At 35.4% G+C, this 58,451-nt stretch overlaps 6 protein-coding genes across 12 annotated transcripts; 4 read left to right on the forward strand and 2 right to left on the reverse strand.

The window, feature by feature from the left end:
* The first annotated feature begins 1,180 nt into the window (after positions 1-1,180).
* On the forward strand, positions 1,181-2,024 carry LOC117913115 (dehydrin DHN1-like). Its single transcript, XM_034828042.1, has 2 exons — positions 1,181-1,477; positions 1,562-2,024. Exons 1-2 carry the CDS (start codon positions 1,274-1,276, stop codon positions 1,748-1,750), a joined length of 393 nt encoding a protein of 130 aa, XP_034683933.1. The 5' UTR covers positions 1,181-1,273; the 3' UTR covers positions 1,751-2,024.
* Positions 2,025-3,994: 1,970 nt separating this feature from the next.
* On the reverse strand, positions 3,995-6,560 carry LOC117912912 (pentatricopeptide repeat-containing protein At5g44230). Its single transcript, XM_034827711.1, has one exon. The coding sequence runs from the start codon at positions 6,407-6,409 to the stop codon at positions 4,466-4,468; it is 1,944 nt and encodes a 647-aa protein (XP_034683602.1). The 5' UTR covers positions 6,410-6,560; the 3' UTR covers positions 3,995-4,465.
* Positions 6,561-6,615: 55 nt separating this feature from the next.
* On the forward strand, positions 6,616-7,447 carry LOC117912914. Its single transcript, XM_034827713.1, has 2 exons — positions 6,616-6,877; positions 7,133-7,447. Exons 1-2 carry the CDS (start codon positions 6,710-6,712, stop codon positions 7,328-7,330), a joined length of 366 nt encoding a protein of 121 aa, XP_034683604.1. The 5' UTR covers positions 6,616-6,709; the 3' UTR covers positions 7,331-7,447.
* An 824-nt stretch (positions 7,448-8,271) lies between these two features.
* LOC117912913 lies at positions 8,272-16,041 on the reverse strand. Its single transcript, XM_034827712.1, has 7 exons — positions 15,512-16,041; positions 11,902-12,044; positions 10,806-11,077; positions 10,156-10,310; positions 9,521-9,783; positions 9,233-9,295; positions 8,272-9,073 (listed from the first exon to the last, which is right to left on the reverse strand). The coding sequence occupies exons 1-7, from the start codon at positions 15,756-15,758 to the stop codon at positions 8,816-8,818; spliced, it is 1,401 nt and encodes a 466-aa protein (XP_034683603.1). The 5' UTR covers positions 15,759-16,041; the 3' UTR covers positions 8,272-8,815.
* A 6,136-nt stretch (positions 16,042-22,177) lies between these two features.
* Positions 22,178-34,755, forward strand: LOC117913690. 5 transcript variants are annotated; one of them, XR_004651135.1, is made up of 10 exons: positions 25,867-26,780; positions 26,874-26,926; positions 27,014-28,488; positions 28,654-28,730; positions 30,599-30,647; positions 33,355-33,564; positions 33,796-33,870; positions 34,081-34,174; positions 34,297-34,346; positions 34,489-34,755. XR_004651135.1 is itself a non-coding variant. In XM_034828742.1 (8 exons), exons 1-6 carry the CDS (start codon positions 22,236-22,238, stop codon positions 25,866-25,868), a joined length of 627 nt encoding a protein of 208 aa, XP_034684633.1. In that variant the 5' UTR covers positions 22,178-22,235; the 3' UTR covers positions 25,869-26,780; positions 26,874-26,926; positions 27,014-27,432. The 5 variants fall into 5 exon arrangements, 1 of the variants encoding a protein (XP_034684633.1); XR_004651134.1 differs by lacking the exon at positions 34,297-34,346 and having other exon boundaries at positions 25,867-26,450; positions 26,569-26,780; XR_004651132.1 differs by lacking the exon at positions 34,297-34,346.
* A 7,144-nt stretch (positions 34,756-41,899) lies between these two features.
* LOC117912953 lies at positions 41,900-57,833 on the forward strand. Of its 3 annotated transcripts, none has more exons than XM_034827771.1 (18): positions 41,901-42,113; positions 42,312-42,405; positions 42,789-42,880; positions 43,164-43,202; positions 43,326-43,379; positions 44,076-44,150; positions 47,740-47,805; positions 48,069-48,111; positions 48,852-48,897; positions 53,294-53,387; positions 53,480-53,532; positions 54,587-54,671; positions 54,795-54,897; positions 54,979-55,071; positions 56,022-56,088; positions 56,811-56,877; positions 56,997-57,050; positions 57,530-57,833. In XM_034827771.1, exons 2-18 carry the CDS (start codon positions 42,339-42,341, stop codon positions 57,662-57,664), a joined length of 1,233 nt encoding a protein of 410 aa, XP_034683662.1. In that variant the 5' UTR covers positions 41,901-42,113; positions 42,312-42,338; the 3' UTR covers positions 57,665-57,833. The 3 variants fall into 3 exon arrangements, with proteins under 3 accessions (XP_034683663.1, XP_034683662.1, XP_034683661.1); XM_034827770.1 differs by having other exon boundaries at positions 41,902-42,113; positions 42,315-42,405; XM_034827772.1 differs by lacking the exon at positions 56,022-56,088 and having other exon boundaries at positions 41,900-42,113; positions 42,315-42,405; positions 57,530-57,618.
* Positions 57,834-58,451: the final 618 nt, after the last annotated feature.

Raw genomic sequence — 58,451 nt, forward strand, 5'->3', positions numbered from 1 at the left:
TTAGAAGCTCTGTCAAAGTTATCTGAGTTTTAAGCGAGACCGTTGAAACTCCTCCAGATTTAACTGGGAGATTTCTTCAAAGGAACTTATTTGATTTTATATTTGATTTGAAATAACAATAAAATATCTAAAAATATTAATAAAATATAGGTTGAAACACAAAAAAAAATATATATATATATATATATATATATTAATAAAATATCAGTAAAATATCCCGAAATATCTACCATCTTCTTCCATCTTCCAGATATTTGTATGGATATCATATATCATGTATATCCGATTGAGAACAGCATTGATCGTTCCATGCACCGCGCAAGATTCATGAGAGTTGGTGTAGGATTTGGGTGTGGTGACACGCTCCTCTGGATGATCAGAATTGGAAAGAGCCTTCCCACACGTCTACCGCGTGAGGCTCACGACAAAATGGACCTCTGATCAACGTGCCCAACCACTCCACTACCAGGCCAGATTTTTACAGCCCAATATAAAATTTGTTCCTTTTTCTTTATTGTTTGACAGCAATGTCATTTTTGATGTATCCAACAATATTTTACACGGTTTTTTTGCTTTAATAAAATAGAATTAATAAATAAATGAATTTTTTTATTTAATATAAAATTAATACTATTTTATTATTATTTATATATATATATATATTATAAAGGTACTTTAGAAAGAAAAAAAAAATCGGAGGAAGGAGCTAGAAGGAAGCCTGAGAGGCTTTACGAGGGTGAAGTTACTTACGACTTTCATGGTAAAGCAATGGATGGCACAGATGCCATACTTTGTTCAAGGTTTATGTCGGTCTTGTTGTGCGGAAGGATGAAAATCCCTGGTGCTTATCCCCACTGCTGTCCTTGCATGATAGGCTACGTCAACTCTTTAGACGTTCTCCCTTGCCACGTGCCCTCCAACATCCTTACCATCCGGAGTCACTTCCCTTCCTGCTTTTAGTCAATCTTATCTCTAACCCCCCACATGAAACCATACTTGTCTGTTTTCTACACTGCCACGTGTCCTCCCATCCTTTACGTGGTACGAGCTTCCTCTTCACATGGCACGTGTACGATGATCCTGTCATGCACCTTGAGCTCCTCTGCTCCCAGAGTCGCACCCCCACCGACTCCATTGCCTATATAAATCCCAAACCCATTCCCTAACCTATCATTCATCATCAGACGAAACCAAGCTTACAGATTGATTCCGATTTCTTATTGCCGCTTTCATACTCAGTTCCGTTTCAAATTTCATCGATCGTTTCAACACAATGGCATATCAGCAAGATCCATGCGCCAACCCAACGCGTCAGACTGGCAAGACCGGAGGCCAGACCGACCAGTATGGAAACCCAGTCCATCAAACCGAGGCCTTGGGCGCGTATGGTGCGGGGACTGGCACCGGTATGCATGGTGGGGAGCATCAGCAGCAGCCCCACCAACAACCCGGCGTGCTTAATCGCTCCGGCAGCTCTGTAAGTTGCCATGCCAAATGCCAAATCGTTATTAATTAGCTTTGATATCTTGGTTTTGTTATTTTGACTGGCTTTGATACGCAGTCATCCGAGGACGATGGGCAAGGTGGGAGAAGGAAGAAAGGGATGAAGGAGAAGATAAAAGAGAGGATACCGGGCATGGGACGCAAGGACGAGCAGAAGCAAACGAGCGCCACAAGCACGCCGGGGCAGGGGCAGCAACAGAAAGGAATGATGGAGAAGATCAAGGAGAAGCTGCCTGGGGCCCACTAGGTGTGTCTGGAAATGAAGGGGACATGTTCTAATCGTTTGTAACTGAAACGCGAGTCTAGGTCCATAGGTCATAGGTGAATGGGTGATGCATAAGCGTTTGGCTATGAACCAGACGAGTCTAAATTGAGTTAATAAATTGCTGGACTGCTACTATATGCAGCCCCGCATCAGCTTTCTGCTTTCTCAATGTAGTCGCTGTATGTCTGTCCTCTTCGTATATTAGTAACTGAGTGCTTATTAATGCTACACTTAAGTTGTCATTTCTCATAAACTAGATTTTGTTTTGGTGTTACCACCCCCAATCTGACTTCATGCTTAAGCGCAAGTTTATTGTGCTTTAATTTGATCAAATCTTGATATATTCAGGTACCCTGTACATGCTCCAATTCAGGTGTTGCAGAAACCACATGTTCACAACGAATAATAAATGTAAATAAATGGCTATAGCAAGTTTTAGTATGTATTAGAAGAGTAAAAAAAAAATGGTGAAAACAGTACACACGCAATATATACTGCAACGTTTAAAAAAATTAGGCATCATGGAGATAAAAGCTAGGCATCACAAAGACAAACAAGCCTATCCTTTTAACAAATAATCAATTTATAAAATTATATACATCATTGATCATTCTCTTATTTCTTTCATTTCATAAGGTCCATATTAGGCATAAAGGGCAGTCTTCCACACCTTTCCCTTCCCTTCTTTTACCCAAAAAGCATCATTCCATCTAAACTAGTTTTCCCTCATAAAATGCAAAACCTATTGCACAGAAAAGGAATAAGATTAAATTCCATAGATTTCATAACATACTAGTCTTGTTATAAACTAGAAAAAGATGGTTATTAATTTATTCTTTTTTACACTAGAAAAGATGGTTATTAATTTATTCTTTTTTAGAAACATCTATTTGGTTTTCAATTGGTCGGTAGTTAAAACTCTATTCTAAGTTTGTCAAGTTAAAAAACCCTTCTCTCAGGAGTCCAAGACCTCCAAATAATGCACCAAGGGAAAGGATCACTAGAAGCCCTTGTGTAGGAACGGTAGAAAGAACTAATAAAAAAACAATTAGTCCCACTTTCTCTCCGGTTCAAAGTATCCTTCACATCTCTTCTAACAGTCAAAGAATGAAGTTTCCAATACAAAGACTCCACCCCTCTCATCTCTCAATCATTAAGGTGTCTTGAAAAGTAAGGACTTCAACAACCCAACTCCCCACTCTCCTCCTAAGCATTTGACACCCACCCATCTTTGTCTATAGCCAAAAGAAATAAAGTAGGAAAAATATCTTTCAATGTATGATCCTCACACCACAAGTCCTTCCAAAACATAACCTTTTTTTTTTCATTATCTACTATGAAACGGGATCTATATCGAACGCCCTCTCATTCTCTTCTAATGGCTGTCCACATCCCTACACCAAAACCTCCTTTCCCTCCAAACCAAACTTGTTGATAATGACTTGTTTCCAAATGGGCTCCGTTTCTTTTGCAAATCTCCAACTCCACTTCCCAAGCAAAGCCTTGTTAAGGGCCACAAGGTTGCAAATTCCTAAACCACCCTCCTTCTTATCAGCACAACAAACTTTTCAATGCACCAAATGAGACCTTTTTTCCAAGGCTCCACCGCCCCAAAGAAGGGCCCCTTTGTATCTTCTCAAGTCTTGAACTCACCTTTCGGGAAGGACAAAGATGGACATAAAATAAATCATAAGACTGGAAAGGGTACTTTTGATCAAGGCAAACCTCCTGCCCTTAGAGAGATATTGTCACTTCCACATAAATAATTTTTTTCTAAATATCTCTTCCACCACATCCTTATGGATTTGAAAGAGGCTCCCAAAGGAAGACCCATAAAAGAAGTGGAAAGCTTCCCTACACCACACCCCAACCCCACAGCTAGCTCCTCCATATTCTCTACCCCTCCAACGTGAATAACCTCGTTTTTATCTAAATTCACTTTTAAACCAAAAAGCGCCTCAAACCATATAAACACCCAACTTAAATATCTCAACTGGTCACTATTGACCTCATAAAAAATTAAGGTGTCAACAAACAATAGGTGGGATACGTTCCACCTCTCTCCATATCAACAATTAGGCAATATAATTAGGTAATATCAACAATTCTGAGAGTTAGATCCTGTGAATTAAAAACAAGGTTTTTGGTTCCAAGGGTACTAATGAAATCCAATAAGTAGAATCATTCTAAAAATTACAATGATGTGTTAAATTCTTGGGGTACTAATGAAACCCAATAAATAAATTTCCTAGTTGCAATTGAATCATTCTCAAAATTATAGTTATCACAAAATCCTGATTGTAATAATACAGAGGAGATGCTAGCTATATTAGGCGTTTATAAAATTGGGGATTGATTCAAATAAATCCAATACGGGTGGAAAAGAAAACTGGGACTGCTACAGTATGATTTCCTGATGATTGCTTAAAGATGACATCTGGAGTTCATCATTGTGTAAATGATATTGTAGCTCGCCGGATTAAATCCATCCTTGTCAATTCTATTCTCTTCTTCCTTCAAAGCCCAGTTTGGAGCAAGTACTTGTGCAGAAGAGTGTACAAAGGTGGCAACTTGGGTGGATAATTAGGATTCAAATTCAATAGGCTCTGTACTGGTGTAAGATTAACCAAACTTCAAATGAGAAAAGAAAAGAAAAAATCCAATTGGTCAATGTTGCAGTTCCAATCCATGCTTCCATCACCAGAAGTTACCACAGGAGCATCCCCCATCGCGAAAATGGTGGAATCTCATGTTATCCCTGACAACAATTTCTCTCCCTGTGATCTGAGAAGCACCACACATTACTGAATGGCAATCTTCGCATATCCTGAGGTTCTTAACAATTCTAATGGTGCACCCAGCATTTGTAGTGAGCAGGCCAAACGCCAGAGCAAGCTTCTCACTATGACTCATTAGCAACCGCTTCTTCTCTTCATCAATAATGTCATAGGCCACAGAACTCAGGTTTGGCTGGTAGCCAAGATACTTTAATCTGTCGAGAAGATCCTCCAGTGCCTGCTTAATCTCCCTGGACTTCGGATGGGACATATCACCTGCAAAGAACTCGTGAATTATCCCTTTCTTTCCTTCAACCCAGCTGCATCCAGGATTCTTTTTCAGACCCTTCGCCCTCATTAACTTCCTTACCTTCGAAACATCATCCCACCTGCCTGCTGAAGCATATATATTGGAAAGCAAGATGTAGTTCCCAATACCATTGGGTTCAAGCTCAAACAAATGGCTTGCAGCAATCTGGGCCATATCAGGATTCCCGTGGATGCGACATGCCCCAAGCAGTGCTCCCCACACACCCCCATGGGGATTCATGGGCATCATTTTTACAAGGTTGAGAGCTTCTTCCAAGCGTCCAGCTCGACCAAGAAGATCCACCATGCAGGCATAGTGATCCTCTGATGGTGCAACACCATGACATTCTTCCATCATTGTGAATAATTGCTGACCTTGTTCTACCATACCTGCATGGCTGCAAGCAGTAAGAACACCTATAAACGTGACCCTGTTTGGTTTTGTCTCTGTCTTCAACATCTCATCAAATAATTCCATCGCAGCACCAGCCAAACCATGCATTGCAAACCCCACAATCATTGAACTATAAGAATACACATTCCTTTCCTCCATTCTTTCAAAAACCTTGTAAGCATCTTCTACGCTCCCACACTTCGCATACATATCAATTAATGCAGATCCCACAACAACATTAGTGGTAGGCCCGAATCCAGATTGCTCTGCAACGTCCCGGACCCAATTAGCATACTTAGCTGCACCTAGTTGAGCACATGCTGAAATGACACCAACCAAGGTAACCTCATCCGTTTTAACGCCTGCAGCCTGCATTCTTTCAAAAACTTCCAATGCCTCTCTTGGCCTAGCATTTTGGGCATACCCTGTGACCATTGCTGTCCATGCCACCATATCCTTCATGGGTAACCCATCAAACAACTCACTTGCAGCCTCCATGTTTCCAACCTTCGCATATGCAACAATCAAAGAAGTCCAAGAAATCACATCTCTGTCCAGCATTTCATCGAATACCCGATGTCCACAACCCAAACACCCGCATTTCACATACATATCAATCAAAGTATTCCCAACATATAAATCAGAACCAAACCCGCCAATCAAAATCGTCTGGGTATGTACCTGCCTCCCCAAATTGACATCAAGAGCAGCGCTACAAGCCTTGAGCAGTGCTGTAAAAGTAAAGGAAACAGGGCCAATGCCTTGCCTTCTCATACTATTATACAGAAGAACCGATTCCATAAAGGGCCCTTGAAGAGCGTAACCGCGAATAAGCGCGGTCCAAAGAAATGGGTTGGGGTATTCAACTTGTTGGAAGACAAGGCGCGGATAGGGGTCCATTGGGACATCGAGCTTGGTGAGCGTACGGAGGAGCTTGGCGAGAACAAAGCAGCACTGTTCCAGACCCTTCCGGAAGATGTGGGCGTGCACTTGTTTGACTTGGTTGATGTGGGTGCAGCCATGAAGGACTGACACAAGCCGCGATTCTAAAATCTTTTGTTCTTGGCGTATAGAAAACGGAATGAAAGATTGAGTTTGCAGCTGATGATAGGAGGTTTTCGGGAGAATGAAGAGACCTGTCTTTGTACAGAATTTGACCATTACACGCGATTTCACAGTTCATTGGGGTGCTTCCTGTAAGACATGAGAGACCACTCGAAGGAAGAAGGCGGGACATTAGATTAAAGGGGATTTTTAATCACATTTTTAGAAGTATGTGATTTTTTCTTTTAAGAAGACAGGGTCCTTTTAATCAAATAAATCCCTTTTTCATCTTTTTCACCTCGGATCCAACGACGTCGTTTTGCCTTGGGCAAACGTACTAGTCCTACGTTTTGTTCTTAGGTAGTTTTGGGGTTGGAGAATAGGTGAAAGGCAAAATCAATCGGCAGCGACAGCATCATGTTTGCAACAGCGATCAGGTATTTGGCAAGGAAACCGAAGCCAAAGCAGAAACCTATAGAGCTTAAAACTCCACCTGAGCAAACTAAAACCCTCACTAGGGTTATATTTGGTATAGTAAAGGAGCACGGTCCTCTCACCATCGCCGACACCTGGGAACATGTCCAGGTAATTCTTCTCTCTCAATCCTCCATTCTTTATTCTTTCCAAACCTAAAACACAGATGCCCTTATTTTCCAGTATTTTACTTGTAGCTTTTAAGGCGAAGAAGGATTCCAATTTGTCACATCTTGGTTCCTCAGTGCAGAATCAAAGACCATAACCTTTTATAAGTGTAGTTGTTCAGTAGATCCTCATATTTTGATTGCACATGTACAAACATTATGAGTATTTGGATGATTAATTCATCTGCAACATCTGCAGCAAGTTGGGTTGAGAGGACTGACCAGCAAAAGGCACATGAAGATAGTGCTGAGATGGATGAGGGAGAGGCAGAAGCTCAGGTTAATATGCAACCATGTAGGGCCCCATAAGCAATTTCTGTACACCACCTGGTTCGCCAAATCCAACGTCAATCAGCCGAAACCTGCAAATGGTTCTTCACTGCCTAAGTTGCCTTGAACTCTTATCGACTACCTGCTTAGAACCTTGCTCCTATGTCTTGATCAATACCTTTTCTATTGTAATCGTTCCTTTAAAGCTATAGAAAAAATATATATATGAAATGACTTTTCTTTATCTGTTGGTATTTCTGTTTTATTTGGGTGGAATTGAAGCACTCGTGGAGATGTAAATGAGTGTTTGATACTCACTACGTTGATTTCCCAAAGAAAATAGTACCATCTTTGACGAATTGGAGGACATTCACCATTGCCCACCTTGCGCGTTTTTTCCAGATATATTAGGGGCAAACACGCCATAGACAAGGCAGAGAGGCAGAGAGGCAGAGATGCAGAGACCACTCTCATCTTCTAACAGCCAAACAACCAATTCCTGGAGGGAAGAAAAAGAAAAAAAAAGTGGTTGAATTATGACAATCTCTCATATGAGAGCATTATTTCATTTGGTTGAATAAAGGCCTGTGATATTGATTTAAGCCTAATTTTCTCGGAATCGCGTCCTATATCAGATACCTAAGCTGAAGCTTGAAACTATACCATAGAGACCCGGGTGAAGGGTGCAATTCCCAAAAAATAACATGAGAATCTTTCATGATGTGAAACTGAGTAGCCCTTTGAGAGCAATGCAGGCGAATCCTTCTGCAAGGAGAGAGTTTCAACGGATGATGTTACTCGCCCAAATAACCAAATTCATTACTAAGATTGTTGTCAAGGGATTGAGAGGAGAGAAGCCTCTAGGGAAAACCTTACAGTTCCATGCCAACTCCATTATATGCTTCTCTTCGATTCTTCCTGCATAAATCTGAAGCTGCAGCACTCGAGCATTTTTCACCACTTGAAAAGTTTTCTGCTCTTGTTGGTTCACTTTGTTTGCATTGCTCTTTGATAAAATCAAATTCTAAACAGTGTCTCTATGCATTACTTGTTTTGTTCGGACAATTAGAAAACCCTCTTAGTTAACAAACATTAGAAAGCACATGATACAGAGTAACATATTTCAAGAGAATTTAAACTGCTGTCTATTCAAGACAAAAATAAAAATCTAACAGGCAAACCTAATAGTAAGTATAGCTTTTCTCAAAGGGTAAGGTTTGAATATGTAGTCAGCAGCATGAGATTAAAACAAAAACAAAAACAAAACAAAAAAGGCAAAAACAAAATGAAAAGAAAAAAAACCCCACTGGTGCAGACAATGTGAAGAATATGTGCAGATGATCTTTTGCTATGAGCATCTCCTTGTAGGTGATTGTGATCTTATAAGCTAGCCACCAGCATTACATTCTCCTACATAGATAATTTCTGGTTCTCTTGGATATGACTCTTGCCAGACAGAAGAATGAGAAGAAAAAAACTTTGGGAGATGCTATTAAAAGGAAAATTTTTATTATGGAAATTCTAACCTCCCAAGCAAGTTTACAGCATTAAGAAGCACACTATGTATAAGCTGAACTGGAAGATTTTCTATATGGAGGCAAAGGCTTTAACTCTACAGTTTTGGGTGACTCTTTGCTTTCTGCAACACCTCCTTTAAAACTGTGGCAATCCTATGTGCCATGTGGTGTTCCAAAAACGTTTCTTTTACCTTCTCATATCCTGCCTTTCCCAGGGTAAGCCTTCTATGAACATTAGTGGCTAGTGTGACAATGTTTTTTGCAAGAGGAGTGACCCCTTCTTTCCCTGTTGGATGTAACAAACCTGTTGACCCATTCACTACAATCTCGGTGGTGCCTCCTGCTGCTGTTCCCTGAATACATGTTTTGACAAACACTAAAATTTATGAAGTTGAATGCCACTCACAATGGAGGAGAACCTTAATATGGTACTCAACACATACTATAAAGTATCAATCAGAAGGCCTCAAACAAAAACAACCAAAAATTAAAAGGAAAAGTCCATTCATTACCAATACAGGTAGCTGAAATGCCATGGCTTCAATGGTTATCCTTCCAAAGCACTCTCCTCGTGCCTGCAAAGAAGAAAAAGAATATTATGAAACAACCTCTCCATCATTGAGGCATCCTTATCTATATGGGTTGTTGGTAACAATGTTGGCTTACAAACTTATGCTGGTAAACTGAAAACAATTAAAACAAGTGCAGAGACAATAAATCAAAGGGGATGTGCAAAGGAAAAGAAAGAAAAAGTGAAGTACAATAAAATCAACAGAATGCTAAAGCAGAGGGGAACCTGCCTGGGAATTCTGAACAAGAACATCAATGGCAGCTAGGTAAGGGGCCACTGTCAGCGTTTTATTTACAAAGTGAACATGATCTTGAATCTTTTTTACTCTTACAAAATCACGCAGTTGTGACTCAAACTTGGGCTGAGCAGTCATGTCACTTCCCACAATTACTGCATGCATTGATGGTACCCTCAAATTCTTTTGTATAATCAATTGCAAGCTCTCATAGAAGGATTGCAGAAATAAATCCTGGCCTTTTCCACGTGAAACACCTGAAATTATGTATACTTTTAGTGTTCCCAAGATATAATTGTACAAGATACTAGCACAAACATGATACTTTTAAGGCATGATAGCATTAGCAATAGATGCTTTATGTATCTATTAAGTGCAATGATGAGTGAGAATTGTAAAATGTGAGGACAGTTTCAAAATACAGTCTGCAGCATATTGCTTCAACTGGTAGAAATTGCAAACATGTGGTTTTGGGCAAGCATGTTAACCAAACAAGCTGCAATAGCTGAACTCAACTACAACTGTACCAGACCAAAACGTTCATTCTAGATATGGAAAGGATTATAATGATTGAGCATTAGCAAAGTGAATGAAAACCAAAACATAAATCGGCAATGTGAAATGCATACTGTTTATCATTGCAAAGAGTAGATCTTCATCCCGAACTCCAAGAGACTCCCGAACATGTTCACGCAAAACCCTTTTTGCCACACTATCTTCAGCAATTTCCATGAGGTCCTTGCTATTGCCAAGGTGAACCACATAGGTATCAGGCATTTTAATCCTGCAAAGTGGAAATGAGTAAAAGTTTTAAAAATCCTCAGTTATCAAACATCGGTATGTTAGATTTGGACATACAAACAATGATTACTAATCAAACATATACTCTTACACTAGGCTGTAATCTTCCCCTGCTGCACATTTCTAGCTAGGAGAACATAGAAGAAAATCATAGTTCTAAGGAAACACTGCACAACTTTGAGAATGTCAATCTAACTAAAAGTTTTAAGGACATATATATCAAAGATAAGGTCTTCAAAGTCTTAATTTCACCCAATTTATATAAACCATAAGCATTGAAGGACCTGTACATTCACTATAAAATACTACTTTTCTTATCTTAGATCAATATGTCACAAAGCATATCAAAATGGAAATTGCAACTAAGAGCAGCAATATAAGAGCCACATCAAGAAACACACATGGTCATGCACAGACCAACACACACAACAATCACACACATGCACACACTCACACAGAGACACACACTTGCAGATACCTCAAATAATCTCTAGTTCCGGTTTTCCAGTACTCTGCTGCTACATGTGAATTAATCATAGCGGCAGCAACCAGAGGGAGGTGCCTGACATACTCTAATTGGAAATAATGGCCTTGCATTTCATGAATCCACCACAACACTTTTGGAAGAACGTGAGGGACATTTTCCTTCAGGACATCATCCAGCCATTTTCCAGCGATGACAGTGTTTAAAACAAGCAAATCAGCTTTTAAAGCTCTGTTTATAGCTTCTCGACCCTTTGCAGGCAAAACCTAACAACGTATGGACAACCATAGTTAGAAGCCAGAATCATAAGTTACAAAGAAAACCTACCAACCCACCAAAATAAAGGAAAAGGCAAATTAAGCAACATAGAAAAACCAGATATGTACAAACTCAAGTTCAAAGTTTACCATGACTCCCAAGAAGATAAAAGTGTATCTGCAGGCCATACCATCCCAAACCAAGATTAAAATGGCAAGCATCAAAAGTGTGAGCTTGGCACAATGCCAAACAGTCATCTGGAATAACTTCAAACAGAGGGCAAAAAATCCTGAAGAAACTCCATTGTAAACGTTTTTTTCTTACACCATTTTGAGAAGTACAACGTCAAAAGTCATTTAGAATTCTGTAACAGAGTTTGCAATTTTCATTTTAGATGTATTTTTATACCTTTTCACTTTTTTGAAATTCCAAGCTACCTTTTATTGTAATCAAATGATTTAAAGACCATGTTAGGCTTTTTGAAGTTAAATTCATCTATAATGTTTCATTTGGTGTTGTCAAAATAGAAATTCTAGTAATAATATACAGAAGAGATTTAATGTTCAACATATCAATGATTTCCCTCTCCCGCCGGCAATATGGACCATAACAAACAACCCTGCCTATAAAAGAGAACTCAGTGTGAACCTTTTAATGGTTAATCAAAATACCAAAATAATAATAATAATAATAAAAACAACAATTTTCAAGAGTTAAGAAAAGATAACTAAAATAATAATTCCCAAGAGTTAAGAAAAGATAATAAAACTCTTAGAAGCACACTAACCCAGTTCATAAAGTAGGCAATTTGACAAAATGAAATTTACATCACCTGTACTCCTCGGTGTTGCATTTTACTCTCCAAACTGTATATCACTTCATCTGTTTCTGATGGTTTATGGTTTGTAATCCAACAAACTTCAGCGCCAACACTTCTTAACAGAAATGCTAGCTCCATCAATAATAGCGGGCCACCTGTGAAGGAAACAAAAAATAAGAACTCCAAATGAAGGAGAATGAGAAAGCAAAAGTAGAAGAAGAAGAAGAAGAAAGATATATTCAGCATATGCTTCAGAGACAAAGAAAAAGTTGTTATAGACATCAGACTTTGAAAACAAGAGAGAAAGAATGAGAGAGACAGAGAGATCTATAGCTGTTGGTGTCATTTATTTCCTATTAAGAAACTTGTCTTCTGCCCTCAGCAGAATTATGTATTAACACAGCATGTTCAAACCGACATTTTTCTGCACTTTTCTTTCCCTGTATGCTAATTTCTATTATCATATAAATAAATAAATAAAAAACTACTCAGACTTAAATACTGTCTTGGTAAGTAACTGATTCTTTGTGGTTAAAGTCGGGAGTTCCACCCTCGAAAGAATTTAAAGTTCCCAAAAGGAGAACTATATGGAAAAGAAGCATTTTTTGATGCATCAACACTTGTCTGTCTATTCATTAATTTTTTCATGCAAGGAAAATGACATGGTGAAAGGGTCTTCTCTGAAACGGTTGGAATCATTATTAAATGACAAAAAAAGTATTACTTCCTTCCATGTATATCGATATATTCGATCTAGTGAAGTTACCATTTGATCCATTTATGGAGTAACATTTCATCCCAAATACTAGGAATACTTGACAGAGTAATCCTAGGCTATATCCAAACCAAACTATATTATCATGCATATATTTCCAAAAATGTCAAAATTCAAATGACGTTTGTTATACTGCTCCTTCTTTACTACTATGATACCCAAACTCTCCAACTTTACTTAGCGTATCTATATCGACACAACATGACGTGGGTGTGGATGTGAGATCCTTGTTTGTTTCTCTTACTTGGCTTTGAATATGGCTGTTTGACTTTGACTATTTTTTTTCAACCTCCTTAATAGATTATTTACATTGAAAAAGAGAGGATTTAGTGGTAATGAAGAAAAGGTAAAGATTAAAAATTAAAAAATAGAGGTTATTATCAATATACCCTTACTCTTTTCAATTAATTTCTAATTGGTTTTTCCTTTTTGTCCTTTTATTATGTCATATCCATGTATCCATATCTAAAATTTAAATTCCTTTTAGCTGGTTCCTTGCATCCTAAATTTTGGAGTTAAAATATCCGACTCCTAAGGATGTACCCACACTTGACACATGTGGCCAAGTCCAAGAAGCATAGCTTCTTTAGAAGTTCAAGACTGCTGAGCAGTGCAAATTTTTTTGTTGCCTCCACAAAGCACCTCCCTTTTATCAAGTTGGGTTTCAATGGCTTCCATCATTTTGTGAAGGTAAACAAGCATGGACACAAAATATATCCCACCACTCTGTTAAACTTAATATATTCCAGATAGGCACCCCTGTATTCAATTTATAATTGTCACCAATACCTTAACAAAGAAAAGGACATTGAAAAAGAAAGGATTTAGCGGTAACGAAGAAAAGGTAAAGATTAAAAAATTAAAAAATAGAAGTTATTATCAAAATACCCTTACTCTTTTCAATTAGTTTCTAATTGGTTTTTCCTTTTTGTCCTTTTATTATGTCATATCCATGTATCCATATCTAAAATTTAAATTCCTTTTAGCTGGTTCCTTGCATCGTAAATTTTGGAGTTAAAAATATCCAACTCCTAAGGATGTACCCACACCTGACACATGTGGCCAAGCCCAAGCAGCATAGCTTCTTTAGAAGTTCAAGACTGCTGAGCAGTGCAAATTTTTTTGTTGCCTCCACAAGGCACCTCCCTTTTATCAAGTTGGGTTTCAATGGCTTCCATCATTTTGTGAAGGTAAACAAGCATGGACACAAAATATATCCCACCACTTCCGTTAAAACTTCATCTATTCCAGATAGGCACCCCTGTATTCAATTTATAATTGTCACCAATACCCTAACTCTGCAGGCTATGAGATATTAAAGGCAAGGTTATTTTTTGGCATTTTACATTTTTTTTACTTACATGATATTTGGAGGACATCTAGTACCCATAGTAAATGGAAACACGACAAAATGGGAGAACATGCTAATAAAGCAGCCTATAATCCTGAAATCACTATATTCCACATAAAACCGTTAAAACACATTCCATGAACATCTTTCTGTGTTCATAACTAATACTTCTATTGGATTATATATGAAAATAAAGACAAACACATGGCTAAAATAAGTCATACTTACAAACCAGAAGCCTTTGTCAGATCACACAAATGAGAAACAGGAAAAAAAACAACATAGATTCACTGAAAATGAAACCTGATAAAATGTGATGACACGCCAATGCATCCAGCACATTATCTTGACATCAATTTTTCTCAAATAATAGTTAAAACACATTTCGTGGACTTTTTTTTGCATTAACAATTCCATTGAATTAGATACAATAAATAGCTATCAAAAATAAAATAAAATAAAAATTTTGAATTAGATACAACAACAAAAAAAACACATGCCAGGCTAAATGGTTCATCCTAACGAACAGAAATACTTTGTTAAACAGACACAGTACATAAAACAGTACGGTTTCATCATAAAAAAAAACCGACAAATTGTATCTAATCCAGCAGCCTAATATCTTTACTTGTCACCTGGATGGCAGTTAAAAGACCTTCCCTGAAAGTATTCTTCTTGAATATTTCTGTTGAATTAGCTACATAAGACAACACAGACATGAGCTGGCTAACACAATTCGCCCTGATAAATTGGAAGCCTAAGTTTCATGTGCTTCTTATCCATTAACTGCTACCATATTTAGCTTTAGTGTATATTTCACCGTCTGGACATCAAAATAAATAATCTATGAACAACTTCCATTGAAATGTGCAGAACATCGGGGTGGAGTGCATCGCCGACAGTCCTACTAACATGCTCACCATACAATTACACCTTTTTAACTTACTGAGATTGTATTAGTTAATGACAATTCCAAGTAAAATTACCCTCCAATGAAATCCACATTTAATGAATAAATAGCCCAACAACTAGTGTAGTAACCCTCACTCCATTTCCAGGGAAAAACAGAGGAAAATTAAGAGAAGAAAAAAAAAAAAAAAAACCTCCTGCAAGAACATTAGGTCATTACGCTTCCAAGTTAAACATCAACCAAATTTAATCCTCAAATCAATGGTTCACACACAAGCATAATAAGCGCCTCCCTAATAATGGAGAAAGCATATGAAAACTACAAGTATACAAAATCAATCGAACCTCTCGGTGTTTTTGTGCTGTTCCGGAGTCCAACAAAGGAAAAAGAAATAAACAAAGAAAGAAAAATATAACCTCGAATAAACGGCTCTGTCTTTCTGAGTACGAACAATTAAATAAGACTCAAAACCACAACAATTGCTTATACTTTCTTACATCTTCTCGGCAAGAAAAAGGAGGAGCAAACAGTTAATCGTTTAAAAAACGCATAAACACCGACAATTCGGGAGATTCAAGAATGTTACCTGAAAGAGAGAGCTCGTGCGAAACCAGAAGAACTCGCTTCGACTTCATGAAAGCGAGTGGGCTTGGAGCGGCCCCAAACTGCGGCAACGGTTCGAACCGCTTAACCCCGGCGTCGGATTGGCGATCGCAGGAAATGGAAGGGGCTCTCTTGATGAGGAAAACGACGGTGGGGACGGAGAAGAAGAAAACGAGAGCGAAGAGGAATTTCTTGCGAAGAGTAAACCGTGGAGCGGAGTGTCTCGCCATAGCTAGGGTTTGCGAATAAGAGATTCTCCCTCACAGGTCTCGACCTTTTAGGGTAAGGAGTTGCGGTTGAGAGTGGGAAGTCGTGAACGTCTGGCTTTGGAGGTTCGACACTTGTAAAGAGATTTTGGGCTTTTGTAGACTCTGGCAATCGCCACTGACAGCGGTGCTTGAGGTAATGAACCCCAATATTACAGCATCTTTGCTTGTTTTCATCCAGTCCCAGAGAGTGGTCACGCAGCCAGCTCGGCCGTTTATTTCAGTCGACGCTCGCGACGACGAATGGAAACGAATGAGAAATTAAAAGGAATAGCTTTATATACTGCACGCGGGAGGAGTTTGGGCGGTGACTTCACTTCCACTGCTATTGTCCTTTTATATTATAGAAAAATAATTAAAAAGGAAGAGATAATATTTATATTAAAAATAAATAATTTTAATGTATTAAAAATTATATTTTATTTTGAGATTTTTATTATAAATTTTTTACATGAAAAGCGTATGATATAAGAAATAATTTAAAATATTGTTGAATAATATTTTTACTCAACAGATTTCTTGTTTATAAAAGATGGAGGTTTATTTTATTCATTTTAATCAAATAACTTTAAAAAAAAAATGTAATATCTTATAAAATAATTCTTTTGTAGTTTCTGAAAAAAAAAAAATCAAATAATTAGCTGTTAAAATACAAGTTAATTTTTTTTAAAAAAAAAATTTCTGTTTTAGTATATGTTCTTAAATTTGTGTTTAAAAAACTGTTTTTAAGTTAAATAACAAAAAAACATTTTTTTATTGTTTTATAAAAATAAGTGTATCTAGCAACTTGTTTTTAAAAATAATTTTTTTGTTTTAATTTTATAAAAACATTACAAATTTAATTTATATAATATAAATTTAATTTAATTCAAATTTTATTAAAAATGAAAATTGTTTTATAACTATAAATAAATTTTAAAATAAATAGTTTTTAGTAAAATATGAATAAAAATATTATAATAAAATCATAAATTATATTTTTTTATAAAAATATATACTATTTTAGTACATGTTCAAAACATAAATATATTAACATATTCGTAAATTTTTTTGGTTAAAAATCATTAATAATAATTTAATTAAAATAATAATTTTTAACAATATTTTAATGTAAATAAGTTAAGTTTTTCATTTCATATACACGTTTAATTTTGAATTACAAATATAATTTTCAAGAATGTTTTCATTTATTCTACAATTAATTAGATCGGTTTTTTGAATTCAAAATTATTCTTAATAATTAAGAAACTAAAAAATTTATTAAATACTTTAAACTATTAATTATTTATTACTTAATTTATAATTTATTTATCTAAATTCAGAAATATAGTTGTATACTTGTACATTAAAATCATAGCTCATAATATATCATTTTTTTATCTATTATTTTTTTTAATAATTAGATCTATTTTTTAATTTCAAATTATTTTTAAAAATAGTTAAACACATAAATAAATTCAATACAAAGTGTCACTTTGTTTGAAAATGTGAATTTAAAGGCTAATTAATTAATAAAATCAACGGTAAAATCATGACTCATAATATATTGCTTTTTATCTATTTGAAAAATTATAGGGTACCTCTTCGGTACCTACCGAAAATGTTTTCCAAGCCATTGGATGTCTAAGATTACATCTTGGCCATCCATTTTAAATTTGAAATAAAAATTCCACTTAACAGGTTAAGGGAAGAACCGGTTGTGACCTTCTTTCTTCCTCCATTCTCAACAATTTTGGGTTTAAATAAAATAAATATTAGATAAAAGTAGAATTAGAAAAAAATAAAAATAAAAATAAAAATGATATAAAATTTGAAAACATATTCATTAAAAAAAAATCATCATATATCATAATTATATTATTTTATTTTTAACAAATTATTAAACATTTAAATTCAATATAAAAATGAATATGGTAATATTTTAATATGAAATGAGTATTTTCATTAAAATTCAACATTTTGATAATCATATGTAAAGCTTAGATAATTAGATTGTCCTAATTTTTTTCCGTACTCTCCAAATTTTACAATTTTTGAATTTAATGTTTTTAAAGTTAAATTACAATAAAATAAATTACTAATACTCTTTTAAGTTACTAATGATAGTATTTTCGAAAATAAATTTGTAATTTCAAAAATTTTTAAACTAAAAATCAATATGAAAAATGTGATGAAAGTACCAAACATGTATTTATCACATTTTTCGTACCGTTTTCATATTTTTTGTACCCTAAATTATTTATATTTTTAAAATTTCAGATTTACTTTTTAACTTGAAATAACAATAACATGGTTTAATAATATTATTTTGAGTTATTATTAATACAATTGTTAAAAAAAAAATAATTAAAAAAATTTAAATAGGAAATAATGTAAATTATCCTAAAAAAAAAATAGAAAATTAAAACACTAAAAAATTAGAGAGAATATGAAAAATGTGAGAAAATGCATGAAGATTATGAGAAATCCTCACATTCTTCATACCTTACCTCACATTCTCCGTACCCTGAAATTTAACAATTTTTCGATTTTTTCAATTTTTTCCCACTTAAAAATACAAATAATATTGTTTATTGATACTAATCAAGCTTAGAAATGATGAAAATTATTTTTAAGAAAATTTAAAAATTAAAACACTAAGTAATTGTAGAAGGTACGAATAATATGATGAATGGTACAAAGAATGTAAGGAATCCTCATATTCTTAGCACCCTTCGTCACATTCTCTTTACCTTAAAAAATTTTACAAATTTTCAAACTTTTCAATTTTTTTTCCACATGGAAATACAATAATAGTATTTATTGGTACTAATTAAGCTTAGAAATGTCTTAGAAAGTTCGTACCATCTCTTAGAAAGTTCGTATACTCTCTTAAAAAGTTCGAACACTCTTTTAGAAAATTCGTGCCTTCTCTTAAAAAGTTCATACCTTCTCTTAAAAAGTTCGTACAATCTCTTAGAAAGTCTGTACCATCTCTTAGAAAGTCCGTACATTCTCTTAGAAAGTTCGTACATTCTCTTAGAAAGTTTGTATCCTCTCTTAGAAAGTTCGTACCCCGTCTTAGAAAGTTCGTACCCTCTCTTAGAAAGTTCATAACACCTCTTAGAAAGTTTGTACCCTTTCTTAAAAAGTTCGTACCCTCTCTTAGAAAGTCGTACAATCTCTTAGAAAGTTCGTATACTCTCTTAGAAAGTTCGTACCATCTTTTAGAAAGTTCGTACACTGTCTTAGAAAGTTAGTACTCTCTTTTAGAAAGTTTATACCATTTCTTAGAAAGTTCGTATCTTCTCTTAGAAAGTTTATACCCTCTCTTAGAAAGTTCGTACCCTCTCTTAGAAAGTTCGTACCCCGTCTTAGAAAGTTCGTACAATCTTTTAGAAAGTTTATATCATCTCTTAGAAAGTTCGTACCCTCTCTTACAAAGTTCATACCCTCACTTAGAAAGTTCGTACTATCTCTTATAAAGTTTGTACTCTGTCTTAGAAAGTTCGTACCATCTCATAGAAAGTTCGTAACCTCTCTTAAAAAGTTCGTACCATCTCTTAGAAAGTTCGTACCCTCTCTTAGAAAGTTCGTATACTGTCTTAGAAAGTTAGTACTCTCTCTTAGAAAGTTTGTACCCATTCTTAGAAAGTTCGTACCATCTCTTAGAAAGTCCGTACCCCGTCTTAGAAAATTCGTACCATCTCTTAGAAAATTCCTACAATCTCTTAGAAAGTTCGTACCATCTCTTACAAAGTTCGTACAATCTCTTAGAAAGTTCGTATCCACTCTTAGAAAATTCGTACTATCTCTTACAAAGTTTGTACTCTGTCTTAGAAAGTTCGTACACTTTCTTAGAAAGTTTGTACCATCTCTTAGAAAGTTCGTACCCTCTCGTAGAAAGTTCGTACCATCTCTTAGAAAGTTCGTACACTCTCTTAGAAAGTTCGTATTCTATCTTAGAAAGTTCGTACCCCGTCTTAAAAAGTTCGTACCATGTCTTAAAATGTTCGTACCATCTCTTAGAAAGTTCGTACCATATCTTAAAAAGTTCGTACCCTTTCTTGGAAAGTTTGTACCCTCTCTTAGAAAGTTTGTACTCTCTCTTAGAAAGTTCGTACCATCTCTTACAAAATATTGATGACAATTTCATAACAAATGACTAAATGCTCTCAATTTGATTAATAATAACTCAGAAAAAAAATTAAAAAATCTAGATGTTATAAATCATTACATATTTAAATGTCATTTAACATAACATCTCTACCTACAATAGTTATATGTAAATGGAAAAAAAAAATCAAATGTTACCTTTTAACACTTGTAATCACTTGACATCCTTCAAGACATATAAAGCTCCATCTTCAAATTTAATCTATGAACAAAAAAAGAAAAATTATATAAAAATATTAATAACAATTTGATAACAAAATTTTATAATAAACTCATAAAAAATTCTAAAATCGTTATTTAACATCACATTTTTTCCTACAACAATTATATTTGGATAAAAAAATATCAAATATTACCTTTGACACTTGTAATAACTTGAAATCCTTCATCTTCTTCATATAATACAAATTTTAAATTTTCTCTCTCAAAAAGTTTTAAACTTGATCTTGAAATTTGATTCATCAAAATATATCTTACATATTTTGTAATTTGATAGTTGAAATTATTTAATTTTCATATTAAATTACTATCATTTTTTATATATATGAATAATGAGAGTATAAGAGTAATTGGTAGGATTTTCTTTTTTTAGATAGAGTTAGGTAATGCATTAAATAATAAATTATATTTGTTATTTAATAATAAATTATAAAAAAGTTGTAATATTTAAATATATATGAAATGCATGCGATTATTTCTCACCAACAAGTCATCTTTACCTGTTTAATAAGTTTTTATAAATTTTTTAATGATATATGCTTTACACATGTCATCTTTTTATTGGGGTCAAATATGGGTAGGTACCCTCAAAATGAAGAGTGGGTACCAAAGAACAACTCTTATTATTTTTAATGATTAGATTTTTTTTTAATTTCAAATTATTTTTAAAAATCGAGTTAAACACATAAATAAATTCAATATAAAGTGTTACTTGGTTTGAAAATCTACATTTAAAGGCTAATTAATTAAAAAAATCACCCATGGGTGAATCAGGTTTTTTAAAACTTTTAACAACACATTAAATTTAAACAAAATATAGAGTAGTAAATGTAAACAAAGTATGTGGAATAATCTAGAGAGTTCTAGAGAACTCTTGTACAAGCGTTGTATATAGGATTTGTATTAGAGTTTTTACAAAAATGGATAGAAATTTTGTGGGTTTCAAAAAGTTAATTAAACGCTTATGAATGGATGATGATTTCATTTGGTCAAAACATTAAGCACTTGAAAGCAATCAAAGTTTTGTAAAACATCATAATGCAATACAAGTTTCATTATTTTAAATTATAAGTGTTGCTTTTTTCATATTCCTAATTTTTAAGTTGTGCACAACTAAACACATGGGGGAAAAGGTTGACTTAGTAGCGAATTGTTTAAGTGTTTGACATTTAGCTTTATCAATTCAATTTAAAAGGTGTATCTTTGAACTTTGTTCATTTTGATTATTTAGTCATTTTTGTATGTTTTACCTTTCTCTTGGATATGCAAAATTAACAAAGTTATCCTAGCTTTGGGCGTAGGAGTGATATATGATATAATATAATTTGATATGTTTTTTTCTTAAAAATCTAAAAGGAAAATTAATATTATTATATAAGATAATATATTTTATAAATATTATAAAAACATTATTTGAGTTTGAGTTAGGCTTAAATTATTTGAATTTTGATATAAATCTAACTCAAATTGAGTTGCAGTTGAAAAAAATCTAATTAAAGTTTAATCTGAGTATTGAAAGAGATTGCTCAAATTTGTTAAAATGTTAAATTGGGTTTATATCAAGGGAAGCGATCCAAGTTACCCTAGTAGTTTGAAGAAATAGTTGTTTAATAGAAGGCTTTTAAAGGATATTTAAAAGAGATATTTGGTTAAAAGTGATGTAATAATTTTCAAATTGGAAATTTAACCCTTCCCGTATTTTTTCTGAAAAAGTAACCCACTTTTAAAATAAATACCCTTTTCTATTTTAAGTATTTACTTGTAGGTTTTAAAAGAAATGATTATTTTTATAGGAAAATGATGAAGATATTTATGTTGAAATGATGTAAAAAAAGGATGGGAGGTTAAATTTTAAAAATTGGGTTTTGAGAGACCCTTTAATCAAATAACACTATTTGAAAAGTTGTAGGGTAAAGTTGTAATTCTCTTATAAACCGGTAGGATCGGCGGGTTGATATAAAACCAAATTCGTTCCAAAGCGGTTTTCAAAAAGTTCTCCGAGTTTTTCTTTCAAATCTTGAGTTCATAGGCTTGTGCTGATTATTTCGAATAGGCTAGCTGAATCTAATGGCGGTATTTGCTAAGTACGCCGGGAAAATAGGCACGGTTGCAGGAACCAGGACTCCTCTCTGCAAATTCAAAGCGTTTCGTGTGGAGTGGAAATCGAATACCACCTCTTCGATCCAGATCTTAGCTTCATCTTCTTTGTCTTCGCCTTCTGGATATTGCAGAAGATCTGATTACGTGAAGTCTGGTGGAGGGCGATTGTTCCTGGTTGATACACTCGCTCAGGTACTTATATTCGTATATTTGAACTGTATTTCCAAGAATTATGGAAATCAGAACTGTATTTTCTAAAGAAAAGTCATATGATTCAAGAATGTAATTTCTATTGCTTCTCTGCAACCAAATTAAGCATAGAGTTTAATCTCGGATGGAATTCGAGAATTGCTAATGACATGGTGTCTTGTCTCAGGTTAGGAAATTAGAAGCTCAGGGCATACCGTCAAAACATGCTGAGGCCATAACATCTATCATAACTGAAGTCTTGAGTGACATTTTGGAGAATGTGGCTCCGTCCTTGGTTTCTAAGGGCGAAATACAGAAAGTAAGGTTTCTTGATTCTGGGGTGCCTGTAGGTCCATGGCTTGTTATACTCCATGTTTATATATGAGACATGTCAACAGCTCTAGGCTTTTATAATTAAAATGTTAAATTTCATTTTCTGGTATTGTTAATTCACATGCATTCATGTTGCCTACAGATTGAAATGACTCTAGAATCCAGTTTGTCCAAATTCAAATCTAAAGTTGAAAGCTCTGAGGTACTGGCTTACATGACTGTATATCTATTCTGGAATGGTATTCTGTATCCTCTTTCAAAATCTATTGGTTGAGCATTGTTTCTGGTGTTGTAGGGAAATTATTTAGTTCCAGATCATCACATAACATTTTTAGTGTATTTCCTATTGAACCAAATTTTAGGATTATTTGTGATTAAGACATTTATTACCTCTATAAACCTTGCATCTTTGTCACAATATTTGTAATTACATTTGTAGTGAAACAAATAATTAGTGTTATTGAGATACAACCAGTGGTATTTGACTTCATTATTATACTGATTAATTGTGTTCATATCTTTTTTAACTCTCAACCCAAAGATGAAAGCTCCCATGCCTTTAGGACATGGCAATTCGGGGATGACCAATCTTAACAAGTACTCGATAGATGTTGCACTCATTACAAAGTGCCTACAACATGTACAATGATGATGGTGATTAATTTTTTTATGGATGAGAAGTAACATATCTTATATAATATGATATGTTCTTTTATATGAAACTAACAGCTTTTATGTCTAAATAGTTTTCACAATCTCCTTGAATAGCTTAGTCCATTAGGGTTTTAATTCTGAATAAATTTGATACATTCAAAAGTTTTGATTTGCAGCAACATCCATATCTATTTTTCCCAGTTTCCAAAATAAAGGCTACTCGTTGGCTTAGCACTTACCCTTTTGATCGAATTGAAAAAGAAAAAAGGGTGTATCATGGGTTGGGACTTTAGATTTGGGCTCCCCTGCCCCATACCAGGGATCAGCTGGGCTTGCTTTTAACCATGAGCAAAGCTAGCTAGGGTCCAGCCCTGTTCAAATTGAAAGCAGAAGGGAGTTGGGCTGGCCTTTGTTTGAACGGATGGCCCTGAGGGCAACAGCAGGCACCTCCAGCTCCATGATTGAAGGCTGAAAGTGAGGAATCGATGGGCTGAGACATGTCCTGTTGTTTTTTGTTTTTCCACATTCAAGTATAATGTGACTGCATGGTCATCCTGGACAACAACGCATATCAAACTAGGCGTGGGCTTTCATATTCCTCACATTTGTCATATTGCATGAGTAGATTCTCGTACGTGTAAGTTGTAACCACCACCCTCTGTCTCTCAACACCATGCTCTATACTATAGCAGTCCACTATAGGGCTCTAGGTGGAGTTTCAGCCACAAAATCCAGAGACAATCATCATACAATGCTGCTGTTCATCATCACGCAAGGAGATGAGTTGAAGACTTGAGAAGCTAACTCGCTCTCAATTCTGAAAACCCAGACATTATTCAGATGCATAACTTCATGTGGGGTTGTGGGCACTTGGTTTGTTTAGGAGCTTAAAAACAACATCTAGAGTTATGGAAGACATTGTGTATAATCCTAATATTGTTGTTCCTTTTAGCTTTAAGAGAGAAGATTAGTTCTTTTTCTACATGCTACTTTTTTATGCTTTATACATGTAATGTAAATATCTTATATGCAAGATATGACATGAATATTTATCGTTTGATAAATAAGTACGTCTTTTATGTACATGCATGTCTTCAATTCTCTTGTATATGTTATTGATACATGCTAGTTGTATAATATGTTTTTTATGGAGTGGAAGGTTTTAGGCTAAAAAGAAATTTAAGTAATTAATTGCCTAAAATTAGAAATACTTGCATATATTATTTCTAATTTGTAATAATTAAAATTGTATATAGGAGTTGATTGGGAACATAGTGAACTTTTGTTTCTATTGCAATTTAAGGTTATTACATATTAGAAGATGATTAGAGCAAGTAAAAGTATCAATATCCATAAAAGTACCAATTAATAAGATTGTGCAATATCTTTAAGTAGTTGAATATGTTAACTACAACTAGGAACATCATAGCAAAATTAAACAAGGATGAGAAACTGAATGGCGATAACTACGAGGTTTGGCATCACAAAGTTCAGTATATCCTTGTAGAGTAAGAGGCTCTTGAAACACTGAATCATGTCATGTGAGAACCTAAACAAGGAAACTCTACTCAACATAGAAGAGATCAAGAGGCTTATATGGCATGGAAGAAAAAAAGTTCTTTAACTCGCATTACATTGTTAAATTGTATGCAAATTGATCTCTTAATTAAGTATGAGGTTTACCAAACTGCTCATAAAATGTGGCAAGCTCTAACGGATTCAAATTTAGTTTCTTTCTGTAGTAAAGATTCTGGTTTCTGATGATAAGAGAATGCACCTTTAGCATGTAACAAATGCTTTTACACAGATCTTATAAAGTAGTGCACTTGTTGTGTGTCATAATTCATGTAATCAACTGCCGCCAATTAGGAATAGAGGTCCACACATTAAAGTGCTTTGTTTTCAGTTTGAAAAACTACTGTCGAAAAGATTACAAAATAGTAGCAGTTCCATGTTAGGTATTTTGACTCTGTCTCTACAAACAATGATGCAGGGACATCATTTTTCTCAATTTCGAAGTGATCTAGAAATACTGCACAATGAACTAAGGTTGGTTTCACATAGATACTTTGCAACTATTTTTTCCTCATATGATGTAAGGATATATATTTTTTATACTTCTTTATAAGACAATGACATGCATTGTAACACAGGCATGAAACCCTTACCGCCACTAACAAACTAGATCGGGTGAGTATCACAAGTGTAGTTGAGAAGTGTTTTTCATTACTTGGATTTCTATGAGGTTCAATATTTGTTTTTGTTTTCTAAAGTTTTTTCGGGTTGTCTTCTTTTTCTTGATCCCAGGACATTCATGCAGTTAAAATTCAGTTAGAAGCGGCAAAGTATGATGTCTTTAAATACTGTATAAGTACCGTTTCTGTTTTAGCTTTGGGTCTTGCTGCGATTCGCTTGTTGGTGTAAGGAGTTTAGCAAATAATGCAATTGGAAAAAAAAATAAATGAATATATGGAATTGATTTTTTGTGCATTGAGCCATATCGTGTTTTTGTGTCCATGGTGGTTACCTCAGCTTAAGGAGTAAAGAGTTTTAAAAAATGTAAGTGAATGCATTTCTATTAATATTTCCAAAGCAAGGGTATTTAGTACATGTTATTGACTATTGAGCCACATCTCTCTTTTTGTGCATTGAGTCACATCCTGTTTTTGTGTCTATGGTGGTTACCTAATAGAGAAGATTTTAAATTTTGAATTCCCTATTTGGTGGGAGAATCATGTTGAAAGTGGAAATATTATTAATCTGAAATGAATGGCCTTGGCTGAAGAGATACTGCCTATACTTAGAAAACTGATCACTCTACCTCTGTATGATACCCTATGGTACTACCATTTGTTATCTGTGACTGCTAAATTATGGAGCAGTTCTACTACAAAGAGTTAGTAATGAAGTTTTCTGTGATCATTGAGGGCAGCCGACTGTAAATATTCATTCATTGGCTTCATTTAAAATACCACCATATTGCTTGGCGATTTTCACCAGTCCCCGGTGAGTTAACTGGTCCATCATATTCACTACTTGTCTGCACTTTGTGATGGTAAAACATTGATTAGTGAACTAGGCTATTTTGGTATCGCTTTTCATCATCGTTCTTTAGCTATATTAGGTGTTGGTGGGGTGCAACATGACGACAGCCCTCATGGTACGTTCCTCGCCTCTGTAAGAATAAAAGCAGACCTCCCCCCCTTCCCCTTCCTCCCTGTCCTAAAGCCATCACTCACATTCCAAAAACAGTGGTGATAAGAGCATCAACCATGGCTATTCCCATCAAGGCCTCTCTTCTAGCTCTCATTCTACTCCTCACTCCCTTGTCTTCAGGTGAGCAAGGTCTTGGTATTTACTCTTGCATCATCCTAAAAGCCTTCATTAGGTTAATTCTTCAGCAATATAACAACTACTCTAAACTTGCAGGCATGGCTGAGGGTTTCAAGGATGGCACAAGCCCCATTTACTTACTACACAAGGTTAAATATGCAGACAAGACTTTGATCTTTTAGAATTTTTTTGGATTATAAGCCTTCTAACTAACCAATGTTGCGTGTTTTGTAAAGGATGGTACCCTGGTGAATTCAAAGAAGCTTTTGAAGCTTGATGCAGTGCTGGACTACGACTATGCAGAAGCGAACCCCAAGCACGACCTGAGGAAGGGGAAGCCAGGTAATGGTGGAGGTGGCAAGAACCCATGACTCTGCTTATCGTTTCGCTTTGAGCCCTAGTTAAATAATGACACTACTCTCTCAATCTAGAGGGATTTTTGATCATATATGATGAGATGTAGTATAGGATTCTATATGAGGTTGTTCAGTAGTAATGTTATAAAACTACTCTTGTGGAGGAGTTGTGAGAATGGAATGGCCTTAAAAAGATGATATCTACATTGTGTTTTTGTTTGTTCTCATTGTATGGTTCTATTTTGGCTACTACTTGAATAAAACATGAATGGGATAGTCTTTGGGTATCTCATAAGAAAGATGAATAGCAGAAAGAGAGGAAAAACAGGAAAGATTAGCACAAAAAATTGAGAAGTTCAAGCATTTATCATATGTGGGAATTGATCTTCTAATCTCTGCATTGAGCACACAGAATGATGGAGATTCTAGCATCGATGGCTGATGTTATGAAATACCCAGAACGATCAGTGTAGGAGCAGGAGCAGGAGAAGGGAATGTACAGTTCCATTCCTTCTCCTTCTTCTTCCTTTTCTTCTTCTTCTTCACTGATCCTTCTGTAATCAAGAGGTGTTTTGAGTTGAATGCCAGTCTTTTTCAAATGGTGAACACGGTTACATGTAAATGGATGTGTAAGGGGCATAAGATCCAGAGAAAGGGGCCACCCCAGAAATCTGGGTTGACATTTTCTGAGGTCTTCCTTTGTCTGCTTTTCCATATTTCTTTGCTCCAATGATCACATATCTTGACCAGAAAGCCCCTTTCTGTGAATTGGGGTTTTCAGGACATGAAGCCAGAAAGTTATGATTAATGCATACACAGTGGTGGAAGTGAGGGACCAGGCCACTGACATGTAGTGTTGGTGTATTATTAGGTTATTTAGATCCCCGTAACAATTTTATTTCATCAATCTTGGTTTAGGACTTTATATACTTTCATGTCATTTACTCTATCTCTAAAGATTCAAGGTTACCATAAAATTATCCGAGTATGAATACTCCGGATCAATAGCTCCCATTTCCTCCCCTCCACTTTCCCACGGTTTCTTCCCAACCAAACACACTATTTCTGAGCTTCAACACTTCTTTTTTCTTGACGCTTCAATCGGGTTTCGATATGAGAAGTGCGAAAGTTGGCGCTTATTGCCCTTCCCCTGCTCCCACATTGGTGGTTCTCGTTGTACTATTGGTGGGTTCAGTGCAGTTCGTACAGTGCCATAACGTGGATGACTACAGCGAGTTTGATGATCCCGAGCTTCTTCCGTTGTTCACACAGCTTGGTTATGGTCAGATTTCCAATATGACTACAATGCTGAGTGCGGAGTTTCAGAAGCGCTCCAATTTCTGCGTTAAGGATCTGTGAGTTCTCTGTTTGGTTTCTGAAAAAGAGAAAAAAATTGTTGATTCTGGATTTTGAATAATTGAAGAGTGAACTGAGCTGGGGCAATTGGTTTAATTAAACTCATTTTAAGTGTTTGATTCTTGTCAAATTTGGTTTGACTTTGAACTTGTATTGCCCACCAGGGATGCTGATTGGAACCAGGCTTTTAATCTTTCATTTAATTTGGACTTCTTGGCTTCTTTCATCCAGAAAACTAAAGGTATGAGTAGTTTTTACAAGTTACATTTGAGCTTGTTTGGATACCTAGAAAATCCGAGTAAAATAGGAAAAAATGGCTTTCATGGGGACAAAAAACATCTAGAATCAATCAATTCTAATTAAACTAGTTGGTTACCTGAGTTGAGTTTCTCATTCTTTTTTGATTCCTTGGAAGGAAGACAATGGAATTTGAAACTCAAATCTTAATGGCTTTTCTTCACCAACTAAAATGGAGGGTCACTAGAAATACCCGTTGTGTTTCTTGGTCAGAAACTTCATATTTGAGTGCACTGTTATAATATTGGGAAGAATTATAGGAGCATTATTAATGTGATTCAGCTACTGAGACTTCATAGGAAGGTGGTTTGGACCGGGTAGGTGTGTATTCCAGTTTTTTTTTTTTTCTCACTTGTCCTGGTGAATTCTTAGCAATGAGACTAGGATTTAAGCTCAAAAGGTTATACTTATCCATTGTTTCTAACTCTTTTAACTTGTTATAATTGATGAGGAAGATGATAGTTTCTTTCCGACCCATTATTGGAAAGTTTCTCTTTGAGGCACCATCATGCTCTTTCCTTGGCATCTCTTTCTGTAAGGATCTGTTTTGGCCCAAAGGGCAGTAAGCAATAAAGAAGGATCTTTTAAAATATTAGACAGAGAAAACCGAGTGCTAGCATTTTCTGTTGCTTTTCTTTCAGTAGTATTTTCTGCAACTAGTGGGTCATTTTGAATCATAAGTTGCATTCTCATGTAGTACAATGATTTGAATTTCCACAACAAGAGATATTACCCGATAATTGTGCACATCTGCAGAAACAAAGTTCTACTTTAGTAATTTCTTTGTGAAATCAGAGAGTAGCAATTATTTGAGACCTAACAAGAACTGTAACTTGGCTACATGGGTTTCTGGCTGTGAGCCTGGATGGGTTTGTAGTGTTGGTCAAAATCAGCAGGTTAACGTTAAAAATTCACAGAACATTCCTACCAGAACTAATGATTTTCAGGCTTGTTGTGAGGGTTTCTTCTGCCCTCGTGGTATATTGTACCAAAAATGATTTAATATGACCATATATAGCCAATTAACAAGAAAAAAAAGAAAAAAAAAAGCTGCACTTAGTCTCTGCCTGCCCGTCTTGCCCTATACTACTTCTATTAATGATGGTAATGGAATTAAAATTTCCAAATATGTTCCTGGGAAAGGTGGCAGTACATTGTTGCTGTAGTAATAAAGTCACCTTGCACCATGTTGAAATTTGTGCAGAAGTCCATGACTAGTAGAAAAAAGGCTTACAGTACACAGAAAAGTTGTCAGGGTTATGTAGAAGTTCTTCACTTTGTTTGTTTGTCATTGTATTTTTTTTTTTTTTTTTTGCTGCATTCATGCTATTGAGTCAACCGAATTCACTCTTTTATTTTTCTCCTGTTCTATTTTTTTTTTCTTCTGTTGTTTTGCATTCATGCTATTGAGAGGATGAGATTCAGGACTGGTTTTGAGATATTTTGTGAAACGTGTTTCTTTTAATATTTGACTTCTTGATAAAGAAATCTACCTTCTTTACCATTTCTGTATTCTTTACCGGGCCTTAGTCAATAGGATCAAGGGGATACTCTAGGATAAATTGCACCAACTCATACACAACAGTTAAATGTCTCTTAAATGAACTTTTTTCTATGTTTCTTTAATGACAAATCTTGTTAATTTGGTGAAATTCCTTTTGAAAATTTTGTTGTCTTTTGGGTTTTAAATTGCAGTAATACAAGTTAGAAGTCGACTGTTTGTATGCTCAGTTTAGCATCACAATAAATTTTTTCAAAATAGCCTGTAATCTTAGTTTTTTTTTCTCTTTCTGGTTGTAATGGTCCCTCCAGGTTTGTATCATTGCTGCTCAAGCTCTTACAACCTTGGCAATCAGGACTGGTGAGCCTTTTAGGCTACAAATCTTTGAATTCTTACAGGCTTTAGCACAGGGTGGTGTTAAGATTTGAATTGCATTCTTGCTTTTGAATTATAATTTGGAAAATAGGATATAGTTAACCTATTTTGTCCTGACTTCTTAATTATGAGAATGCAGCTGCCTCATGGGTCCTTAACTAGCTCTCTCTAAAATCCCTCTGTAATTGTCAAACATGAAAATTGATAGGATCTTATACTTTGAAGCCCAATATATAAATATAAATGTTTATGTTGTAGGCAAATGCAAAAAAGGGAAGTGCAACCAAGTACAAAGTGTAAAAAGTGTGTCAAAGGCCAAAGAAACTAGAAAGACCAAGCAATAGGCACTACATATCTTTGACCCCTATGCAAACTATCAATGAAATCTAAAATGAGAACTATTAACTATTCTCCCCCAGTGAATCCCAAAACCATGCAAAGAGGATTTAATAAAAATATCTATCTGCACCAACTCCAAATACTCTAAACCTTTATAATTACTTCAATTCTTCTTTTTCCATATGCACTAAACCAAACATAGAGGGTTTAATCTCAAAATTCTATTTTGAGTCTTGCCCACAAACTATCTGGTCAACCCAATGTCTCCCTAACAGAATGGGGAAACACTCATGAGAATCGAAACAAAGATTACAACGAAGTCTACAAACAAGGAGCCTTCCCAAAATGGATAACAATATATTTAGTTGACTTCTCACTATGCTTGCACAAGTAATGGCAATTTATCTCCACCACCTATGCTAATAAACCATGAGAAATTTTTAATGAACAGCCCCCAGGCAAAAAATCAACTTTAAACAGAGCCCTTGAAAACACATTCTTAGCTGGACATGATTGGGATGCAATGGGCTTAATTAATTGCAGAACAATTTAATGAAGATGCAATTAGCTTCACTAAACTTCATGCCAAACAAGGAAAAAAAAAAAACCTCCACTAACCACCATAGACTGGATATGCTGTAGAATGAACCAGAGACTGCTAACCATCCATGGGTTCTACCTTTTCTGCATTCCCTTCCTAAGTCTTAAAGTGCGTTTGGTAGTGAATTTAGAAAGCGTTTCTAGTCTTTCTAATACTTGAAAGAAATTTTTTTTGCTAGTGTTAGAAGGTTAGAAGTGCTTTCTAGAATCATTGCAAATGGACTTTTAGTTCCTAGTCATAATCACTAAAACCTGAAACTAGAATTTGGGGAAACTGAGATTGGTATATACCTAAATAAAGTAGTTCTAATTGGCCATTTCCATGATAGGAAGGTATTCTGTTACCACCCACTCATAAGATGTTCAGTCCAGGTTAGGGTATCTGACCAATTAATATGAAACAAATGGTATGATTTTTGAAGTTATTCGATTATTGTTCTTCTAAATGTATAGAATAAATTCATGACCCCCAGGGGTCTACTAGGACTTCAGGCAATTTTTACTGTTATTGTGCCTCCTTTAATTTTCAATTGTGTTTTTCTTTTTCTTGGGGCATTTCTTGTCTTTAGTTCTTTTGCCTTAACAAAAATTTTGTTGCCTATCATAACAAATAAATAATAAATAATGAATAAATAAACAAATTCATGATTAGCACTCTTTTATCTTATTCTTAATGTTTGTAAATGTAATAGACTTAGGAACCCAAGCCTTGTGTATTTCCAAATGAGAATAGAGATAAATTTGTGACTGGCAGCAAATTTATTAAAATGATTCGATATGTTACTTTTAATATATTTTTTCTTTTTCCAAGCCTTTTTCTTTTTCTTTTTTTCGATAGGTAAATTTTTTTCCCCATTGGGACTTGAACCTATAACCACCCACAAACCCCCCAACCCTTGTACCACTTGAGCCAGGTCCATTCAACAACATATATTTTCTCACTATCCTCCAAACTAGAAGAAAAAGGTGCAGCTATCATTAATCCACATTCAGATGAAGGCAGAAGTAGATGAACGCAGGGAGTATATGAACCCATTCTTAATTTGCATGGTTATGAAACAATGTGGCAGCTATGGCTTTAAGACAAGGACATGGTTCCCCAGTGTCAACAGACACAGGGGTATCTAGCAGCAAATTTCAGGGTAATCAAAACCTGGGGGCATGAATGTGCACACATACACATACACATACACGCACACACACAAATTATAAAATTTCCATTTTTTACTTGTTAATTTTAAATAAAATCTTAAAATTTATTAAAATGATTCGATATGTTACTTTTAATACATTTTAATTCTCAAAATGATTCTGAAAGAGAGTGATTCTTTTGATTGTTAGTTATGTTGTGGGAATGAGAGTAAACCATGATTTGGAATATGTTATTTGGACCATAAATAACTAGGCTATTAGCATTTTTTTCTGTACCCTGCTTTGTCTAATGCTGCAGTTTTAATAGCATGGAACTATTGCTTACTCTTATTAAGAATAACTTTGATTGTATATCTGATTCTGGCAACAAGTTGACTTTGTGCTAGCTTCCTTTGATTTGGACAATAAGTATCATTTTATTTATTGGCAAGAAACCATGATTTTTCATTTGGTTCTTATTCAATTTTTTTACTGTTGTTGCTTTGGTCAATGTAATTTTCTCTACATGTATATTTTGTTTGTTTAATGTGACATTATAACCTCATTATGTTGTTTTTTTTGCTTTTCTCGTGAAATGAAAGCTGATGTTTTGACTTAGCAGGTGAATTTAGGTTAAAAGATGAGTACTCTGGATGCAACTCGAGCAGAACTTGCTCTTGTAATTTTGTATTTGAACAAACCTAAAGCTAGGGAGAAGATATGCAAGGCAATACAATATGGTTTGAAATTTTGGAGTGATGGACAGCCTGGTACTGCCCAAAATGTTGACAAATCAACCAGCTTGGCACGAAAAGTTTTCCATCTTTTTAAGGTTGGGTGATATCGTACATTGTGGTGTAAAACTTTGATCTATATATATGTGTGTGTGTATACATATATATATATATATATATTACCCTTGTCTCCGGTTTATGTTGGCTTCTCCATTGTATACATGAGCGAAGGGGGCACCCTTACTGCATTTAAAAAAAAAATTCTGATGTGGAACTTGCATTAAATCATTATTATTCTAACGTTTTATGTTTCATCCTTCTAATTGCAGTCTGTCAATGACCTGCATGCTCTTATTAGTCCAGCTCCTCAAGGGACTCCTCTTCCACTTAGTTTGCTGGGAAAGGTAAATTTTTGTTGATTAAATGTTTCTTTAACAATACTTTAGTTCTTTTTGTCTTTTTAAACATTGTGTTTGTTGCAGTCCAAAAATGTGTTATTATCCACTTTCTTGTTTCTTGATCAAATCGTGTGGCTTGGTGGTCAGGCATCTATAAGGTTCATTTTGCACCTCGCTTAGCTAATTTCATACATTCTTTAAATTGGTTTGGTATAGAGGAACAGCTGGAGGACCGATAGAGGATAGGCTGGAAACTCGTGTACGTGGATCATGAGAATGACGTGCTGCTAGTGGGGGATGATCCTTGGGAGTAAGTTCTCTATTTCCTTAGTTAATGGAGCTCAATTTTTTTCCTGCATTGTAATCTCTACATGCTTGTATACCTAAGGATGCCAAACAAGACAATATGGGTAATATTATTGTTGATGTTAGGAAGCTCATGATTGAAATGATCAGCCTTCCCTAGAAGGATAAAAATATGAGTGAGTTTCTTGCCCCACTTATCAGCCTGGTAACTTGAAATTGATTCATGGTCTGAAAATTATTGCTAATTTCACTATTCAAAAAATGATTAAATATGGTTAATTTATGCCGGCTTATGTTGTCTGGTTTGGGGTATTTCAGGGAGTTTGTGAATTGGGTACACTGCATCAAGATCCTTTATCCTCAAGAAGTCCAGCAGATGAGGTTGGATGGAGATATTGGTAACAGTTTACTTCACAAAGAAGTCTGTAACAGTGTACTTCTAGTTTCTCATGGATGATTAGGGAAAGACATGGACATTCATGTAAAGCTCAGTTTATGGCATTGTATTAATTTATGTTTTACACACTGATTTTCAAGACCCAAGACCCTATTTCCATTGAGAAATGATATTTAATATTTCAAACACCTGAATGAGCATTCAAGTATCCTAAAGTTATGTTTAATTTCTATAAAATTATGCCGTCATTAAAAAAAACCTAAAGTTAGAAATTAAAAAAGTTGTTTTTTCTTCTACAAAGAAAAGAAAAGAAAAAAGTCTTTCTTTGTAATAAACCAATATGCCTAACATAAAAATAAGTGTTCAGTAAGTGTGATGCTCTTCAGTCTTGACAAGTCAATTTTTCCTTCTGCTGTAAAATACAACCATGAGAAAGCAAGCAAATGATCAGCTGATTTTGTGGACTGTTTTATTGAATTTATTGTTTTGTTTTTTTGCTTCGCTGTATGTTGTCACTCACTTTGGTCTCTTCTAGATGACTGCAAATTTTCAACAATTTCTAATTTTCTACATTAATTTTCTGGCCTAATACCAACCCCAGGTCAAATGTTAGTGATTGATTAAGGAAAAAAAGTCAATTTTTTAGTAAAACAGTAATGCAATCGTGACGGGGAAATTAAAATTTATTTTCATTAAAAATAGAAATGAGTTTACATCAACTTAAGTGCAAAATAAGCTAATGAAAACCATGGACCTTTCCACAATAAGCACTTTCTCTGCCACCTTTCTCCTCCGTCCTTTGGGAAAATACTAAGTAAAACCTGGGTATAACTTATAAGAAGTGGATGGTGAGAGACCTTAAGAGTCATTTTCTTGGTTAGACATTAGAACCATTGACGGTTTCATTTCACCCTCTCTCTATATATTTATTTTTGCTTTCTTTTAACATAATTCTTTTCCACATCGAAATCATAATTTGATTAAATCAATGATTATCCTTAACATCTAAGATAAGATTTAAGGTCACTGAAAACGTTGCGTGGTTTTTCATCACTACGACGTCATTACGGGAAGTGATAATTTCAAACCTTCTCAGTTTGGCACCTAATCATGTGTGACAAAGATTATTATTACAATCCCCAAATAGATTGATAGTAAAAAGCTTTTCCTTGGTTGAACCATCCCATCTCTTCAAATGGACCAAGCTATCCGTGAAAATGATTTGTGGATGTTAGCAGGTTAGATAAAATTTTAACCTTGACTACAGGATGGAGGATGTTGAACCGTTTTGGTTTAGCTTCCTAGATTAAATTTCATACTTTTCCAGAGAGACAGCCTTTTCCATTCCCGTCTCTAACTATCCCTTTAAGAACAATTTGCCAAAAATAGATGACCATAGTTGCTTCCTACTCGAGTCTCCAGCCAGATCCCTAATCCATTCCATTTCTAGGTCAGACAAAGTAGGAAAACTACTAGCTGAAGTCTTACAGAAGGGATTGCAAGGGAACAGGTAAATGGGTGGTATCAAGGTTAATGATGTGGTTTATTCCATTCTTAATAGTTCTAAGAGTTGAATGACTTACTAACTTTAAATTATCTCTTGGGCTTTCCTTGGATTTTTCAGGCCTGTGACACTCACAGGTTACTCTCTTGGAGCACTAGTGATTTTCAAGTGTCTGCAGTATTTGGCTGAAACTGAACAAAATGGTAACTGGTACCCTCAAGCTGTTTGTGATGGATGGTTTGTATTGCTTTAATGATGTGATACACAAATTTTTGCAGCTGAACTTGTTGAAAGAGTTGTTCTTCTTGGAGCACCCATTTCATTCAGAGATGAGAACCGGGAAGTTGCTAGAAAAGTAAGTTTAGAACACATTTTCCCTTTATCTTGTGGATATTCTCAGGTCCCTGCAAATCATGTTGGAAAATTTTTTATATGGGCTAACATTAATTGAATAATTTGTATTTGCAAAAACGGGTTAATGGATAGTTTATTATATAATGAGCTCAATTAACTAGTGATCATATTTTGGATTGAGTTTTGCATCTTTTGAGTAGAAGCTCAGTTGAATGGCAAGTGTAGGCTATGAGTCTCATTGAAGCCCATTATGGGAGGGCCCAATGAGAATTCAATTTGAGTTATGCTAAGTCCCTTTTCTAATCTAGATAAAAATGGTTTATCTATTTTCTCAAAAAGCCACCATAGCTGTTATCAAGATCATAGAGAGGAAGACTTGGTTGCAACAATCAATCACGGTTTTTTATCATGACTCAAACAGGTATGTTCTTTATAGTGATTTCTTATTGTTAGTATCCTTTAATCATGTATGATTAATTTATGTGATTATTTAAATATGTTACATGTGATATCAGAGCATGATTTACATGATTTAGGATCTACAATTAGAAATCGAAAATAAAATTTTTAGTTTCTTATTTTATTTTCTTTTCGGAGCCGAATCTGTGATCCATGAATGTGTATGTTTTTTTTTTTAGTTTATTTTGATTGTGAAACTTTAGGCCTTTTGTTCCATTTGTCACAAACTTCAAATTGATATATCATATGTGCAATTTCGTTGTTTAAATTGAGAGTAATTAAGTTTTTAAATTTTCAGAATTTTCTTGTTTAAAGATTTAAGAAAAAATTTATTTGTTCAAATTATTGTGTTTTACTCAAATTAAACTCTTAGATCTTGTTGTTTAAATATATTATAGTTGATATGTAGCATCAATTTCGGTTTTTTGGCTCAATTTGGTGAAAATTGAAAATTTGAAAATATGGGTATGAACCCTAGAAAATTCGTTTTATATTTTTTTAAAAAAATTGAGTATGATTGAGAAGTTTTTTTTGTTTAATTAATTTTTGTAGAGAGATTTCTTATATTGTTAAGGTAAAAAAGAAAAATACATGTAAAATGAAGCCAAAATAGGTGTTAAAATAGAGTTTTTCAATCTTGGCTATGGAGATATGAAAAACCGAATTTTGTTAATCAATTATGGAGATCTTTAAGTTGTTTATTTATTTATTTATTTATGATTAAATGTCCTAGAATTGTTAGAAATAACCTAAAGTTTAAAACCCATCAAGATTCCGATCAAAAAAACATTTTTTTCAATTGTTTGTAATTCGAGTTGCAACCGGGTCATCTGACCCGTATTGAAGAATTTTTGACCTAGTGTTGGAGGTTGAAGATGACCTCCAGCACATGCCACATGTGCCACACGTTCCCCACTCGCGGGTTAAGTGTTTGAGGCGCATGTAACCTCATTCGGTGTCTATTTTGAGCCTCTTTTTTTCTATGCGCTTGTTTTTTTTGTAATCTATTTGTTTGGATATATTATTTTATTTTTTTGGGGGTCAAAAATATTTATTAAATAATTATTACTTATTTTTGTGATTTAATTAGATTAAAATTATTTTTTGGTATAATTTTTTTTTGAGAATTTACCAGAAATTATGTTAATATATATGGAATAGGAGTGTGGTACTCACTCTTTCTATATTGAAACTTTTTCAAGCATATTCTCCTACTTGGTTTAAATCACATAAACTAGTTAAATAATTAGTTTAAAGTGTAATAAAAAAAATTGTTGTTCAAATTCTTGTAACTATAATTGATCATTGATCATTGATCATTGAAAGTACATTTTGTGACGTACTTCATCTTGTTTGATCATATGCATATATATCGCTAATATGCACTATTGTTGTTGGGCAATATTGTTTTTAATTTACCCAATTTTGGAATGTTGCATGTGAATTGTTGAGGTTATTTCACCAAAGTGATTTAACCATCAAAATTTGCAAGTTTATGAGTTCCTATTTTGTTGATGGGGAAAATTTTAGATTAATTTGTACAATCGCCTGCCCAAAGGGGGTTATTGTGCAAAAGGGGGTTATTGTGCAAATTAATTTAACAACATGGGGATATTGAATGAGATAAATAATTTGATAAATTTATTTGCCTAAAAGAAATAAATTTTAATGAATTATTTGTTGATCTTCATGTTTAGAGAATAGTTGTTTATTGTGGACTCTGCCCGAAGGAGAGTTTATGATAGTACAATTGATTCTTGTATTGTATTGCTTATACTTATTTAAGTTTTTTTTTTTTTTTTACCTATTGCCCATAGAAACTAACCGACCTATAGCAAGGATACAATGAAATAAGATTGGTTAAATTTATTTGCCCAAATTCTAAAAACCACATATACTCAAATAGGATATAAATCTAGACTAAACAAAACTCAAACTTTCTCAATCTAATGCTATGAATCAAAACTAAAATTAAACAGAAATCAAATCATCATTTTTTTTAAATATAATAAATAAAAGCCAAAACTAAACTAAATTGAATTTTCTTAATTTAATATGATAAATCAAAACTAAAATTAAACCAAGTTCGAACCTTTATGTAACGGATCAAAATTAAATATAAATGAAATTCATGCTTCCACACTATGATAAAACAAATCCAAACTGAAACTATTTAAAAAAAATCAAAGCCACTCAACATGACACAATGAATCCAAATTGAAATGAAACCAAACTCTAACTTTTCTAAAGAAACCCATATAAAAGGATTAGCTTACCTAGCCGGTTATGGTGCTACAAAGCCACTCCACTGGACACAATGAATCTAAATTGAAATGAAACGAAACTTTAACTTTTCTAAAGAAACGCCATATAAAAGGATTAGCTTACCTAGCCGGTTATGGTGCTACAAAGCAAACCAAATGGTGTGTGGTTGATGTGGTGAGGTGTGGGCAGATGGAAATTGGTTGTAGAGTGGAGATGGTTGTCTAAACACCAGCGAGGTGAAGATGTGGGTGTAGTGTTCAGATGACAGAACTAGCGTGCTGGTGCAGATCTTCAATGGTGATGGTGTGTTCTCCTTCCAAATATGGAGATCATGTTGTCGGAGAATACTATGCTGGGCTGCACGCATCAAAGATCACTCATGACCTCTGTTTTGTTGCCCAAGACTCCGTTGGGACACTCCGACGTTGATTTTCACGACGCGTTCGGTGTTCCGCCCCAGCGGTTGTCGAATCAGGTTACGCGATGCAGCTTCGGGGATGGTTCAGAACCATCCACGTTGAGAGGAAGTGAGGATGGGGTTTCAATCTGCAATCCGTGGACTGGTTTTGGTGAGAAACTTGTGTTTGGCGAAGACGGTGGTAATGGGCGGCGTTACCACAGTGAGGACTTCTTTGACGATATCTTTAGAGGTGACCACTCTGTGAATACCAGTCCAAGTGGGTACGATCTGGATCCGATTGTTGTTGTGCCCTTGGAGATGATCAAGTTGGTGATGCCTCAAAACCGTCCTGATGTCCACGATGATACGCTCCCCTCCCAGCTTTCCTATCTCAACCACCTAGTGCGTGCTTGCTTTCATATGCTCCAATGATGATGAAGAGACTACGACACCGAGGAAGACGAGGATGATGATGTTGATATTCATGGTCGTACCAATTTGATCTGTTGTAGCTGCATCATCTGGAGATTCACCCAAGAGCATGAACAGATGTCCAGAGGGGCGATCGAAATGTTGTCACAGTTGCATATCTCAATCATGAAGTTGTCTGGGTCGTGGAAGAAGAGCTGATCAACTTCTAATCCACCTTCAATCACCTCTTGTCTCACGTAATGAATTTCCCTTTTCCTGAGATTCTTCTCCACCGCCTCCCTGCTTCCACCAGCCCGCTACGTCTATCTTCGGTAATGGTGCGGCTACACCTCTTTTGGAATCCAATCTGCAGCCCGCCGTTTGCTCCCTCCCCTCACTTGGTCAATCCGCGGCTCCTCTGATAAGCCCCCCTAACTCCACCAACATGAAAAGGACCCCTCACTAGTCTGGAGATAGCTAACAAAACATAGCCCTCATTCCGTCCATCTACACACTGAACCTTTCCTTTTCCTCTGCCAAAACAACTTTGGTAATTCATATTTCAGAAAAAAATGACATCCCTCCTACACAGACTGATTCTCCACTTTCCAAAAAATCACAGCCCCTTCCCTAAAACCTTCCAAAGTCTCTCTCCATCAAGATAGTCTTTCCCAAAAAAAAAACCACGTTGACTTATCCTTCCATCACCTCTCCATGTCAGTTCATCTTTCTTTCTTTCTTCATATCTACTGTGGGCTGAATGCCACCATTTCACAGCCTTCCAACCTTCATTTCTCATGTTCATTTTTCTCTCAATCATGGACTGAATTGGCCTCATTTGACCTGCCTTATTTTTCTTCCCAAAAAACCTTATTGTCCCATTCTTAATGCCACCCGTATATCTCCTAAATGCCATCCAAATTCCTTCTCAAACGTAGTTTGAATTCTCCTTCAAAAGGTAGCCCTTCTCTCATTCTGCGTGGTAGAAAAGTCAATCTCCATGGTGCGACTGTGTTGTCCACTCCAGGCCGCGATCTCCTTCAATCTTTTCATCAATGTACTTCCCTACAAAATTTCAAAGTTAATAGATTAAATAAAATAATAATAATAATAATAGTGATAAAAACAAATAATAATAATAATAATTAAATAAATTTATTACAATAATATGAAAATAAAATAAAGGAAGAAATAAACCAGACATTAAATAAAATAAACAAAAATTAAAATAATAAAAAGTTAAGTCATGCAAGAGCCAAGCAAGTCATTCAAGTCATATGAGACATGCAAGATATACCAAAAAGGTGACATAATCTAAACTAGGTAAACCTAAGTGGGTCAAGATGTGCCAAAATGGGTCAAATGCATCTAAATGGGCCTAGGGTGTTTAAATGGACCTAAGGTGGTGCATAATGGGCCAAATGTATTTAAATGAGTCTAGGGTGCCTAAGGTGGTGCCTAAGTGAGCCTAAAGTGGTGCTTAATATGTCAAGTGCATATAAATGTGCCTAAGGTGCCTAAACGGGTCTAAGGTAATGCCTAATGAGCTACGTGCATTTAGAAGTTATCCTAACAAGAAATGAAAAAAACCTAAGTCTAAATTAAGGTTGCCCAAAATTACAATGAGATTAAATGAGTCCCTCAACCAAAGTCTCCAAGGTGGTGTATAATGGATCACCAGGAAATTAATTAATATAAAGTATTAAACGAACACTTAATAATAGGACATATGTTAGTAGGATAAAATGAACGGTGTATATGCATATCGTAGCCTATATTTTATTCTTGTTTTAGAAAATAAGAAATAAAATTAAAGCTGAATTCATGTCACTCAATGTAATAGCTTTTTGGGTACGTAAATCCCTCGTTCATTGATAAAACTGACTTTTTTTACTAACATACAAAACACATAAAGAAGCAGCTCTATTTTCTCTGTATTTCTCTAATGTCGGAAAAACAGCATCTATGTTAGCCCCTTAAAACACGCTAGTCTCATAAAATTTATAAACCCTCTTTTTCCCCCACGGGATCAGCCCTTAAATTCCCCGTCTTCAAATCCCCTCGCCCATTTCGTTGTGTTAAATTAACTTATAAACAGAGGAAGGGTAGAGTTCCATCGCCAATCTCAAAGCGCGGCCGACCTGATTTTTCAGGTATTTCACTGGAAGATTCAGTTTCTGTAATTGAATCTCAAGTTCACTGAATGCAATCATGAGTTTTACTTGATTTTGAAAGCCTTGTTTGTTTCCCGGTCATGTCCTAAACGGAAGAACAAGGAAAATGAAAGGAAAATGTTTTTTTTTTTTTTCTCGCGATTTCTAAGAAACGAAGATTTTGATTCTTTTTGTTAGCAGGGACATGCTTGTAAGTTTGAAGAGATGTTGAGTTTGGGGAACTGTTTGGATGGGCATTCTTTGTACTGTTTGCTCATAACTACAGTCACAGGTATAGATATCTTCTGATCCTAAATTGCCATGCAGAATCATTTGTTGAAACTTTTCACTTTCAATTCTATGTTTGGTTCCAGGAGCGTGGCGTGGAAAGAAAAGAAAATGTTAAGGAAAATAATTTTATTAGTATGGAAAATACTAATCAAATATAATTAAAATTAGTTATAAATTTATGAGTTTTCAAATTATTTAATTATTTAATCTTTATATGGAAGAATTAAAATAGGGAAAATGAGCTCGAAAAATTATATAAAAATAATTTATCAGATTTTAAACCTAATTTTATTTTTCTTTCATTTTTTTCATCTACTTTTCCTTTTAACCAAACATAGCCTTAAGAAAATCTTGAGATCTGAACGAGTTTCCTCTTTCTGCCAGCTGTGATTTTGCAGGCACCTGGGGCTTCTTCCATTGTTGCACCGAGTTCCAATTGCTATGCTCTTGATAATTCCAGCCACATTTTTGATTTTGTATCCTGCAATGTGTCCTAAGTTATTCCTTGTCACCTGTTTATTGTCATTTATGATACACAATAGCTCCTGTTGTGATCTAAATCTGTTGCATTTGAATCCTTGGAAGAAAGGAGAATTACTGTGGTGAATAGCCCCAAACCAAACAAATTCTGATGAGTATATGATTGTGAATCTCTCTAAATAGTCAGTCACCATGGCCTGTGATTCCAATTATGTGAATTGGATTGAATTTGGGGCCAAATACTTGATGAAAATTGTTTCATCTTAACCTGTTACCCAGAGTAGCTGGCTTGGGCAGCCTTTTGAGTATGATGGGAAGGTAATGTCATCATATAACTCTAATAGTCATTTATCTAAATGTACCAATTGTCAATTGTGCACAAGTTCGCTATGGTTTACCTTATCCATGGGGCTTATACATCAAGGTTTTATCTCCATGCAGGATTCTGACTTGGTGGTTCGGTTTTGTAAAGATGTGGAGAGTAGATCGCAAACGGTAGTGATCCGAACTGCCACATTCTTAAGCACTCAATTATCATGCTTGTTTTACTTCTGAAACTAATGCATTGTATAGAAAACTCGTCTGGTTTGCTGTCTGCGACTGTTAACAAATAAACTTTCTGTCCGCCATTGTGGACTACCAAATCAACTTGGGGTACTGCCTTCCTGTTCCCCACCCCTATGTAAACCTTCAAAATCCTAGAAATTTGATAGTTTATATAGAAAAAATCTGCATTAAAATATAAATTAAAAACAGTTTCACTTTAAAAAATTGTAAGCTCACTAAAAGTCAGCTGATCTGATGCCTAAAACAATGTGATGCAGGTGTTCCTGGGTAAAATCATGTTTATATTCATAAGTGCCTGTTTGACGTGGCAAACAAAAAAAAAAAAAAAAAAAAGAAGCAAAAATAGAATTGTCCTAGTTGCATCATTGATTTTCTATATGATGCCTGCTGCTGTTGCATGGGTGATCACATCCTCCTATACTGTGCCATATAATAACTAATTAACTTTTAATGGATCCTTTGAATATAGATCCCATAGGTCCAACTACAGAACAAATTTGAATCTACATATTCTTTTAATTGCTAGGTTGTCTCTGACCGGATGGATGTTGTTTTCTGTGATTGAGGCCTTTAACTAATGTTTTTAGTAATATCAATATAGTTCACACTGTCTAAGTTTTGCAGGGATATGTGGATTTTGGCCGATTTGATAAGTTCAACTATTTTGTTGCTGGTTCAGGACACATTAATTTTGTTCAAGTGAGTCTGATCTAGTCTCACATATTATTTGTGAACTTGTTATGTATACACAGAAAAGTTGGTGACTTTCCCCAGGCAGTGCAATTCCTTTTTCTATGCTCAACATGCTCTCTGTTTTTTAATCCTTGCATAGTTACCTGACTGATATATTTTTTATGAATCTCCTGCATTAATTTTTCTTGACTTAGGATCTTGACTATTTTATTTTAGTTTTTTCAATAGATGAGTAAAAATATTATTGAAAAGCACCAAAAAGAGGCACAACCAAGCACACACGATATATACAATGGCTGCCAAAAAGCACCAAAAAAAGGGAAGAGAAACAAAAAACTACTCTTCCTCAGAATGAACCCAACAAATCAATGAAATCAAATAAGAACATTGGGCATTCTCCAATAAACAGTTGTGAGGAGAGGCCCAACTCCGTTTCGTTTTGAGAACATGTGGTTAAAGGAGGACGGGTTTAAGGATCTGTTAAAAGGCTGGTGGCAAGGATTCAATTATAGTGGGTCCTATAGTTTTATCCTGATAGAAAAATTAAAGGCTTTAAAAATTAAATTGAAGGAGTGGAATTCGGAAGTTTTCGGTAAAGTTGGAGTGAACAAGAGGCTAGCTTTGGACAAGGTGTCTTATTGGGATAATCAGGAGCGGCTAAAAGTTTTAAATGACTGGGAGTTAGAAGCGAGAAAGGAGGCTAAGGAGGATTTCAAGAAATGGGTGCTGATGGAGGAGATTTCGTGGAGACAAAAGTCAAGACAGGTTTGGCTGAAGGAAGGTGACAAGAACACGGGATTTTTTCACAAGATGACAAACTCCAACAGAAGGAAGAATTGCCTGAAAAAAATTAAAGTCAATGGCACCTGGTTGTCAGAAGAGCAGGATATTCAAAGGGGAGTGGTGAGGGCCTTTCAGTCTCTTTTATCGGATCCAGGTGGCTGGCGCCCTAGTGTGAACAATCTTGAGTTTGACAGCATTGGGGCAGAGGAGGCAGCTAGGCTGGAGCTAATGTTCACTGTGGAGGAGGTTTTCCTGGCTCTTTCAGAGTTGAATGGGGACAAAGCCCCTGGTCCGGATGGGTTTACCCTAGCTTTTTGGCACTTTTGCTGGGACTTCGTCAAAGACGAGATTATGGGATTTTTCAAAGATTTCTTTGAGAGGGGAAAGTTTGTCCGAAGTCTGAATACCACCTTCCTTGTCTTAATCCCAAAAAAGAGCGGGGCTGAAGACTTGACCGATTTCAGACCCATCAGCTTGGTGGGAAGCCTCTACAAGCTGCTTGCAAAGGTCTTAGCCAATAGATTGAAAAAGGTTGTGGGAAAAGTGGTTTCTACTACCCAAAATGCATTTGTTGAAGGTAGGCAGATTCTTGATGCAGCGTTAATAGCCAACGTGGTCATAGACTCCTTGCTGAAGAGGAAGGAAAGTGGGGTGCTATGTAAATTGGATTTAGAGAAGGCCTACGATTGAATCAATTGGGATTTTTTGCTGTCAGTGATGCAAAAAATGGGCTTTGGGGAGAAATGGGCTGGGTGGATCAAATGGTGTTTATCCACTGCGTCGTTTTCTGTTTTGATCAACGGCTCTCCAACCGGTTTTTTCCGAAGCACTAGGGGGTTAAGGCAAGGGGACCCCCTATCCCCTTATCTTTTTGTTTTAGGAATGGAAGCTTTGACTAGCCTCATTAATAGGGCAGTGAGAGGGGGTTATCTTACAGGCTGCTGGGTTAGGGGAAGGGAAGGAGCAGGAATTCAAGTCTCACACCTGCTGTTCGCTGATGATACGATGGTCTTCTGCGAGGATTCCCAAGAGCAAATGGCTTTTTTAAGTTGGTTACTCTTGTGGTTTGAAGCCACTTCTGGATTGCGTATTAATCTGAATAAAAGTGAAATTTTGCCGGTGGGTAGAGTGGAGAACGCTGATTTACTAGCTGCTGAACTGGGCTGCAAGGTGGGATCTCTCCCTTCTACCTATTTGAGGCTCCCTTTGGGTGCTCCGCATAAGTCGGTGACGGTTTGGGACGGAATGGAAGAGAGGATGCGCAAGAGACTTGCCTTATGGAAGAGGCAATTCATTTCCAAGGGTGGAAGAATCACTCTCATTCGGAGCACTTTGGCGAGTATGCCAACCTACCTCATGTCCTTAATGCGTATGCCAAGAGTGGTTAAATTAAGACTTGAGAAGATTCAAAGGGATTTCCTTTGGGGAGGGGGAGCGATGGAGAAGAAGATCCACCTAATAAAATGGGGTATTGTTTGTTCTCATAAAAAGAAGGGTGGGTTGGGGATTAGAGATCTCACTACTCTTAATAGGGCCCTTCTGTGTAAATGGAGTTGGCGGTTTGCGGTTGAAAGGGATTCCTATTGGAAGCTTATAATTGGCACGAAGTTTGGGGTTGTTAGAGGAGGTTGGAGCACTTGCGAGAGTAGGGAGGGATTTGGGGTGGGGCTCTGGAAAGAAATCAGCAAGGAAGGGCTGTTGATGCTCAATAATGTTTCTTTTTCGGTGGGGGATGGTAAAAGGGTGAGGTTTTGGAAAGATACTTGGTGCGGGAACACTCCTCTTTGTGAGGCTTATCCCTCTTTGTTTGATTTAGCGGTTTCTAAAGACGCGAGGGTTGCGGACTGTTGGGATTCAATGGGGGAAGTGGGTGGATGGAACCCCCGTTTCCTTAGACCTTTCAATGATTGGGAGGTGGAGGAGGTGGAGAGACTCCTTCTGATCATCCAAGGAAAGAGGCTGAATCCTGGTTTGGAGGATAGGATGGTGTGGAAAGAGACGAAAGATGGGATTTTCTCTATAAAATCCTGTTTCAATTTTCTGGACCACAGCAGTGCAGTCCCGTTTCCATGGAGAATTATTTGGAGTACGTTTGTTCCTTCCAAGGTGGGCTTCTTTGCTTGGGAAGCTTCTTGGGGGAAGGTGCTCACTCAAGACCAACTAAAGAGGAGGGGCTGGAATTTAGCTAACAGGTGCTCCTTGTGTTGTGATGAAGAAGAGACGATAAATCACATCCTTATTCACTGCTCTAAGGCGAAGGTTTTGTGGGACCTCTTGTTCTCCCTATTTGGTGTTAATTGGGTCCTCCCGTTATCGGTTAGAGACACTCTTTTAGGTTGGCATGCTCCCTTTAAGGATAAGAAGCATAGTAAGGTTTGGCGGGCAGCTCCTCTTTGCTTATTTTGGATGGTATGGAAGGAAAGAAATAGGATAGTTTTTGATAATGAGGTCCTATCACTTCAAAGATTGAAAAATTCCTTCATTTGTAATCTCTTATTTTGGGCTAATTCTTCCATAGTTGTAGGCCCCCTTTCTTTGTTTAATTTTGTGGACTGGTTGGGTTCTTGTTGAGGGCTGGTAAGGGTTTGTCTTTTTTGTTTCCGGTTTTTGTAGGTGATGCTTGTATACTCCCTGTATACTCTGGGTTGCCTTTCTTGCCCATTTTTAATATATTTCTGTGCGTTTATCTATCAAAAAAAAATTCTCCAATAAACAGTTTGGTCCAGGAAAACAAGTTACACTTTCTTGACTATTTTATGGATTGCAGGACCTGTAAAACACAATTGTTATGATCGTTTTCTTTTATGTACAGGAATTTTATAATGGTGACCTCTTGAATTGTGAGAGAACTCATGACAAAATGGGACGTACAGCTCAGGTTAGTGATGGAATATTATTTTTCCATAAGAAATACTGCAGAAATTGTATGATACTATTGTCAAAACAAGTTTTTATTGTTTTAATTTGTTGGTTTTTGTTTTATATTTTTTCTTTTTGTGTGTTTTGTGTGTATGTTTCTTCTAGGGGAGAGCCAGAGGGGTGTGTTTCAGTTCACATTGTTGACATTGTGATTTTGAGCATTTAAGTGTTCTTCATCATATTTTTTTGAATTCCTTAAATGTTTCTTGTGCGTAATTTCAGGTAAATATTATATGCGGAAGTTGTTCAAATGGACAATGTACAGGTTTGTTATTTCTTCATTCTTTAGTTTCAGTAAGTCCTATGCAAGGAGTTTATATTATCCGCGTTGACTACAGGGACACCTGTGAATATGAATGATGTTATTTGAACTCTATTTTGATTACTTTAGGAGTGGAATTGGTTAGCAGAATTTCTCAGAATTTAATAGATTTATCATAATAATTATTGGTCTTTGTGGATCCCTATGGCATGTTTGTATTTAATGCAATTTCAGGTGATGATTAAAAAAGTTGATAGTCTTAAGATTTGATAGTGAAAAACTTAGAAACCTTTGAACTGCGAGTTAGACATGATAGAAAGCGATATTTGTGTTTGACACATCTAAACTTTTGGAGGCAAAAGATATATGCAATAGGTTTTTATCTCTATGTTTTTAATTTTTCTCCCTTAGCCATTGTTTGAATAGTCATTATGAGTCTCATTGAAACCAATTTTCTGCAATGGGGTTCCTTTGCTTCAACAGTTTTGCTTGCCTTGTATTCTATTTTCGGTCAATTTCAATTCCAAGTGATTTTTTTTGTTTAATAATTGGTGATAGTGACCCCAAATAACTGGGATAAGGCAGAGTGCCATACTCTGTTGTCTTCTACTGTAGACTGTTTCTTCGTGTTGTTTTGGGCTCTTGATTCCTCTCTCCTCTAAACTCGTGTCTTCTTGTATCTCCAGAACTCTTTGTTCTCTAAAATTCCCTGCTCATGTCTTATCTTTCTTTTCATATCTCAGGTGAACTTGGATGCATATGCAATGTTACTTATGAGTCAACTTGCAGGTCTTCTACACAACACCTTAGTTCTTTTCGATTTTCCATCAGATTTTCCTTTCCTACTATAGTGTAGAGTTATTTAAATGTTCAGTTTCTATATCAGTGGGTTCTGCTGGTGCATGATGTGAAACAAGGCCAAAATAATTAAGAAAAAACACCCAAGAGATGGGGGTGGGGGGTATTGGGTGTTTTCAAAAACAATTCAAATTAAGCAACAATTGAAGTAACATAAGTAAATAGAAGAGGGAAGAGAGATGCAAACTCTTTTATAGTGGTTCGGCAAACACGTCTACATCCACTCTCCTCAATCTCCTTTATGAGTGAGGACTCCACTAACCAAGGCTTCACATCAAGCCTTTAAACTTGTACACTTGGATTCAATGGCTCCAATGGGCATTACAATTATCTTCAAGTTCAATACCAACTTGGAGTCCCAAACACTCAACCTTTCACTAAAAAGGATTTTTAACATGACTCAACTTAGCACAAAAATGGATCAATTCAAATAAAAGCTATGATGAATACAAAGGGGTGTACTAAATGGATTTGTATGTGGAAAAGTAAATGTGCTCAAGTTTGAGAGCTTTGAATGAGAGAAATGAGTAGGTAAGCAAGTTAATGCATATGTTCTTTTATCAATATATGCATAGGTGAGCTCTCAATTTATAGAAAACCAACCCTGAGCACCCTGTTCTACAAAAGTAGGCTTCAATTGATCAAGCTTCGGTTCAATCGGTCAAGTAGTTGTTGGGTATTTAATGTACTGTAGGTGATCGTTGTTCCTTTTTAAGTTTTGACCAACCTTTGACCGGGAAAGGTGGAGCCTCTGATGGTAGCACCAAGGTTTTGGATGAGAGAGAACACCAATTGAACCGATTCCCAACCAGTTTGACCAGTTCAGGATGGCCTTGGCCGGTTGGGCCAAAACCAACTTAAAACTCTTTTTTCTTTTTTTCAGTCCAAAGCTTTCCAACCCTTAGGCAACTCATTTATAAACCTTTGTAAATCAATTTTGAAAGAATTTAACCTAAGGTTTTGATGTATAAACCATATTCATTCAATTTAAAAATGTTTAAGGCCACTTTTATGAAAAACAAGGTATGAATGAATGCATGAAAAATGACTTAATCCTAAGTGCACCCAAAGGATTCATCTTACATAGATTCCTAGACAATACTTGTCTTTAAGGATTCATGTCTTCGTGTCCTTTGAATCTATTTTAGGTGAACTTGAGCTTTCTTTTGATTTTGTCAATAAAACCTAAAACTTTACTTGGTTTAAACATGCTGGTTCACTTAATCATGTTTTGTTATAATCAAAACATACTTAGGAGAGTCCTTGGGCTAACACATTACATATGCTAGAGTTTTCTACTACTTGCTAAGATTTGGAATTTGAAGGGCCTCAATTGAATGTCATAAGATCTACATCCTAAAAAAGGCAAATAAATAAATAGTAAAATGCCACAAAGAGTTATCTTTGGAAAATGTTCAGTTTTAGTAGAATATATTTATAAGAAATGTCAGTTCCAAGTACCTGTTAGGATCACTACAACTGGAGATATGAGATACCCCCTTGAAGTTATAACAATTGTGAGGATTTCTGTCATGGAAGAATTGTTAATGAGTAATAGTTACATAATAAAATGCCTCAATTATAATATGTTCATTTAATAATAAGAACACAATCAAGCGACTGATTCTAGTATTGTAGTTTGTTAAATATCTCTTCCCTGTCACTAGTCCCTTCCACTCTCTTCTCTGGATGCAAATAACCCCATTGTTGTATGTTATTTCTTCAGACATTTTTTCAGTACCAGGATGGACCATAGTTAAGTCTCTTCTGCAGCATAGTGTCACCAATGAAATTCTGCAAAATGCTTAGCAGGGAACACTTGAGGAATTTAAGCCCTTTCCTGAAAAATCTCCTAGTCAGCTAAATCATATATAATGAAGGGAATATGGAAATACTTCATTCAGCTCAGTATCCAATGAAACACTACAAATACTTGACATTTTTGCAACAAAGCAAGAAATTACACGAGATTGAAGATTTCCAGCACCAGTCTCCAGATTTCAACAAACTTGAAGAAATGTAGTTGTAAAAATAATTACATAGCTTTGTAAATTCCATAAGCATATTCCAATTCACTACCTTGACAAACTCTGGTCTCATGGTTGATATTTAGCATAGTATGCACTTTCTCTTAAGTGGGTAATGTGGTTCACTCATGAAAATCCACTAAACTAAAACTTTCCCACAGTCCACATTTCATGGTAGAACACAAACCATGTTGCTAAACCTATTCTGGAACATTGATAGTGTGTCACTTTTCTTTGATGTGCAAAAGAAATTGTCTGGTTGAATAAATTTCAACATGTAGACAAATTGATGTAGGACAACCTTAAAATGGTTGTCTATAATCAAATAGGTGGGTTAGGGTTTCAATTTTTTTTTTTAATAGGTAAATTTTTGTCCCCATTGGGACTTGAACCTGGAACATCCCACAATCCCTCCCCATCCGTTTACCACTTGAGCCAAGCCTCAAGGGCTAGGATTTCAATCTTTTAGGATTCAAGAAGAGGAACGAGGGATAAAAATTTATGGCAACATAGAAAGTAAAATAAAATATAAGGAAAGAAAGATAAGATGAATAGATAAAACCTTAGAATTTCACCCGGAAGAAAATCAGTGGACTCTTTCCATTGAGAATTGCAAGGTATGGGAAGAAACTTAATCATATTGATTATCAGTACTTAATCTTGTTTTAAGTCAATTAACCTTGTTTATAGGCTCTAAAAAACACTAGAACTTGAATAAAACTATGAAAAAGTAGACATAACCTATGTAGTAACTAATTAGGATTTTTATTCATTTTCTAAAACTATTAAATCTTCTAAAAAAATTAAAAGAAATAAAAAAATTCATTTTTAAAATTGGAAACCTACTTTATAGAAACTTTTTGTAATAACATCCTTTCTCTTGGAATTTCAATTTTCACCGAAATCTTACTGATTCTGAGATAGAAGATTTAGAAAGCCTTATGCGGTCTCTTGATCGTCTACACATATCTCCTTCGGTTCCAGATAAGTGATCCTGGTCCTTATCTCCTTCAGATCTTTTCACAGTCAAATCTTTCTTTCTGGCCTTATCCCAATATTCCGAGTCGCCTCCAGTGTTCCCTACTAAGTTTGTCTGAAATTCTCAAGTCCCTTTCAAAGTCAAGTCCTTTGTCTGGTTGGTGGCGCACAAGAAGGTTAATACTAATGACTTGCTACAATTGAGAAGACCCCACAAAGCACTTAGTCCTGACATATGTAAGTTATGCATGAAGCATGGAGAAACAGTAGATCACCTTTTCCTCCATTGCTCTTTGACCAAGGGGTTGTGGCACAGATTATTTCAGTTAGCAAAGATGGATTGGGTTTCCCCAAGGAGCATCTCTGACATGTTTTTTACTAATTTTAATGGTTTCGGATCTTCTAAGAGAGGGGTTGTTTTATGGCAAGACGCGTGCATCGCGTTAATGTGGGTGGTGTGGCGGGAAAGGAATGCAAGGATTTTTGAGGATAAAGCAAGGAATTCAGGGTATCTTTGGGATTCTATTCGTTTTTTGGCTTCTCTATGGCCTTTTTGTTCTAAGGTTTTTAAGGGGATACCTCTTAACGTGTTACAACTTGATTGGTTAGCGGTGTGTAAATAGACCATTTGCTTTTTCTCTCGTTGTATTTCTTATATTTGATTACTTGTAGTCTTGTTTTTCTTTGGTGGGAGGATTTCTCATCCTTCTAATTGTACCTTCTTTTTATCAATATATTCCGTTGTCGTTTCCTATAAAAAAAAAAAAAACATTTCTAATAAAGAAGACTTCTAAATTCTAATGACTCAAAATAGAAATTTTAAGATAAAATGATAATTTTAAAGAATAGAAAGTTTAGAACTTTTAAACAGAATTCTAAAACCTCCTAAATTCTAAATAAAACTCAAATAATAATTATGATACCTAACTGAAAAATTACCCAAATACCCTTAATTAAAATAAGTAATTCAGAAGTTTTGTATTCACTCCTTTCTTGAGTAGATCTTGGAGATTTATCCATAATGTTAAGCATTATACTACTTTGAGATAATGACTAAATCTTGTCATTTTCACATACAAACTTTCTGAATAATGAGTTATAATACGATGTTTCAACTCCTCTAAATAAGAAAATTGAAAGGCTGGTAGAGAGAAGATGTTTTACGAATTACAATAATTATGGGATTGCTCAATGTTAAATATCCTGTTACTTTGCAATGTTGACTAAACATTGTCATTTTGGCATATAAAGTTCTCAATGGTTATAAGTCGAGGTTTCAACTTTCTCTAAATGTGTGGTTATTTCCAACTGTTTGAGTCCAGAGTTCTTGTTGAACTTGCCATTCCATGCAAGGAACAGGGTGTGCGTGTATTTGAGGGCTTCACTGTTGGTTTTCATCCTCGGTCATGGGAAATTGTAAGAAATCATGTCATTTTCACTCATAGATCTAAATTTTGCTCATGCAAACTGAAGTTTCACATGGAGGAATTGCTTTTATGAACTTGCAGGTTTACAATGGCATGACTCAATTGGGTTTTGATAAATCTCACCATGCCTTCAGGTATAGAATTTTGCACTTTTGAGTTTTTATGCCTCATTTTCTATTTTTTTCCCCCTAATTTCTGTCAATTGTAATGAGTAATTTCTCTTTGTTCCTGTATTGGTATGTATGAGCCTTTTAAATTTTTACATCATTTATAAGCATCCTACTTCCTGATCTACTTCTTTTAAGAAAAAATTTAGCTTTTTTATTTCAATGTGATAGTCTAGCTTTGACTGTACATGCCCCTTTTTAGGGAGGAGTGGTATGGGATCTGTGTATGCCTTTGTGTTGTGTGTGTATATGTATATGCAATTACATATGACAATCCTCTCCTGTTAGTAAATTGGGTCGTAATGGTAATTTTATTGGTTTGGAGGTCTGTGGGAAACCACTTGTGAAATGAAAACGTTTCAATTTGCTCATCCTAACTCTTTCAGGTCTTGTCTTTGACTTTTCACAACATTCAAGATGCTATCTTCTATTTTGGGTTTCATTCGAAAGTAATTCATTTTGGACTTTAAGTAATGAATTCATTTTTATCTTATATGCTAACAACTCCATTTTGTGGAACTTGCGCTCCAAATGTTATCTCAGTGTCTGTCACTTATCACCTACTAATGGCCTATATTATTTCATTTTATGAGGCTTCCAAATCCTCTATTATCATGTAAGGCCTTTGTTCTCGCTACTTCAGGTTTCATCCCCTCAATAAAATGCTACAGGTGCTTTAGTATAGAAGCACACAAGCACTGGTTTGCACAATTTGGCTTGAAGATGTATCTGAGTCTCTGCTCTATGCATTCATCTACTGCCATTTCACATTACCTTATCTTTTATCATGTATACTTCCTGTGAACTGTGTGCGCCTCTTTTTGATTGGCACTTTTACTATATATATAATATATATATTCTCATATTTGCCAATCTGAAATAATTATAGTCACTTCTATCAGTCTGTCAGACTGCTATTTGTTATTGCACAAAAGTTATGCATGATGAACATTTTATTGATGTTAAGACTTATTCAATTTTTTTCTCAACAATAATAGTAGAAAGTATTTGCATTTTTCAGCTTCGGCACTGAACAGACTTATGTTGCTCTTTACATGACTGCAATTGCGTCCCTTTCCACTTTGGTGCAAAAACCTACTGTTAAGGTACTCTAATTTCTCTCTTCTCATTTTAGGTGGAACACCAGTTATTATTGGATAAATCTGCAAATTTTATGCTCTTAGTTTGATCAAGTATCTTCTGGAATCAAAATTTCTTCTTCTCCCCAGATTTTCCCAGAACATGGCCTGAAGGTAGGATTATCAGGCTCAGGGGCGACTGGAAGACCACCTACAACGTTGTCACCCACAATGTTGGTTGTGGATTGGAGTTGTATGGATATTTCTTGTTGCTGCAATATTTATATCTTCTTCGATATTTGATCTCCTGATCTTCCGTTTATAATGGTCTTAGGTGAGAAGGCCCGTGATACTCCATATGAAGTTGATATTACTATTCCAGTAGAAGGTTATGAGCCCATTCAGTTTACTCTCACAAAAATGTGTGGTAAGCTCCTCAATCTTATTGCTTTAACTGAGTTGAACTTCTCTTTGAAATATGGTTGCAAATGAGTCCTTTCCATTGTTTTGAAGATTGGACTAGATTGGCTGGTTGGACTGTGACTAGTCCCTTTCCAGTCCAAATCAAGGTTTAGCCCATTTATTGGCTTGATCACTAACCAGTTGAACTAGCCAAGTTTGGAAGCCAGTCCATTGATATATATATATATATATATATATTTATACTTTAAAATGATCTGGTTTTAATCATAAACAATGTCATTTTGCTCATGCTCAAAATGTAAAAACTGAAATTTCGATAATTTTTTTCAAAGATCCCAACAAATAGAGGAGATGTTGCCAACATTTCAATAAATCTACCTTTTATATGTATATTTGGTTATTTTTTGTTGTACTGTGAAAGTTAGAAAATAATTTGCCTCCACTTTTAAATTAAAAATGGTATTAAATTATCTTTGAAAATTATTCATATTGTTTTAACTTATTATAATAATTTATAACTTTGATAATAGAAAGAAGAAATGGAGGAAGATGTGTATTAATTTTAAAAGTTATTTTGATCTTTTCACTAATGGGTATTTTTGTCCTCTAAAAATCATTATCCAGGTGAATACATAGAGAGATTAGGTGGATGTGAATATAAATTCTCACAGATAAATTATATATTTTGATTTGGATCATGGTTGAATGAATGGTTTGGCCACTAACAACCCAACAACTTTTCTAGTTCAATGACTAGTCCAGGTTTGAAAAGGTTGGTGCTTGCTCCGTGAACATATGTATTCAAAGACTTGTTGCTCGTAGCATGTTTGACATTTCATCTAAAGTTTTTATGCCAGTAGCCTGTTTTATATTTCTTTCTAAGTTTTTATTGATGGCTTAATGTCCTAAGCTGCCGGTTTTTGAAACCCTAGACTGGTTTGCTTAAATTTGCAGAATATCCTCAAGGAAAAGGAGGAGGAACTACAAGGGGATGGGCTATATTTGGGGTGGCATCTTGCATGTATGTCAAGTTCAAAAGTCCTTTAATCCTACATGGATTGTTTGTTTGTATCACATATTTAATTGTGGAACTAGATGAATTAGAATGTATGACGTGTACATCTGCACATCTGCATCTTATGTCATGTAGTCAATCATGCAGCAGTCTTAAATACAATCAAGCACAATAACAGTACAGAAAATAAAAAGCAATTACGTAAGGAACCAGAAGATACTTGGTTTAGCAATGTGCTCACTTCCATGGAGTCGAGGGGGATCAGATCCCTATCAAACATTGAATTAGGATTACCAAGCCACTCAACTCTCAACCTAGAATCCTAAAATTTCCTTGCACCTGTAATCACATTCCAGTGACAAGAATATCAATCCATATATACAACCTTGAGCTCATGCTGCTCCTGAACCCGCATTTTGGTTTCTGGGAAAGCTTCTTTATTTCCTGCGTTAAAAGAGGCCCCTCTGATTCAAAATGCAGGACAGCTACTGTAACATTCCTGCCTCTAAACTCTTGACATTGTTGGAAACTGACTAGTAGATTGTTTAGTTATAAGCTTTGATGCATTAGGAAAATACACCTCATACTTAATGGTCATGCCTACATGATACAGATAGGAATTCCTTTTGCCTTTTTTACTTTGCAAAGAAAAACTTTATCTTGATCACATCCTGTATCCATTTTTATTTTTCCAACTTTTGATGTTTGGACAAATTGGCATGGAACAGATTCATTGTTCTATCAACGCTGTTTTGCTGTGGTGGGTTTGTTTACAAGACTCGAGTGGAGCGCCAGGTAGAAGCTGATTCACTTTTGCTCGCCAGCATTAGATAATTTGTAGTTTAGTATTTCTTTGCATGGTTCAAAATGTGTTCTACAGTTACTTATTTTCCTTTTTGTTTAATGATGTGCAGCGTGGGCTTGATGCATTGCCAGGCATGACAATTTTATCTGCCTGTTTAGAAGCTGTAAGTGAATTTGGCAGCAATTATTATGCCAAAATTATAATCTTGGCACTTGGACTTGAACTCACAGGTTCTTTTATTAAGATTGATTTTAAATATTGGACTGAGTTGATCTTGCTATCACTTTAGTGTATGAGATGATAAACCCTGTTCAGACAAAAGCCAATATACGTAGTGTCTGAAATCACTAGGCCAGAAACATATATGGAAAAGACGGCCTTGCTCTTAGACAAGCTTCCCTATAGCTTTGCATCAGTGTTCTCTCTTTCTCTGTGGGCTTATCTTATGTGGTACAAATTACTTAGGTCAGGTCTATATATATATGCCGGAGTATCACAGTTTTAAAATGGTAATGGGATCATCCATAGTAAAGCAACCCAGAACTACCACTGATTTTCACTTTTTAACCTCATTTAGTTTGATTTTCCCTTTTCCTGCTTCTCATCCCAGAGTAATAATTTGTTGAATTTTGACATAAAAAGGTAAGCGGAGGATCGCACTACTCACGAGCAGAAGATACCAACAGTGCATTTATCAATCAAGCCTCTTGGGAACGCCAGCCTGATGCTGCTCAAGGAACATGGAAAACAAGTGAAAGAAAATATGGTTCAATTTAAATTTTGTAGTCAATATTCTTTTATCTTTGCCGTTGTGCGCTACAGGAAATTTTCATGCCTGAACTGGATGATCACAGATGATTGTGAACTCAATACAACCTGGTTATTCTTGTTCCCTGAAAACAAAACTGGGAAGGTTTAATCTAAGCTTCCCACCTCTTACTCTTCCCATTTCATCTCAATATAAATTAGCATCATTATAGGGTTGCCAAGTCAACCAAACCCTCTATGGCAAGATTCACAAAGAAAATAATAGCTCAAAATGATGTCAAAGGATTCCCATGGAGCTAACCCCCTCTTAAACAGAACCATCAGCTTATCATCCAAAGTGTAGGCAGTTGACCGGAACACGCAACTCGGTTTGCAACATAACTTAATGTGCAAAAACAAGGGGGACAGCTATCAGCAATCAAAAAGACACTGATAAAGTATCTTTTCCTCCTTGAAAGATGCGTAAAGAAGGGAAGTAGTTCTCCAACCCTACCTATAATTTTGTTTATTATGGCTTTATAATTCAATGGGCCGATTATATTGACCTAGTATTCGCATATGCTATCCAAGATTTGTTTTCTTCTCTTCCCGCTCCCAAACGGACGAACTCCAATTATACGGTTCATCAGGGTTATTGGGGGGAGCCATGTACGGTCCCAGTACGTGAAGAACTTTATGAAATTGTACGTGGTCAGCATGCGTTGAATGAAAAATCCATAAATACGAAATTGTACTTGGTGTGTTGAACAAAAAACCCATAAATGAAGGGTGGAAATCATAAGAGATAAGATTTATT

The sequence above is a fragment of the Vitis riparia genome, chromosome 4 (assembly GCF_004353265.1).
Source record: "Vitis riparia cultivar Riparia Gloire de Montpellier isolate 1030 chromosome 4, EGFV_Vit.rip_1.0, whole genome shotgun sequence".
Lineage (NCBI taxonomy): Eukaryota > Viridiplantae > Streptophyta > Magnoliopsida > Vitales > Vitaceae > Vitis > Vitis riparia.

Bases quoted from the DNA above. Each gene is read 5' to 3' on its own strand.
- LOC117913115 (XM_034828042.1), top strand. From the start codon at position 1,274: ATGGCATATCAGCAAGATCCATGCGCCAACCCAACGCGTCAGACTGGC. The intron at 1,478-1,561 runs GTAAGTTGCCAT...TTTGATACGCAG, and splicing joins TTAATCGCTCCGGCAGCTCT to TCATCCGAGGACGATGGGCA.
- LOC117912912 (XM_034827711.1), bottom strand. From the start codon at position 6,409: ATGGTCAAATTCTGTACAAAGACAGGTCTCTTCATTCTCCCGAAAACC.
- LOC117912914 (XM_034827713.1), top strand. From the start codon at position 6,710: ATGTTTGCAACAGCGATCAGGTATTTGGCAAGGAAACCGAAGCCAAAG. The intron at 6,878-7,132 runs GTAATTCTTCTC...CAACATCTGCAG, and splicing joins ACACCTGGGAACATGTCCAG to CAAGTTGGGTTGAGAGGACT.
- LOC117912913 (XM_034827712.1), bottom strand. From the start codon at position 15,758: ATGGCGAGACACTCCGCTCCACGGTTTACTCTTCGCAAGAAATTCCTC. The intron at 10,311-10,805 runs GTATCTGCAAGT...TCCACTTTGCAG, and splicing joins GGAACTAGAGATTATTTGAG to GATTAAAATGCCTGATACCT. The intron at 9,296-9,520 runs GCAGGTTCCCCT...TCTTCTTTGCAG, and splicing joins TTCTTGTTCAGAATTCCCAG to GCACGAGGAGAGTGCTTTGG.
- LOC117913690 (XM_034828742.1), top strand. From the start codon at position 22,236: ATGGCGGTATTTGCTAAGTACGCCGGGAAAATAGGCACGGTTGCAGGA. The intron at 22,461-22,644 runs GTACTTATATTC...GTCTTGTCTCAG, and splicing joins TGGTTGATACACTCGCTCAG to GTTAGGAAATTAGAAGCTCA. The intron at 25,635-25,751 runs GTGAGTATCACA...TCTTGATCCCAG, and splicing joins CCACTAACAAACTAGATCGG to GACATTCATGCAGTTAAAAT.
- LOC117912953 (XM_034827771.1), top strand. From the start codon at position 42,339: ATGTTGAGTTTGGGGAACTGTTTGGATGGGCATTCTTTGTACTGTTTG. The intron at 54,898-54,978 runs GTATGGATATTT...TAATGGTCTTAG, and splicing joins GTTGGTTGTGGATTGGAGTT to GTGAGAAGGCCCGTGATACT. The intron at 56,878-56,996 runs GTAGAAGCTGAT...AATGATGTGCAG, and splicing joins AGACTCGAGTGGAGCGCCAG to CGTGGGCTTGATGCATTGCC.